At 36.1% G+C, this 72,089-nt stretch overlaps 3 protein-coding genes and 1 non-coding gene across 7 annotated transcripts; 2 read left to right on the forward strand and 2 right to left on the reverse strand.

The window, feature by feature from the left end:
- Positions 1-14,741: 14,741 nt before the first annotated feature.
- LOC141715849 (small nucleolar RNA R71) lies at positions 14,742-14,848 on the reverse strand. The gene has a single exon (XR_012572596.1). It is a non-coding gene; the product is annotated as a small nucleolar RNA R71 (small nucleolar RNA).
- A 9,936-nt stretch (positions 14,849-24,784) lies between these two features.
- Positions 24,785-26,415, forward strand: LOC141712976 (transcription factor TCP20-like). Of its 4 annotated transcripts, none has more exons than XM_074516135.1 (2): positions 24,785-24,937; positions 25,165-26,415. In XM_074516135.1, exon 2 carries the CDS (start codon positions 25,181-25,183, stop codon positions 25,946-25,948), a length of 768 nt encoding a protein of 255 aa, XP_074372236.1. In that variant the 5' UTR covers positions 24,785-24,937; positions 25,165-25,180; the 3' UTR covers positions 25,949-26,415. The 4 variants fall into 4 exon arrangements, with proteins under 4 accessions (XP_074372236.1, XP_074372238.1, XP_074372237.1 ...); XM_074516137.1 differs by having other exon boundaries at positions 24,786-24,947; positions 25,193-26,415; XM_074516136.1 differs by having other exon boundaries at positions 24,787-24,937; positions 25,193-26,415.
- A 2,363-nt stretch (positions 26,416-28,778) lies between these two features.
- LOC141714749 (uncharacterized) lies at positions 28,779-30,674 on the forward strand. The gene is made up of 4 exons (XM_074518250.1): positions 28,779-29,445; positions 29,568-29,965; positions 30,446-30,448; positions 30,546-30,674. The coding sequence occupies exons 1-4, from the start codon at positions 28,779-28,781 to the stop codon at positions 30,672-30,674; spliced, it is 1,197 nt and encodes a 398-aa protein (XP_074374351.1).
- Positions 30,675-38,346: 7,672 nt separating this feature from the next.
- On the reverse strand, positions 38,347-40,170 carry LOC141714750 (uncharacterized). The gene is made up of 2 exons (XM_074518251.1): positions 39,010-40,170; positions 38,347-38,577 (listed from the first exon to the last, which is right to left on the reverse strand). The coding sequence occupies exons 1-2, from the start codon at positions 40,168-40,170 to the stop codon at positions 38,347-38,349; spliced, it is 1,392 nt and encodes a 463-aa protein (XP_074374352.1).
- Between the last annotated feature and the right edge of the window lie 31,919 nt (positions 40,171-72,089).

A 72,089-nucleotide genomic window follows, 5' to 3' on the forward strand; every position in this document is an offset into this window, starting at 1 on the left:
ACCTGAACTCTGTTCTCCAGCTTGGCTATCTTCTTGTCAGAATCTGATTCTCTCCTTAATATTAGTAATAGATCATACATGGTATCATATGGCATTATTGATTCCAGCTTCTCAGAGTTATATGTCTTTAAGTCAGCTATATCCTTTCTCAATTCATCCACACTGATATTCTGTCTTGAGTGTTGGATCTTCATTAAATGTAAGGAGTCTAGGTGAGCTTGAAGAACATCCTTGGTACCAGCATCTGAAGCTTCCTGAAGGGCCTGCTGAATAGCTATTACTTGTTTTACCAAAGACACCTCAAATTGCCCTGGTGAAAATTCCTTTGCCCATGCCCATTTAGGTAAACTGAAAGCAGAACTTGGGCCTTCAGCTCCCCCTAAGTTCATGCTTCTATCCAAAGAACCAGAGTCATCATCATCATAATTTACTCCAAATTCTTCAGATGGCTCTCCTGCTTGAGAAGGCATTCTGTTCACAGCAGCTTTATCTCTTTGAAGAGATTCTGTGGCGTGCACTAAATTCAAAGTTTGCCCTGCCTCCACATTGCCCTGAGCAGCCAACAGTTGATAGGCTGAAACAGGGTGAGTAAAAGTGTCAGCATCCAAGGAAATGTTATCAATTACAGCTTTGTAATGTTGCTGAAATTGTCTTTCCTTTTCAGCATCATCCACAATCATTGACTCACTAGCAATGGCTGGTTCCATCTTTATTTCTCCAGTACCTGCCTTTCTCTCATATTCTCTTTTGTTGTATCAGGGTCTCACCCTGGCTCCCCACCCTCACACCCTCACCTTCACCTACTAAGGTGGGACTCCTCTCACTCACTTTTGCCAATCCTGAATGAATGGATTGCTGAGATTCACTCTTTTCCTCTCCTTTTGCCTGGGAGCAACCCAGCCTCTCACTCAATGCACTCTCCTCTCTCAGTCCTAAGAGTGATTGTATTACCACCAAATCTTCTGTACTTGAAATTATTGAAGTTTGAAGTTGTGCAGAGACACTCGACGGATAAGTGATATCCGTCGGGTGAGTGGTAAAGCTATCCGACGGATAACTGCTGTTAAGCTTATCCATCGGGATACAATCACTACTCGACGGATGAGCAATATCCATCGAGAGAGTAGAAATTGAATGAGGTGGGAAGAGAAACTATTGTTGACTCTGTGTTGATTGAAGTTATTTGAGTAACGGATGTCACAATAGAATCAGAAAGAATTGGCAAGTGAGCCAACAAATCATCTAAAAGATGATGCTCACTTGCACTAGATTTTGGCTTCCTCAACAGAGTTAAAGAAGGGGAATCAGGAATTGAAGTGTTTATCATGTCCACTTCCAGTGAGTTAGTTGGTGAGTATTGTGTTTCTGTGGCTTCTATTATGAGAGATTTTGGTTGTGACTCCACATTTATTGGAGCCACATCAATCTGAATTTGAGAAGGTGCAGGGACTGTGTCTTTAGCACCAGTTTGCACTAAGTGTGTGCCCTGAGCATCCCCAGTTGTTTTGGATTTCTTCTTTCTAGTGTAAGTTTAGTGTGAGCTTGTGTCCCTAACCCTCTTGGCCTGTGCTCTTGGATGAGAACTTTGTTCGATAGCCACATCCTTTTGGGAGGATGCAGCTAGAAGTGAGCTTTTGTCCTTTTTAAGCACTACAATTTGTTGGGAAACTGCAGTGTGGCTAGGCTGGGATTCACTCAACTCTCCAACCTTATCCTTGGGGTTTCTTTGATGTTCACCCCTTCCCTCACCTATCTTACCCTCCTTCACACTCCCCTCTTTGGCTTTGGTATATTTTTCAACTGGTACCTTTTGAGAGATACCAGAGGGGGTTTTCTTTGATTTAGATTTAGAAATTGCAGTTGTTTTGGCAGCCTTGGTAGGCAACTGTTTGGTCATTGTCACAGTTGCCATAGCTAAGCCTGAAGTCAAAGAAATAGAAGAGATTGGAATAGTTGAGGGTCTGGATGAACTTACCTCACTTACCTGAGGTGTTAGCATTACAGAAAAATAGAACATTGGCACATCCTTGTGATGGTTGGCTCTGTTCAAGTCTGCAATGATTCTTCTCTCTTGAACCCAACAAGCTAATTTGTTGTTTGGGTTCTCAAGTTCAATCTCTTGACAAATATGGTTAGCCAAAAGCATAAAAAATCTAGCATAGTAAATATTCTTTCCTCTTTTGGCTAAGTCACCTAGTTTAAAACCTAACTCATACACAACAAGGTCACTGAAATTGTAATATTTGTCTGTAACTAGCATGTATAGCATGTTAAGCATGGAAATGTTCACAGAATCAAATTTACTAATTTTTCCAGAAAAGACTTTAGTTACTACATCACACAGGTAACTCCATTCCTTCCTAAGACCTAGTCTTTTAATTTCACTTAGTTTTGCAGTAGGAAGCGCATAATGAATGGAATTGAGCATATTGACAATATCAGTGTCAGTGTGTGGTGCAGTTACATTATCATCAGGAATCTTGAAACATGCTTTTATTACATCACTATTGATACAGAAATCATTACCTTTGATGGTTAGAGTGATGGTTTTGTCAGTAGAGTTGTAGATTGCTGTTGTCCACATCTCCTCAACAACTTCACAATAAATTGTGGGTGATTCCAGCATGGCAAAACTTAACTTGCAGTTGTGCACGAAGTCCATCATCTTATGATAGTCTTCAGATTGCTGAATCCCCTTATTGACCAAGGCAGTGAAGTTGTTCTTCTCATAGATGAACCCAGTCTGTGACATGATCTTAACTACGGGTGCCATTATTAGAGAAGAAAAGCTTGAAGAGAAAGAGGATTTTTGCTTGAGAGAGAATGATGTATCATAGTTGAATTTGAGAATGATAAAAGAAATTGATTAGAATAAAATAAGCTTTTATACTTTACTCAAAATCAACTGATAAAAATAATAAAGAGAAGTAAATTACCCAATAGAAATTGTCTAAAATAGCCGTTTTAAAATAAACTGTAAAAATTCTACCCATTATCCGTCGTGTAATGCTTACAAACTATAAGTATACTCGATGGATAATGTTCAGAGAATTAACGGTTAAGATTTAGACACTTCGACGGATGAGGATAAGATGATATCCGTCGAGCTTTAAAATACTCCAGAAAAGTAATTGATTTTTATTTACAATTTGTATATTGACGGATGACTCAACTCGATGGATAATGGTCATCCGTCGAGATGCAAATTTTGACTTAGCCAAAATTTTCATCCAAGACTAAAAATCAGTTAAATTTCTGGCTACTTTTCAACTTGCAAAATAATTCAGATAAATTCAAGAGTAATTAAGCATACCTAACTCACTTACCAACCTAGAAAAGGTGGATTCATCCAGTGGTTTGGTAAAAATATCTGCAAGTTGCTTCTCACTTGGAACAAAATGTAACTCTACAGTACCATCAATTACATGTTCCCTTATGAAATGGTACTTGATGTCTATATGCTTTGTCCTTGAATGTTGCACTGGATTTTCAGTGATGGCAATTGCACTTGTGTTGTCACAGAAAATAGGAATCCTTTCAACTTGCAAACTATAGTCTAGCAATTGATTTTTCATCCATAAAATCTGTGCACAGCAACTGCCAGCAGCAATATATTCAGCTTCAGCTGTAGAAGTAGAAACTGAATTTTGCTTTTTACTGAACCAGGACACAAGCTTGTCTCCTAAAAATTGACAGGTTCCTGTTGTGCTTTTTCTATCAATTCTGCAACCTGCATAATCTGCATCTGAATAACCAGTTAGATCAAAACCAGAATCTCTAGGATACCAAATGCCAAGGTTTGGTGTTCCTTTGAGATATCTGAAAATTCTCTTAATAGCTATCAAATGAGACTCTCTAGGATCAGCCTGAAATCTAGCACACAAACATGTAGCAAACATTATATCTGGCCTACTAGCTGTCAAGTACAGAAGTGAGCCAACCATGCCCCTATAACTTGAAATATCCACAGACTTTTCAGTAGTGTTTAGTTCAAGCTTAGTTGTAGTGGCCATGGGAGTTTTTACAGATGTGCAATCCATTAGATCAAACTTCTTTAAAAGATCAAAAATATATTTAGTTTGACTAATGAATATTCCATCACTAACTTGCTTAACTTGTAAACCAAGAAAGTAAGTTAGTTCTCCCATCATACTCATTGCATACTTGCTCTGCATCAGTTTGGCAAACTTTTTACAAAGTTTCTCATCTGTAGAGCCAAAAATAATATCATCTACATAAATTTGAACAAGTATGCTAGATCCATTCACATTTCTGAAAAATAAAGTTTTATCTACAGTACCTCTTGTGAAGTGATTTTCCAAAAGGAACTTTGATAAAGTGTCATACTAGGCTATAGGTGCTTGCTTCAGTCCATAAAGTGCTTTCAGTAGATAATAGACATACTTTGGGAAATTTGGATCTTCAAAGCCAGGAGGTTGACTTACATACACCTCTTCCTCCAAATCTCCATTCAGAAAGGCACTTTTGACATCCATCTGATAGACCTTGAAATTGGCATGGGCTGCATAGGCTAAGAAGATTCTGATGGCTTCAAGTCTTGTAACAGGAGCAAATGTTTCATCAAAATCTATTCCTTCTTACTGACAATAGCCTTTAGCAACTAATCTTGCTTTGTTCCTTACTACTATGCCATTTTCATCCATCTTGTTTCTGAATACCCATTTGGTGTCTATTGGATTCTTTCCTGTAGGCTTGGGTACCAGCTTCCAAACTTTATTCCTTTCAAATTGGTTTAGCTCCTCCTGCATAGCTAAAATCCAATCAGGATCTAACAAGGCTTCTTCTACCTTCTTTGGTTCTTCCTTAGACAGGAAGCTGCTGTATAGACATTCTTCTTGAGTTGCTCTCCTGGTTTGAACTCTGGAAGAAACATCACCAATAATCAGTTTAAAGGGGTGATCTTTTGTCCATTTCCTTGGTTGAGGTAGATTAGCCCTAGATGAAGAGACCTCAATGTTGTCTTGATGTGTGATTGAGTTTTGATTGCTAGAAACTCCCCCTGAGTTTGTGGATCTTTGATTTGAGATTGGAGTGCTTTCTATGGGTGATCTGCCTTGACTTCCTGCTCCTTTTGATAACCCGACGGATGGTGAATTTTGAGTACCGACGGATGAGGCAGGTTGTCTTCTGACGGATAATACAGATTGCCTTCCGACGGATGAAGCATTATGTAACTCGACGGATGTTGAGTTTTGTGCTTCATTTGTAGTAGATTTGTCTGCATTATCCTTAGACACTGTTTCTTGATCACTCTCATCATCACTTTCATCACTGACCATTCAACATTGTCGAATTTGAGGCTCTCATGGTAATCTCCATCTTTTAGTCCTTCAATCTTTTTATCATCAAACACAACATGGATAGATTCAACAACAATGTTGGTTCTTAGATTGTAGACTCTATATGCTTTACCAACAGCATATCCAACAAAAATTCCTTCATCTGCTTTAGCATCAAACTTCCCATTTTGATCAGTTTGATTTCTCAGAATATAGCATTTACAACCAAAGACATGAAGAAAGTTCAGAGTTGGCTTCTTGTTCTTGAACAATTGATAAGGTGTCATGCATCTTGCTTGATTAATCAGAGAGATGTTCTGAGTGTAGCATGCAGTGTTTACAGCTTCAGCCCAGAAGTATGTTGGTAGTTTTGATTCTTCAAGCATTGTCCTTGCAGCTTCAATAAGAGATCTATTCTTTCTTTCCACTACTCCATTCTGTTGTGGAGTCCTTGCTGCTGAAAACTCATGCAAGATTCCATTTTCCTCACAAAATGCTCTCATGACATAGTTCTTGAACTCAGTTCCATTATCACTCCTGATTCTTCTAACTTTGAAATCAGGATGATTGTTAACTTGCCTTATGTGATAGATGATGATTTCACTAGCCTCATCTTTGGACTTTAGGAAATAGGTCCAAGAGAACTTTGAGAAATTATCTACAATTACTAGGCAAAATCTTTTCTTTGAGATTGACAATATATTGACTGGTCCAAACAAATCCATGTGAAGCAGTTGTAGAGGCTCTTCAATTGCTGAATCAAGTTTCTTCCTGAATGATGCTTTAATCTGCTTCCCTTTTTGGCAGGCATCACACAGTCCATCCTTTGTAAACTCCACCATAGGAATGCCTCTAACTAGCTCTTTCTTTACCAGCTCATTCATGGTCTTGAAGTTCAAATGGGATAGCTTCTTGTGCCATAGCCAACTTTCATCTTGACTTGCTTTACTAAGAAGACAAGTTACAGATTCTGCTTTAGTTGAGTTGAAGTCAGCTAGATACACATTTCCTCTTTTCACACCAGTGAGAACCACTTTGTTGTTTTGATTATTAATCACAACACAGGTTTCTTTGTTGAAGGTTACTGAGTTGACTTTATCACAAAGCTGGCTGATACTCAACAGATTGTGTTTGAGACCATCCACTAAGGCAACCTATTCAATGATGACATTGTCCTTTGAAATCAAGCCATATCCCACAGTATAACCTTTGTTGTCATCTTCAAAAGTGATACTTGGGCCAGCTCTCTCTTCAAACTCTGTGAGCAGGGTAGAATCACCAGTCATGTGTCTTGAACAACCACTATCCAAGTACCAAAGATTCCTTCTGTTTCCCTACACACATCAAAATCAAATCAAGTTGATTTTGGTACCCAAGTTTCCTTGGGTCCTGCCTTGTTAGCTTTCTTCTTCTATTTCTTAGGTCTTAACTCATTTGACTTAGGAATTTCAGATTCTTCCTTAGTCATTTGGGTTGGGCCTTTGAAACCACTAGATGCAACAGAATTATTATGCATGTTATGGCTAACAGGAAATGGCATGCTTGGTGCAAACATGTTATTCCAGTAAGGCATGTTAAATGGCATTTGAGGCATATTATATACAGCATAATATGGATTAGGTGCAAATGGCATATTAGCAAACTGTGCATTCATGTTCTGTCTAGGCATAGCATTAACAGGCATGGGAGGCATGGCATTCATGTTAGAGAATTGAGGCTGAATAGACATGGGAGTAGGCATGGCAGATTTGCAATTAACAGACAAATGATTTACACTACCATACTTGACACAGATTTTTCTAGGAGCATATTTGTCAGGTGTATAGTTGTTATGTTTGTTAATCCCTACTTTACCATTCCTATTGTTTTCCCTTTTAGTCTCTGTTTTTACCTCTATCTACTCAAGTAAGCACTTAACTGTTTGACAGTCATGTGACCAACATTAGCCTTCTTCCCTTTCTTGGCTTGACTTGACTCTCCTGAAATAAAGTTCTTGGAAACAGACCCATACTTTTCATTTAGCTTGGTTAATTTGGCTTTGCTAATGGGTTTGCTCACAGCCGACGGATGATGATTTTTATCATTCGACGGATAACACTTTTTGTTATCCGACGGATAGTCCTTATCATTCGTCGAGTCTACATCTGTCAGCAATCCATCTACCAAAATAGGTTCTAGTTTCTCCTTATTCTTTTTCTACGCTTCATCACAAAAAGACTCAATTCCTTGAACCTTGGTGATTTGAGCATGAACATCCCTGGATGTTTTCCATGCTTTAATCACCTCCTGTTCACGATCGAGCTGCTTCTTTAAAATTTCTTCCTTTTTCAAGGACTCAGTTAATTCCTCCTTGGCAATTCTACACTCAATTTTTAGTTTCTCAAACTCAACAAACTGAGATTCAAGCACATTATTCCTCTCACTCAAAAACAAGTTGTTTTCTTTGATTTTAGCATTTTCTTTAGTGAGGGACTTAAATGTAACACGCAAATGATACAATTCTGTCGACATGTCATTTATTGCATCATTACACTCAGCTTTAGATAAATGTGCAAGGTTTATAGTGATTACCTGATTGCTTGAGGAACTTGTCTCTATTTCATCAGACTTGGCCATAAGGGCTAGATTGACATAGCTGACATCCTCATCTTCATCCAAACCATCAGCTGCCCAGTCATTCTCTTGTGTAATAAAAGCCCTTTCCTTCTGTTTGAGTAGATCAAAGTATTTTTGCTTATAATCCACAGACTCAAATCTTTTCTTACTGGAATCTGACTTTCTACACTCATTTGCAAAATGCCCTGCCAAGCCACATTTGAAACACTTGAATTTTGATTTATCCACCATGTTTCTATTTGGCTTGGCAGCTCCAAAGTTCTTCTTGAACTTGAGCTTGGCAAATCTTCTTGAAAGGAATGCTAGGTGCTCATCAATGTCCTCCATGTCATCTTGACTCAATGAATCTTCACTTTCTGCAGCTAGCCCTTTACCCTTGCTTTCACAGGCCTTTGAAGTTGATTCCACAGCTTCCATCATCACTTCCTTCTCCTTTTCCAGTTCAGCCACTAGTGCAATGGATCCTCCTTTCTTCTTTCCTCTCTCCATTCTTTCATCCTGCTCTATCTCAAGCTCATAGATCTTCAGAATGCCATACAGTCTCTCCAAAGTAAACTCCTTATAATCTTGTGAGTTTCTCAATGAGACTGTCATTGGTTTCCATTCCTTTGGAAGAGATCTGAGAAATTTCAGATTGGAGTCTTTAGTCTGATAGACTCTTCCATGCAATTTAAGAGCATTTAGTAGCTTTTGGAATCTACTAAAAATGTCAGTGAGTGACTCACTTTCTTCATTGTGAAAATGCTCATATTGCTGAATCAGGAGCTGCATTTTATTTTCTCTTACTTGCTCAGTACCATCACAGATTATCCGTATTGTGTCCCAAACTTCCTTGGCAGTCTTGCAGTTGATGATGTTATCAAACATGTCTGCATCAACACCATTGAACAGAATGTTCATGGCCTTTTTATCTTTCCTGACTTGTTCAATATCAGGATCAGACCATTCATGCCTTGGCTTTGGAACAGATGGTTCATTTCCTGTTGCAGCTCTCATTGGAACATGAGGGCCTCTTTCTATGCAGTCCACATAGGCCTCATCTTGAGAAAGCATATGAAGATGCATCTTTACCTTCCAATGATGGTAATTATCTTTATAAAGAAAAGGAATCTTGACTCCAACATCTTTCTTGTTCATCTTTCTGAATTGTTTTGATCATTAAACTCTTTGTAGATTAAGAGCTTGCTCTGATACCAATTGTTAGTCCCTTAACAATATAGCAAGAATTACAGAAGGGGGGTTGAATGGAATTCTTGAACCTTTTTCTTGAAATAAAATGTTCAACTCGATTATGGATATATTTGTTTTGATTAGCACAATGCGGAATGTAAACTTGAATGAATCAAAACATAAGTAATCAAAAACAAGAGTCTTTAAAAACTTTCTGGTGGATTTAAACAATTCCACCAGAGATATATTTAATATATCGAGAGGACTCTGTGTGCAGAAATGCTCACAGCTGCTTACAAAATAGAACTGCTAAGAACACAGGAAATGTTAAGGATAGTGCTTACAAAGATTTCTCTGTTGTTGTTTCTTAGCTATCTCAGTTATTTTTCTATTTGCTACTCTCTTGGTTTATATATTACCAAGATTACAAAGTCAAAAGAACTGAATAAATATAAAATCTAACAGTCTTAATCTTTGCTGCTTTTCGTCCTCTATTACCCAGTTAATGAACTTCTACAGTGTACTTGTATCCAACTCAACGGCTGTTTGTCAGCTTTCACTGTTCAACTGATGTTTGAATCTTGATATGGTCATCTGTCGACTTTCAGATCATCCGTCGATGACTTAATTGATCATCCGTCGACTGCTATATTAAACATCCGTTGATAGTCATTTGATCATCCGTCGAGGCTTTGTTAAGCATCCGTTGGTAGCTATTTTGTCACTTGACTTCATTTCACTTATACAGAATTACAAGACATTGCTTATGTACAGTTAATCAACCTATTCTGCATATCTAGTTAAAGTCAACATGACTTATATGCTACTCCAGATTCTATACAAAGGTGCATACAACACTGTGCTACAAACTTATTATTACATAAGCTACTCACTCGATGGATAATAAGTTAATCATCCGTCGGGACTATAATGAGTTATCCGTCGGGACTATGATTCTTATCCGTCGAGTGCTACATTATTTCACTAAGTAAAATCTACTTAGATGTTTTGTTTAGGTAATCATCAAGTACTCAACATATCCACAACAGATGGAATATTTCACCTTGAATCTTTATCCGTGTATTGTAACTACACTCCATAGACGATGACAAGTCGAAGGCTATGGTCAGATCTACGACTTTAAGACGTTATGGTCGTGTCTCTATCCTATTCGTCAAATACTTCGAGGAATAACTCTTTCCTCTAATTACGACTTCACAATAACATTCGCTTAGCTGGGCATCTCCAAAGATGTACTGCTAACATCTCGTCTTACGACTTGAACCCATTCAGAGTTCTAAAATCTCTTTCTATACTAGCAGTTTCAGTACCTTTTGAGGTTTCCAGGGAATAGACACAGATACGTAAGTATCAATCTATATATATAGTGAAGGTACTACCGATTCATCCTTACAACTTGTTATTACCATATTGAATACACTTCGAGGGATCTCCTCTCAGGTGTATTGGGTTCCCCCTGTAGATGAACCATGATGGGTTATCAATCCCATCCCCAACCTTGACTTAAGGACCACGGCATGCTTAAGCCCCTTAGTCAAAAGATCAACTATATTATCCTGAGTTCCTATGAACTCTATAGCAATAATCCTATCAGAGACAAGACCCTTATAGACTTAAGTCTAACTTGGATGTGTCTCTTTGTTTTAGCATTATACTTAACACTTCTGACTTTGTCGATAGTTGTACTGCTATCACAATGAACAGAAATGGCAGGAAGCGGCTTGCTTACTACAGGTAACATACTCATGAGTCCATGTAACCATTCAGCCTCCATCCCCGTGGCATCAAGTGCACACAACTCAGCCTCAAAAGTAGACCGAGTAATCAAAGTTTATCTAGAAGACTTCCAGGACACTGCTCCACCCGCAAGGGTAAACACATATCCAGTCACTCCATTGGAACCAGATTTCTTAGATATCCAACTTGCATCACTGTACCCCTCGAGTACCCACGGAAATCTCTGATAATGCAAGCCAAGAGAAATTGTTCCCTTGAGATATCTAAGAACTCTATCCAGTGCCTCCCAATGAGTCTTGTTCGGACAGCATGTATATCTAGCTAACTTAGACACAAAATAATAAACATCGGGTCTAGTCACATTAGCAAGATATTGCAAACTCCCAATAATCTGAGAATACCTTAACTGAGACACAAGAACACCTGAACTATTCTTGATAAGGCCAACTTTAGGATCGAATGGAGTACTAGCGATTCTACAATTTGAATAACCATACTTCTCAAGTATAGATTTCTCTATATAATGAGACTGTGAGAAGGTTATTCCATCAGTTGACCGAGTCAACTTGATCCCAAGAATCACACTAGCTTCACCCATATCCTTCATCTCAAAGTGCCTTTTCAAGAAACTCTATGTCTCGTTAATAATCTCAATATTGGTTCCAAATAACAAAATATCATCCACATATAAGCACACAATGACACATTCATTTCCTCTAACCTTATAGTAGACGCACTTGTCACTTTCATTAACTAAAAACTCAAAGCTTAAAAAAGTTTCATCAAACTTCTTATGCTAGTCTATAGGAGTTTGTTTTAGGCCATAAATGGATTTGACTAATTTACATACTTTCCTCTCGTTACCAGAAGTAACAAATCCCTCAGGCTGATCCATATAAATCTCTTCTTCAAGGTCACCATGAAGAAAAGTTGTCTTTACATCCATCTGATGGATGATAAGACCATGTACGGAAGCCAATACAATAAGCAATCTGATTGTTGTCATCCTAACAACAGGAGAGTACGTATCAAAATAGTCAATTCCTTCTCTTTGCCTAAAGCCCTTAGAAACTAGCCTAGCCTTGTACTTATCTATTGAACCATCAGGGTTTAACTTCCTCTTGAAAATTCACTTACATCCTATAGTAGAACACCCATGAGGGAGATCGAATAACTCCCATGTTCCGTTAGAAATAATAGAGTCCATCTCACTCTTCACATCTCCTTTCCAGTGCCTCGATTCCGAAGAATCCATGGCCTAACGGAAAGTTAAAAGTTCGTCCTCGATATTGTAAGTGATATAATCACTTCCAAAGTCCTTAACTACCCTTGCACGCTTACCCCTTCTAGGTTCCTCTACTTCGTTAGGAGTAGAGCTACTACCAGGATCCGCCCCCACATTCGACATCCTTTCCACATGATCGGGAATGAAACTCGATGTGCGAGTGGGATCATCATCAGAATTAACTTGTGGTATACCAGTCTTCATAGGGACATATCCTCAAATAATGTTGCATCACGAAACTCAACTATCGTATTCGCCACAATACCATCTATGTCAGATTTTAAAACCAAAAATCTCATAGCAATTGTGGTTTCAAGATAGCCCAAAAAGACACAATCAACAGTTTTCGGTCTTAGTTTCTTTCTTTTGTGTTCAGGGACAAGCACATTGGCAAGGCACCCCCACACACGAAAATAATTCAAACTAGTTTTACACTTTCTCCATAATTCATAAGGAGTCTTATCCATATATTTCAGAGGGACTCTGTTCAGAATATGGCAAGCTGTATTCAGAGCCTCTCCCCACATGTACTTAGGCAACCCCGAATTAATCAGCATATTGTTAATCATATCTTTAAAAGACATGTTCTTTCGCTCTGCCACCCTATTAGACTCAGGTGTGTGTGAAGGAGTCACTGATAAGTGGATTTTATATCCACTTGGAATGCTTTATTACAAGCTTAAATTGGTGTTTTGGACTCAAGTTGTTGGTATTTTGATGTGTTTTTGTGTTAATGCATTTCAGGTATCAGTTAAATGAAGAAAAGAGCTTTTAAAGGAAATATGATGAAAAGTGATCAGAATTGGAAGCCAAGGCCATTGTCAAGTTGTAGAGAATCTCAATAGCTTCGCGTGGGCAGTTGAATCGCCTAATTCTGACGAGTAGAACTCAAGTTATGGTCAAAACAAGATTCATCAGAATATTTTTCCCAGTCAGTAGCTGAGCGCCCGCTCAGGAGAGCTGAGCGGCCGCTCAGGGCGCGGCTGGTCGCTGATTTCGCTGAAAAAGCCTTTTTGAGTAGAATTTGACGATTTTAAGGGTCCAGGTCCACTAGGGGCGTATATATACTTAAAAAAAGGGTTTTCATCATCCGGGAAGATTGGGATACCAAGGAGAAGACCTAGAAGCACAGAACAACTCCGAAAAAGAAGATCTTGTTTTCAACTTGTGATTCTTTGAATTAGTTGTAACTTTGGATGCTCGTTTTCGTTCTTGTTGAACCTAGATCTCGTTTATTCGTACTTTGATTATTATTTAGTTTATTAAGACCTTATTTATACCATGCTTTCATTGGAACCCATGGTGACGATGAGTTCGATTATGGGCTAATCGTTGTCATGGGATTCTAGCGGATTTACTTATGGATTTTAATAATTAATTGTTTCGATATCTTGGTGTGTGGTGATTGTATGATATCCTAGTATTGGTTGTGCTTATTCGTCTTATGTGCGTAGCTAACATATAAGATAGCGTGTTAATCTCTATTGAAGCGACAATGAATATAGAGGTTTAGAACTTGCCATGCTAGCATAGGTTCATGTATGTGTATGCATGATTTGTAGGTAACTCTAACCGTTTTACTTGCCCTATGTAATCAAGATAGATAACTTGTTCTTAAACCGTTATGTTGTCAAATTCTATAGACATATAGGGTCTCAATATAATTGGTGCCTATTCAGCTTCTATCTCTTTTGTGGATGTCTGGTAGAATGGTACTCGTGCAATGAAAGTTGGCGTTTATCAGTTTCGTGTTATCTGATTAGTGTCCTCACCATCACATGCTAAGGTTAAAAACAATAAGGCTATTGAATGAAGTATTTAATGAAGTTAGAATCCCATGTTTGTCATATATAGTAATTCAACTTCAATTCTCTTAGTTAATGTTATTTAGTATAATCTCTTAGTTTAATAAAAACCCAATTTGTTATTTGTCTTAGCATTGAGTGATAACCATACATTGTTGCATAGGTGCATAAATTGAACTTAACCTAAACCAGTCTCTGTGGGAACGAATCTGATTTATATCTAATACTACTTGCGAACGCGTATACTTGCGTGAATATTAGCGCGTGTTTTCGCCCTAACAAGTTTTTGGCGCCGCTGCCGGGGACTCGGTGTTAATTTTTAGTTTATGTGCTTGTCATCAGTGGTCGTTAAAGTTCACTGACTCGGATTCTTTTACTTTCACGGTTTATTTGTTTGTGTTTCAGGTACTCATTACAATGGGAGATCCAGCAGCACGAACGAAAGCCTTGATGGATTTTTCTCAACCCAAGATCAATGACATTCAATCTAGCATTGTCGGGCCAGCTATCACAGCTAATACCTTTGAGATCAATCCTGGCATAATTCAATGGGTACAGACTTCAGTCCAGTTTGGGGGTTCTCCAACGGAAGATCCCAATATGCACATTAGGGATTTCATTGAGATCTGCGACACCTTCAAGTTCAACGGTGTTTCCGAAGATGCTGTGAAGCTGAGACTGTTCCCATTCTCTCTGAGGGACAAGGCTAAGAGCTGGTTACACTCTCTACCAGCTGGTTCGATTACTACTTGGGACGATCTTGCTCAGAAGTTTCTTACTAAATTCTTCCCTATGACGAAGACAGCTGCACTCAGGAATGCTATTACTCAATTTGCGCAGCAAACGGGAGAATCGCTAAGTGAAGCTTGAGAGCGCTACAAGGAGATGCTTAGGAAGTGTCCTCATCATGGAATTCCTGATTGGATGATCATCACTTCTTTTTACAATGGGTTGGGAGCACAGTCCAGACCCATGCTCGATGCAGCATCAGGCGGAGCATTATGGGCAAAGAGCTATAAGGAAGCTTATGATCTAATTGAATTGATGGCTGCTAATGAATATCAGTATCCAACCTAGAGATGTCCACAGGGCAAGGTAGCAGGAGTACTTGAGGTGGATACAGCTACGGCTATCACTGCTCAACTAAAGGCGTTATCTATGAAGATCGATTCTCTGGCTAACTATGGTGTTTAGCAGATAATTAGTGTTTGTGAGCTGTGTGCAGGTCCGCATGCGACAGAACAATGCGCTATATCTAGCGACTCAGATCAGTTTGTGAGCAACTTTCAGAGATCGCAGCAACCAGTTCCAGACACTTATCATCCTGAAAACTGGAATCATCTTAACTTCAGCTGGAACAACAATCAGAATGTGATGCAACAGCCGTTCCAGCCGTTTGGAAATAAGTTGTTCAACTCTCTTGGTTTTCAGCAACAACTCCAACTTCAACAACAAACTCATGATGCAGGTCTATCTTGGAATGAAAAATCTGAATTAGAGGAGTTGAGGCTTATGTGTAAAAACCAGGCTCTTATATGCCAAAGCCAAGCTGTTTCTATCAAGACTCTGGAGAACCAAATAGGGCAAATTACTAATGCCTTATTGAATCGACCACCAGGAACGCTTCCTAATGATACAGAAGCCAATCCAGGAAAGAGGGAAGTTGAAGAACATGTGAACGCCATCACCTTAAGGTCTGGAAAGGTCGCAAGCCCCCAAATTCAGCAAGACAAAGAGCCTGAAAAATCTCAAGATTCAGAAAATGCAGTTGTGGCTGAAGAAGATGTGCAGAAGGAAGTAGAGGTGGAACCAAGGAAGACTACTGTGGAACACACTCCTCCTGAGGGTAATACAGGGGAGAAATAGATCTATCCTCCACCTCCTTTTCCAAAGAGGCTGCAGAAGAAAAATCCGGATAAGCAATTTGCTATGTTTCTGGAGGTGTTCAAGAAACTTCATATCAACATACCTTTCGCTGAAGCTCTTGAAAAGATGCCTAGCTATGCGAGGTTTATGAAAGGTATTCTCTCTCGTAAAGTGAATCTCGATGACTTAGAGACCGTTGCTCTCACGGAGGAATGTAGTGCTGTGCTGCAACAGAAGTTGCCTCCGAAGCTTAAAGATCCTGGAAGCTTCACTATTCCTTGCACCATCAGAAACTTGTCGTTCGACAAGTGTTTATGTGATTTAGGAGCTAGCATCAATCTGATGCCCTTATCTATCTTCAAGAAGCCTGGTCTGCCTGATCCGAAACCAACATACATGTCATTGCAACTAGCTGACCGTTCCATCGCTTATCCACGAGGTATAGTGGAGGATGTCTCGGTCAAGGTGGATAAACTCTTCTTCCCTGCTGACTTTGTAATTCTTGATTTCGAGGAAGATAAGAAGATTCCCATTATCTTGGGAAGGCCATTCTTGGCTACAGGCCGAACTATGATCGATGTGCAAAAAGGAGAGCTTACGATGAAGGTTCATGATCAGAAGGTCACTTTCAATGTGTTCAAGGAAATAAAGTTACCCACAGCTAAAGAGGAGTGCTTTAAAGTAGAGCAAATTCAGGTTTTGAATGCACCTCCGTGGAAGATGAAGTTGGATATGCCATTCGATTCTCTTGGATTAGCAGAGCTGAAAATTTCTCAGGAGCGTTTTGAACCATTTACTCAAGATGCTCCTACACTTGAGCTCAACCCACTACCAAATCACTTGAGTTATTCATTCTTAGGTGCACCCCCTGACAAGGGGTTGGGATATATCTTTGATGATGTAGAGGGTATCCGAACGGATCCTCCAGTGCCTATAGAGGGTTCTTCTCATGTGCAGCAGGTAGTTGATAGGACTGGTGTTGGTGACGAGCAGTACAGGCGAGTAATTAGGCATATGGAGGCCATGCACGACATTCACCATCATTTTGCTGAAGATTTGACACACGCTTTCGGTACTATTTTCCGAGACACTAGTGGCGAGGTTAATTGGCCACCTGATCCTCCACCCGACGAGGGTGAATCTCCTGCTAATTAGGTATGCCTGAAATCCTTATTATTGCCTTCAATGAGGACATTGAAAATTTTAAGTTTGGGGGTGATAATGTAAGGATTAGTAGTGTGTGTCCATATAGATTCATATAGATTCATGTTGCATGTTTAGTTGTAGTTCATTCATATTTTTGTATGATTGTTCATTTAGGACATATTTGTTTGTTTTTATGTAATTTCATATAGTTGCATTTGCATGCATATTTAGCATGATCCCTTAAGATGAACTATGATATTGGATAAGTTGATGTTGATTTGAGTGTGGTGATGAGGAATAGAGGGATGTTTAAGTCTTAATGAATTGATTTGCATGCCAAAAATAAATATTTTCACAAAGTCTTATAGGGTTGCTTTTGATCTAGATCATGATCATACTTGTTTGTTGTTGAGATTTAATCACTTGGTTATATTTAGAATTTGTGATATTCTCGTAATGACGTAAAAACACTGATTTTTTTTATCTGGAGAAAAACTTGGATTTCATTGCTAGTTGTTGTAAGGCTAGGTGTCAAATGGCTAGTAGCCGGCTCATATTTTTATGAGTAGTCTAGGGTTGAATGAGATGGAGCGAAACGCACTCATTCAGAGATTGTTGAAAAAAAAAGAAAAGAGAAAAAAAAAGAAAAAAAAAGAAAGAAAAAAGTATGTGTTTATGCATAATTGATCAAGAGTGAGCTCTTTAATACTCGAGTTATTAAGTTCTAGGGGACTTTGTGCCTAGTGACCTAAGGCTTTTATAGTCTGGGATCCGCTAACCTAACGCTCGCTACATGGGTATTATTGTATAAGTCTTTTGGGACCTCATTCATTGCACGATCAAATACGCATCTTTGCTATGTGTTCAATAATAGTGTGAATCCTTGTATAACTCTAGTAGAAATGAGGTGTTGTGAGTCATAATGCGTTTATTGTCTATTCTGTTTATAAACTTTTGATTGTTTCAATGATAGATAAGTTAGGGTTATTGATCTAGTATCGAGAGTATATCTGTTAAGCATCCACACACGCACGTTTCTGGTTTGTGAGTTGGTTTGTGGGATTTATTCAAACTCTGTTTCAAGTTATTGCATTCTTAGAGGCATTGGCTTATTCATTTGGTTATGGTTATTCTGAGGGGATCGATTACATTATCATTTAGTTGCATTCACGTAGTTGCATTCATGCATTAGGTTTATTTTGTAGTTTTGAGTCTGTTTATGCTTGTGGACAAACATCGATTCAAGTTTGGGGGTGTGATAAGTGGATTTTATATCCACTTGGAATGCTTTATTACAAGCTTAAATTGGTGTTTTGGACTCAAGTTGTTGGTATTTTGATGTGTTTTTGTGTTAATGCATTTCAGGTATCAGTTAAATGAAGAAAAGAGCTTTTAAAGGAAATATGATGAAAAGTGATCAGAATTGGAAGCCAAGGCCATTGTCAAGTTGTAGAGAATCTCAATAGCTTCGCGTGGGCAGTTGAATCGCCTAATTCTGACGAGTAGAACTCAAGTTATGGTCAAAAAAAGATTCATCAGAATATTTTTCCCAGTGAGTAGCTGAGCGCCCGCTCCGAGAGCTGAGCGCCCGCTCAGGAGAGCTGAGCGGCCGCTCAGGGCGCGGCTGGTCGCTGATTTCGCTGAAAAAGCCTTTTTATGTAGAATTTGACGATTTTAAGGGTCCAGGTCCACTAGGGGCGTATATATACTTAAAAAAAAGGGTTTTCATCCTCCGGGAAGATTGGGATACCAAGGAGAAGACCTAGAAGCACAGAACAACTCCGAAAAAGAAGATCTTGTTTTTAACTTGTGATTCTTTGAATTAGTTGTAACTTTGGATGCTCGTTTTCGTTCTTGTGGAACCTAGATCTCATTTATTCGTACTTTGATTATTATTTAGTTTATTAAGACCTTATTTATACCATGCTTTCATTGGAACCCATGGTGACGATGAGTTCGATTATGGGCTAATCGTTGTCATGGGATTCTAGCGGATTTACTTATGGATTTCAATAATTAATTGTTTCGATATCTTGGTGTGTGGTGATTGTATGATATCCTAGTATTGGTTGTGCTTATTCGTCTTATGTGCGTAGCTAACATATAAGATAGCGTGTTAATCTCTATTGAAGCGACAGTGAATATAGAGGTTTAGAACTTGCCATGCTAGCATAGGTTCATGTATGTGTATGCATGATTCGTAGGTAACTCTAACTGTTTTACTTGCCCTATGTAATCAAGATAGATAACTTGTTCTTAAACCGTTATGTTGTCAAATTCTATAGACATATAGGGTCTCAATATAATTGGTGCCTATTCAGCTTCTATCTCTTTTGTGGATGTCTGGTAGAATGGTACTCGTGCAATGAAAGTTGGCGTTTATCAGTTTCGTGTTATCTGATTAGTGTCCTCACCATCACATGCTAAGGTTAAAAATAATAAGGCTATTGAATGAAGTATTTAATGAAGGTAGAATCCCATGTTTGTCATATATAGTAATTCAACTTCAATTCTCTTAGTTAATGTTATTTAGTATAATCTCTTAGTTTAATAAAAACCCAATTTGTTATTTGTCTTAGCATTGAGTGATAACCATACATTGTTGTATAGGTGCATAAATTGAACTTAACGTAAACCAGTCTCTGTGGGAACAAATCTGATTTATATCTTATACTACTTGCGAACGCGTATACTTGCGTGAATATTAGCGCGTGTTTTCGCCCTAACAGTCACCTCATGAACTATACCATTGATTGCATAAAATTCATTAAACGAGGTACTCGTATACTCACCACCTCTATCCGACCTCAACCTTTTAAGTACTTTGCCAGTTTGTGTTTCAGCTTCATTTTTAAACATAATTAATTTATCCAGTGCTTCAGCTTTATGTTTAAGCAAATAAACATAACAATATCTACTACAATCATCTATGAAGGTAATGAAATATCTACAATGATCCTTAGTCAACACACCACCAAATTCACATATGTCTGTGTGTACTAAATCTAACAAGTCAGAATCCCTAACAACATTATGAAATGGTTTCCTTGTTAATTTAGTAGTCACACATACTTGACATTTAGTTTTCTTATCAATGGCATGCTTTGGAATCAACTCTAAATTCATCATATTCTTTAGAGCACCAAAATTTAAATGACCAAGTCGTAAGTGCCACAAATCAGGTGATTCTACACAATATACAAAAGGTGCAACACTATCATTAATAAAACCACCCAAAACGGGTTCAACATTTATTAAAAACAAACCATCAGACAAGTAACCCTTGCCAAAGAATGTACCAGTATGAGTAATAACAACTTTATTACACTTCAAAGAAAGTTCAAAGCCGTTTTTAACTAAACAACTTCCACTTATAATATTTATACGAATAGAGGGAATATGATGTACTCTAGTGAGAGATAGAATCCACCCAGAAGCAAACTTCAGGTCCACGTTTTCTATTCCAAGCACTTGTGCATCACTAGCATTCCCCATCGTCACTGTCACTCCATGACTCTGTTGATAAGATACAAACAAGCTAATATCAGCACAAATATGTACATTAGCTCCAATACCAATCAACCACTTATATGACAGATAAGTGGAAAGTAGATCAGGGTTGTAGTTAACAGACCCGTCGTTGGCGTCAGAGGCAACAACCTCACCAACAACCGTGTTAGTCGCAGGCCCACTAGTGGTTGCAAGTCCAAGCATAGTGTTTGCTTGAGCTATTACTCCAGCTTTCTTTATTTTCTTCACAGGACAGTCTTTACTCCATTGACCAGCCTATCCACAAGACCAATAAGGTTTGTTTGCCTTTGGTTTCTTAGCCTTATTCTTGTCATTTTTTGGTTTATTGTTATCCTTCTTACTGACAGATTTCCTTTTCTACCCAACAGTCACTACGTTCACCTTCGAACTACTCCCATGTTCAACAGGCATCACATGTCCTTGTTTGGACTTGTGTTGTTCATGCACAGAGATGTCCAACATAAGGTTTGTCCATGTGATCTCTCTTTTCCTGTCTTTTCAGGGAGAGAGAAAACTCCTCCCAAGACTTATGGAGTTTTTCAATCACAGCCATCACCTTAAACTTCTCAGGTAAGTCCATTCCAAAATCTCCCAAAGCATGTACCAACATCTCAAACTCATGTACTTGCTCAGTCATGGATTTGGCATCCACCAGCTTGTAATCAAGAAACCTCGCCACATAATACTTCTCAAGACCTTGAGAATCAGTATTATGGGTTGGGTCCAGCTTCTCCCACAACTTCTTAGCACTATAAGCATCCGATGAATAAACATCAAACAGAGTGTTCGCTAAAGCAGCCAAAATGGCAGCCCTAGCCAACCCATCCTTCTCAGCCCATAGCGCATAAACAGTCATAATTTCAGGCATTTCATGATCCACAACAGGAGGATCATACTGTACCACCGGCCATAGACCCTTAATAGTTAACCAGAGCTTCATCTTTTTCTGCCAGCGAGAAAAAGAAGCCCCCCACTGAATTTATCATGCATGCCCGATAAATTAATAGGTTGTGGAAATCTATATGTGGTCCAATCTATGATGGACGCAGTAACTCCAGAACCAGAACCAACAACAATAGGAGTCTCACCAACAGGAGTATCAGTTTCGTTAACCATCTCATTAAATAGCTATATAACAAATAAACTCTTCAAGATTGTCGTGGAAAAGAATAGTACAACGACTAAATTAACACAATGAGGTAGTTATATAACGAATAACAAGAACAAGGCAAATCACCAATAACGAAAACAAGCTGCGAAGGTTGAAAACATAAAATAATCAGAAACTGCTAAATAATACAAGACAAGAAAGAAAGCTTATCGTAATGAAGCTTTCACAACTGAGTCACCAATCCCTCAAGAGGAAGAGGCTGTTCTTGAAGAGTTTATTGCCCCCACTTACTGTATTCAGAGTCCGCAATAACCCTCCCAGGATAAAACAGCAACAGAACACCAGGCTCACAGCAACGCGATGCTCAACGGCGATCAGACCTCAGTCGCTCGGAAAACCTATGTATGTATATTTTTCAGAGAGAGAGAGAAGGGAGATGAGGAGGCTGCTAGGGTTTTCCAGATGTCTATATCTCTTTCCATCAAAAAATGTTTTTCTTCTTTTTAATCCCAAAAAAAAAACGTAACTGATCAGTTTTAATTAACATAAATATTTTCCTTAAACCATAATTTAATATGAATATTTTTTAGAATGTAACAGTTAGACATGCCCAATTTACCAAGCCCAGACCCATAAATTCTAGGCCCACTAACAAATTCTAACACATAATATTTATATTAAAATATTATATTAAGTCACTATTTATTTAATTAAAATAATAGTAAAATCCCTCGTCCAGGTCGTCTCGTGTACACGAGACACCGAGACATTTGCCGAAATCGCCCTTCAACCCGACTCCACCCAAGTCGTGTCATGTCATGGCGAGGCGAGGCGGCGGCGGCGCGCGTGTGTGTGTGCGAGGCCCACACAACACCCATGCATACCCACATGCCTTAGTAGTTGTGCACTACACTTGCATGTTATACAATATAAAGCCACCAACTCTCTTTTACCATATCATTGTGGTACTTAAGTTTTTTACAACTTAATCAACCACAAACCCATTTCAAGCTAGCTATTACAACTCCATTTATTTATGGATTCCACTAAGAAAATATCTTAGATCCAAAAATAAAAATTTGAGTCTTTTTAGAAAGGAACAAAATTTCAACTATTAGTCATTGTTAAAAAAACCAAGCAAGAATTCATGGCCATGAATTTATATTCATGCCCATGAATCTCTGCTCTATCCCATTTAAAATTCATGGCCATGAATATATATTCATGCCCATGAATCTCTGCTGTAACTCAAGTTGGTTCCATTTTCTAACATATATTGCACGGGTTTACATGTTGGGTAATATTTAAGATATGTTAATAACATAATATTTAGTATTTTATCACAAATTATTATTTTTATAAATATATACAAAGTACATCTTACATAATAAAAGCTGATTTTGATATAAAAAGTTATAATTCACTAAATAAGTGTTGACAATTTTGATAATAATCTATTATTACACAAATAATACAAGAAAACTAGGTAAATTATATGTATTACATCTAAAATATTACATATAAGCTATAATAAATGTGTCGGGTTTTAATCAAGTTGCGGGTTTGGATCGTATTTCGGATCGGGTATCGGCTCGGTATAGTTGAAATCCAAATCCAAATCCAAAACTTCGGGTTCTGTATATCCAAAATTTCGAATTTCGGATCGGATTAATTTGCCTTCCCTATGTGGGATAAGAGAAATGTGAGAGTTAATTTCCAAATTTAAGTACTTACTATTACATAATAGCGCGGTTGTGATCATGCATGACAGGTTGTGATCATGCATGACAAATTCATTAGAAAGGGACCGGGGATGAGAGAGATGGGATAGGAGGGGGAATGAGTAAATTAGAACACCTCTTACTTTTACGATCATTCTCCGCCTATTCCTTATATTGTAATTTGGATCATTTGGGATATTTTTTTTTTAATTTTAAATATTTTTAAATTTTGTATATTAAACGATAAGGGAATAAATTATCTAAATACTTTTAGTATGTAATTTGTTTTCCAAACTGGTTGTATTGACAAGTTTAAGTTAATGAAAAAGTTTTTTATTTGTCAAAAAAAGTTAGAAAAAATTTTAGAATCGACCGGACGATTTACAATTAGTTGCTTCACGGTTTTTTCCAAATGACTTCTGGCAAGTAATAGATGAAGAATTTATAAAATTTTGAAAAGATTTTATTCTAAGTAAATTGTTTTGTAAAATTTATATGATTAGAAATTTTGTCTAAAAACATGGATTGGGTGTGGTGTTGATCAGTTTAACTAGTTTGCTAAAACTGTATTAAATGTTTAAAGCAACGAGGGGGGATGAGCAGTTTTGCGTTGATTGTTGAAGAAGAGAAGGTACATGAGTGATAATTTGGTAAATGTTCTCTCCAGATAAAGCAATCAACTAACTGTGACCTTGTATATGCTAATAACAGGGGGGGGGGGTTATACTTTAAAAATTTGTTAATATTTTCATGTTTAGGTCTCACTAAACGCTGTCATCCACATTGGCATAGCCTGCCGTAATTTGATCATTGTTTTAGAAAATTTGTTCGATACATTTGTTCCTCCTCTTAAACAAAAATACTCTTTTTATCTGATCAAGTTTGTTTTAGCAAACTTGAACTATGATACATTAATGTTGTCATGAAGATAGACATCCTCACTCACTCTTACTACTACTTTTCATTATTATCTATCTGCATCTCTCATTTATCTATGTACATTCCATCTAAAATCACTGTTTCTCCTAGTAAAATCTTACTTAACTAAATTTTGTTAAATGCCATCTATCATTTTAACGATACAATCAAGTTCATATGTATGTAGTTCTTCAAACACTTACGTGGTACCCTCTTGCTTCTGAGATAAATTTTAATTTTCAAGCAAGGCCAGAGGTGCATTTTCTTCCATATCAACATGGGGAAAACGTCAATACCCCTATTAATGCTTGATTGAGGCCTTCTCATCTCAACACTCCACATGAACTCACAACTCCCTTGCAACGCAAGCCCAGAGTGAGATTATTATATATATATATATATATATATATATGCAGCATTTGTCATACAAGTCTTGGTGTTGCAATCATAGTAGCCCCCATGTTATGCAAACTAGCTTAACTGACACGCGTACCTCTCCTCTAATAATTATCCACATAAATATTTATATAACTATTACCACCGATATTCATATATGATTCTTTGTCATATTAATATATTTGTGCAGTTGAAAACCCATATAAAGTAAAAGCTTGTCCTTTCAAAATCAATCAAAATTTCCCACAGTGAAAACAAAAGCAGAGGAATAATTGTGCGTGAAAATCTTGACAAAGCTCATCAATTCAGGCAAGGTATGATCAGGTGCCACTGATTTTCAAGATTTACTTTTTGTCTTTTACATATTTCTTTACTACTATAAACAATGAAACCATATACATGTTAAAGTACTTAAATTTCTGTTATTTCTTGATGTCACCTCATCCTTCAATCAACACACACAGCTTCCCTTTTCAATAATTTAACAAAATTGCATTTCATTCTTCAACACACCTATATGTCAGAAAGAATAACCATACAGGTGTGTTTGTGCGTGTATGTGTGAGAAGTTCTTGTATCAGCTTTCAAGATCAAACATGGGTGAAAATAATTCAGCAGAAATGAAAGATTTGCAGATTGTAGTTGCAGAAAAAGAAGAGGGGAAAAAACTGCACTTGGGACCAAAAAGAACATCAAACAAAGATAGGCACACAAAAGTTGAAGGCAGAGGGAGAAGAATAAGGATGCCTGCTTTATGTGCTGCAAGAATTTTCCAACTCACAAGAGAATTAGGACATAAATCCGATGGAGAAACTATTCAGTGGCTTTTACAGGCTGCTGAGCCATCCATAATAGCTGCCACAGGGACCGGAACTATACCGGCTTCTGCCTTGGCAGCAACAGGGGGCTCTGTTTCACAACAGGGAGCTTCTTTATCAGCAGGATTGCATCATGAGTTTGGTGGGACAGGAGGGAGTAGTAGTACTAGTAGGGCCAACTGGGGAAGACCCCATATGGGCACAGCAGGAATATGGCCCCCTGCTGTTGCTGGTGTTGGTGCTGGTTATGCTTACCAACAATCATCATCAGGGTTTGATTTACCTTTTAGTACTATGGGGTCTATGAGTTTTACTTCAATTTTGGGTGTAAGTAACCAGCAGTTACCTGGACTAGAGCTTGGTCTTTCACAAGATGGAAATATTGGGGTTTTGAGTCCTCGAGCCTTGAGCCAGATGTATCAGCAGCTTGGACATGCTAGAGTGCACCACAATCAACAGCATCAACATCCATCTTTGAAAGATGATTCTCAAGGTTCAGGACAATAGATTTGGATCAAATATGTTATATATTCACTAAGTTTTATCATTTTTATGATTAGTGAAGCTGGGGGGTTTCCAGTGATTGGTATTTGTATGATTGGATATGTGAAGAAATGTGATGGAAGATGAGAGAATTCAGTAGGGGATGATTTTGATTTTTGGACTGTGTTTTCTGTTTGCAGCTTCATCCGAGACTCAAATATACAGGTCTGATCATTTTATTTCAAAATTTCTTGTAAAGCTTAGAGTTTTAGTTGTAATGTGCATGTGAAAGGCCTTGATATGGGTATTTTGCACGGTTGTGCTTATAGTGTGAGGCATTTTCAGATCACTCAGTTGTATTCATGATGCGTATGTTACATATACAGATTTTACTAGTGTAACTTTCTGCAAGTATAGTACGATTTGTGTGTTGACTGTTGATTGACACAGATTATTGGTCTGCTGCTTGAAAAAATTATGTTTCGTGTTCACTGGTTCTGCTAATCCCGTTTCAGTGTTTTCTTAGTTGACGATAATTAGGAAAACCATTGCATCTTGTGTTCATCCTGATACGAGTCTAAGTCTGCATAGTGTTAGAAGAATCCTAAAACTTGTATTTGCATGTGCTTTATTCCTGGGATGAAAATACTCAAAAGGCATACCAGGTATGAAAAGATTGCTCATCTAATTGGGACCATTACAATTGTGGAATGCATGCTCTAGCTAAACTTCTCCTTTATTTTTCTTTTTCTCAAAGAAAATCTTCAAAGAATGATTTGAATCTTAGGGGGTGATGTTTAAAAAAACCCATTTTTTGTGTGCAATGGCTGAAAATACCCATTTTTAAAACACATGGCTCAAAATACCGTGTTGATTACGCATTTTGTAATTGGGTAAGGGTAATATCCATTTGAAAATTGGGTATCTAAAAAAATTAATAAAGATAGGCATTTGTAGTTTGGGTATTATTATTGGGACTAGAGCACGGGTCTTCATTATATTTTTATATTATTTAAATTTATAATAAATTTCTTTTTGGATCATTACGTTATTAATCTATTTATAAATAATAATATAAATATTTGTTGTTGGCAGGATCCGAACCTGAATCTTGGGTAGTGTATAAATAATAATATAAATATTTGATGTTGGTGAGGTTCGAACCTGAGAGTTTTAGTAGTGTATAAATAATAATATAAATATTTGTTGTTGGCGGGGTTCGAACCTGTGAGTTTGAGTAGTGTATACTCTTTTAGTATTTGAATCTAACGGTCCTGATCACTTAATTTAAAAGATCTGACAATCATAAATTAGAAAAACCAAACCAACCAAAAAAAGACATACGCATTTGCCAAATGCGTATACAAAATTATACCTCATTCCGGTTATGATAGTATAATATAGATACGCATTTGCCAAATGCGTATCTTCAAAAAAATAAAATAAAAAATAAATTGGATACCCATTTGACAAATGCGTATCTAGTACAAAACAGAATATCCAAATGACAAATGTGTATCCAAAACAGTATTTTCAGTCATTCACTTGCAGAATGGGTATTTTCAGTTATTTGCACCAAAAAATTATTATTTTTAACATTCTTTCAAACTTAGCTTTTGGTTGGGTCTAATATGATTAATTTGTTAATTGTCGAAAGTTAATCTTACTTGTAGCTGGAAATATATATACTCATCATGTAATACCGCTTGGTGAGATAATAAGTACACAAGAAAGCGACAAGATGCAGCTTTGCTGAAATTCTTAACCTCCACATGTTCATTAGTCCCCCAAGAATACCTACATCATTTCAGTTTTCATCCCTTTTCTGTTATTTTCCTCTGTTGAATCTTACTAGCCATCTACCTTCAGGAGTGCTCTCCCACAAATACAGCACTTGTTACTAGTTTACTACTAATAGACTTCTTGAAACTACTCTTTTGGTTATGTCTTATGGAAGTATTATTTTTATATATGTCTCTCTTCGTTTTGTTTTACCTTTAAATGAAGGATGTCATTTGTAAAATTGTCTAGTTTAGTTGTTTGATATGCATTTACCAGACATCTGTTTGGCAGTTACGAGATGACCAATCAGATTGTTGAAAATGCTTTCAACTTATTTTAATTTGGTCTAAAATCCTCTTCCATTTAGCAGATATGATGTGAGCTTTCATATAATTGTTGAGCAGGATATTAAAATGGTTTCGTGCAATGAAAATTGTAATTTCTGTATCTGCATGTTTCACTTATTGGAATGTTTTGGATAGAGTATAAGTTGTGTGTGAGCTGTCATTCTAGTGCCATGTCAGCACTGAATTAGTTACGGAAGTTAGTTACAAATTAGAGGATATAAGGATACGAGAATGTGTATTAAAGACTACTGATACATTTTTTCATTTAACAATACTACTTCGTTTTCTCTTTACTGTAAAACAATGTATCTTCATCTTCGTTAATATGAAACTTAATTAATTGAATCCATGGCTGTTGTTTACACTACCTGAATTACCATGGTATCAGAGCAGAATTCTTCGATAAATCTCATCTTTTTCAACATATTCTACAGATCTACCATCACGATCATTTCAGGTGTTTTCTATTGAATTTTTTTTCTCAATTCGTTATCTGTGTAGATTGATTAGTGTTAACAAGTTATTCTGTTAACGAAATTGGTTGATTATCTGTTCGTGATCTCTAAATTTCAGTAAAATGTAGTTGATATCTCGATATTTCATCATTTTTTTTCTGAGATTCACAATCTCTCTCGATCTCAATCTCTTCTCGATCTCTCTCACGATATCTCATTCGATCTGTGTTTCTTCATATCTCTAAACTTGATATCAAAACTGTATTAATCATGGATGGTGGTTCTAATACAAATACAAGTTCTAATTCTAATCAGAATACGAATACATCTAATGCCTGGAATAGACCTCTTGGACAATTTGGTTCAGATCCAACTAGTGCATATTTTGTTCATCAATCTGATGATAATACCTCACAACTTGTTTCCGTAAAGTTCAACGGAACTAGTTATAGTAACCGGAAGCATTCGATAATGCTAAGTTTATCTACTAAAAATAAATTAGAGTTCATAGATGGTTTGATATCACGACTTGTACTTACTTCTCCTGATTATAAGCTTTGGGAGCATTGTAATGATCTTGTTTGCTCATGGCTGTTGTGCAATGTGGATGAGACTATTTCGAAGAGCATCTTATTCTTTAAAACTGCAAGGGAGATATGGCTCGATTTAGAAGATCGTTTTGGTTACGCATTTATGACTCGAGTATTTTCACTACAACAACAGCTTTTAGAGCTTCATCAAGGATCCAAGAGTGTATCTGTGTTTTTTACGGAAATTAAGGTTGTATGGGATGCAATTAGTAATGTGAATCATTTATCTTGTTGTACCTGTAACAAATGCACTTGTAATGTGTCCCAGAAAGTTCATCAAATGCAACAATATCATCATTTACTACAATTTATGATGAAGTTAAGCGAAAAGTATGCTACAGTGAGGGGTAACATTCTGATACAACAACCTTTACCAAGTTTTTCTAATGCCTTTAGGATTTTTTCTCAATAAGAAAGGCATCAGGAGTTGTTACTTTGAAAACTTAAACTGAATCTCAAGCCTTTGTAGCTGATAGTAGAAATAGAGTTTCTTCTGATGGTAGTTTTTCCAGAAATTCTAGACCTGGTGTTAACAGCTCTTCAAAATCTTGGAATGGTAAAGGTGTTGCATATACTAATTCTAAAAGAGGCTCAACTTACTTCTGCACACATTGTAATATTTCTAGACATATCAATGAAAGATGCTTCAAGGTTCATGGTTATCCTCCTAATTTTAAATTCAGAGACAAGAGAGTTGCTGCAATTTCTGTCAATAATGTTGGTGATCAATCACTTTCTTCTCATTCTGGTGCTGAGGGAACTCCACAGCTTTTAGTCTCCCAATATGCTGAATTACTGGAGTTATTGAATAAGAAGAATCAACCACCTTCTCAAGATCATTCTGAACATGCTCTATTGGCTGGTAAGGTTTGCTTATTAGCAAATATACATACAGAGGGGGGTGATTGTATGTTCTTCGTTTTTCATTAATTAATTGCAGCGGAAAATAAACCTCGAAAATGAAATAAACAAACACAATGAGATTCACGGAATAATTCTTATTATTAAGAAATTAAACCGTAAAGGTTTGATTACAACTCCGAATATAAATGATTCGAAGCAACAAATATAGAGAGAACCAAAATAATAACTATCAATTTAGGGTTCTATCTATCACTCTAAGAATTCAAAACTTCTATCAAAAGATATTAAATACACTCAAGAGAGCTTTAAATAATGAGTGTTACAAGTTTATAAGACTTTAATTGGTGTGAAATAAATTGGGCAGAACTTCTCTCCTTAATTTCAATAAATGAAATCACCAAAATCTTACAAAAAATACTGCAGAGCTTCGATAGTGTTTTTGCTAAGAAGTTTTTCATATGTTACAATTATTTTGTTTTGTAGATGGTATGTAGGAGAGATTAGGATAACACGTGGATAATTTTCAACCAAGTGTTTCAAATTACAGCTTGCAAAATTAATTTGTATGGCGACCAACTTGTAGCTGTTTGCTTTAGAAAATTATTCGAACACACCTGTGGCGACTAGTGTAGAAATAGAGCGCCGTCTTTTGCCTTTACATTTAACTTTCTATGGCGACCTTGAGGGAGTAGAAGCAAAACATGTTGCATGATTCTCTTTTGCACAAGTGCAAAACAGGCGCAAAGGGGAGAGTTCGTATGCCTTACGCGGAAGAACAGAGAAAGAAGTCGCCATACGTGCGCGTCACGCACGAGTGGGAACGACTTGATTTAAAAAGACACAATTCTGCCAATTTTCAGTCTATTTTCTGTGATTCTTTTTCTAGGGGCCCACCATGTGCTCTTGTCAATGGACCAACAACAACTTCATTTCCATACTTCTATTTGATTCACAGAGAAATGAAGTGAGTATTTTCGTTTATAGAAAACACAGTTCTGCCATTTCCTCTGTTTATTTACAAGCTGAGTTCATTTCTTTTCTTCATGCGGGACCCACGATATTTTGTAAATAAAAAAAACACCAGGAAGAAGCTGTCAATTCTCTTTGATCAAATTCCATTCTTTGTTTCTTAGAAATCAAGCACAAATGTACATCCCATATTCTGAATTCTCTTCTTTGCATCAAGTGCATGGGGTCCCATCCTGAATAAACAAATCAAATAAATGAGCTGTCGTTCCCTTTATTTCACAACATGTGTTCATAACTGGTTTCTTTTATCCTTTTGTTCAATCGAATAAGCTGGTTGATTGAATTAAAAAATAAGTGAACATTTTGATATTTAGAAAATCAATAAACAAATGAATAATTAAATTTCATTTATTTATTTACATTAAAAATCAAATGTTACTTTATTTTTTTAGAATCAATTGATGATATACTAATTAAATAAATGAATTGATTTTCATTTATTCATTTAATAGAAAAATCAACCATTGGTTAAAAATAAAATCCTCATACTGTACTACTCTGTATCTCCAGGGCTTCTAATCTCCGGATTTTGTACCTTAAAATATTTCCAGACTCCTCGAGTACAAAACCAATTAACAGTGTTCCTAAAAATAATACTGCGTTTCCTTTCACGGATCACTGACGTCTAGTGCACGGGTCTGGTTCACAAAAGACTAGTTCCGCTCTCACGCCTTCGTATTATACCCATATAAACCACTGTTAAGTCTTCTACCAAATATAACCAACTTCACATGGAATCCTTGATGTATTCACACTGATTCTGACAACTGCTTCGAATGACTCTAACCTTATTACTCCGATGCCTGAACATATTAATGAACTTCATACGGATCACTGTTGACGTCTTCTTCACTGCAGCTAACAAAACCTTTTGTGCATATACCCAATAGACAATCTGTACTTATTCCAGTGGAACATAGATTATTTCAAAGTCCTTGTTCTATGTTGAGTTATCCAAACCAGTATTGTTGAGTTATACATACAGCTTCAATCTTGCTCAACAATCTCCCCCTATTTGACTGTTACACCTGACGGTCAAATAATAATGGAGAAACAACAGTTTGGTGGATAACTCAACTAACCTTATCCAAAAATCTTCAATTAGCTTTCAACTTTCAATCCGGGACTTGGAAATAATACTATCTTATATCTACCGCATCTTCTATACATATTTAGCTTCAGCAGAGAACAAATTCTTCTCTCCCTTATGTAAAGTTGCAGATAGATACGTCTTCCAAATATTGTCTTCAATCATCTTCAGATCTTCCCATAAAGCACATAGATAACATTTTGGAATCCAGAACTAAAACCCAAGTGAAGAATCCCTTTCTTAGTACAATAAAGTTAGAAATCCATCTTCTTAGTTATAGAAAGACTATCAGTCCATAATCTCTTCATAATCTCTCCCCTTAGTTGAGTAATCCTTCAAAATGTATTCAGAGTAGAACCGTAGGACCAACCAACCAAGTGAAGAGACTATATGGTAACCATTCCTCACAGTGCAAGTGTGTGATTTCTGTTTAGTTATCTCACATTGTGTTTCACTCCACTCTACACTCAAGTGTTTGCCACTCAGTCTCATAGTGTGTCGCTTACTCAAAGCTCCAAACATCCAAGTGTACCTGCGAGAAAATCAATTTCATAGAAAAGTTGCCTTCCACCTTCAAGGATGGAAACTCTAAGTCAAGAGATTCAGAAATGTTCCTTCTGAGAGGAGAAATTAGGATTCTTTTAAATGGCAGAATTCCTAATATCCCTCAACTTCCGTAAAGAAGTATACCTTATAAACTCGTCAGTTGATATCTGAGTCCTCATTTATAAGTTGCTATTTTGACTAATTCAAAATCATATCCAGATTTGAATTCTGGGAAGATAACCAGTTATCAATGATATGCCATTAGGGATCAAAGATTTCTTCTGAAGTCTGTGAGGACTTATCAAAGTAACCAACCGGGATCATATGTTCTTATTCAAAATCAGAGATAAAGATTAGAACATGATCCATTATTTCAACCTTGATATGGTTTGACAATGATTGTTGTATCAATACCTTCCTTGTGTGTGTGAATCTCATATGTGCATTGGAAACATTTTAACCAAGGGGTAGTGACTCTTATACAGATGCCCTAGCTGACATGTGAATTTTTAATAGATAACATTCTATTGGGAGAATACACCTAGTAACTGTTTATATGCCTTTTTCATCTCTATATCCTTTTGAGAAAATACAGATGGGCTTACAGATGTCTCAGGTTATACATACTCCACTTCTTTGTGAGAGATAGAGTTGTAGGGTTGACCTTTCCTTCCTTATGTGGTACTTATTGGCACTATCTTCCTCATTCTCAACACAACTCCAAAACCAAATGGTAATTTTGTCTGATCACTGAATTGATATCTCAATAAAATAAGTGAATCAGTGCAAAATCTGGGGGATGTATCAGAGTAAGGTAATGGAATGATGTTTGAGAGGTGTTTGGTTCTAATGACTTGGGATAGAACCTATGAGGTGTGATAGGCTCTTAGTCAGTTCCTAGAACCACTGGGTTTGTTGAAGATCACAAACATCCGAAGTACAATATCAGAGAATTTAATGATCAAGAACAGAGTAGTCTCAGAACTAGAGATCTTTTACCTTTACTTACCACAATATGGAATTATGAATGATGTCTCAGATGATCATGCTTTCTGATTCTTTTGACAATGCTACTCAAACAAATCTCATCAACTCAAAATAATTCAAAGTTAGTCCAATACATATCAATACTATAGAGGAAAGAGATGAACATTATTTTAAGCTTATAAGACTTGTATAAGGTAATCAAAGTATAAGGAATATATAAAGATTTAATATCCAGAACATAGTATAAGCATAGCAAGATCATAAGAGTTACACATAAGATCAACATATAAGTCAAACAATCAATCATAACACAACTATTACTAGTTATGTTGTATATTTATTCTAGCACAAGACAAACAGAGTTATTCTAGCATGAACAGAAAGTCAGAGTGACCAAGAAATCTGTTGTCAAAGTTACCTAGGATCTGAAACTCAACAAATATACAGAATTACTCAAAAAATATGATATAATCACACATATATAAAGAGAGTATTCAAATTAGTTGTACAGGATCTAAACCTATAAATCAGAGTTATGATAGGATCACAAAAGAGATTACAGGATCTAAACCCAATGTGCAAATAAAATGAGATGTGTGTGTGCTAAAATAAATATCAATATCAAAAGTGTTTGCATCGGATAAAAACATATAGCATGTAAACATTCAAACAACTCATATATTGCATCAAAAATTCTAACTTACTTACCACTAGCATATATCATGTAACACATGGTAATCAGTTAGCTTCAAAACAAGTTTACAAACCTGGATATATATAATGAATAGATATGTAAACTTACTTTCCCCTTAGAGCATCATCATTTGGGTAGTAAAGTTTACCCGCACCAAATTACATTTGTTGATTTCCAATTAATTGGACAAATTCAACATGCCAAGTTCACTAACCAACTTATTGAAGGTAACTTCATCAAGTGGCTTCGTGAAAATGTCTGCAATTTGGTCCGTTGTGGGAACATAATGAAGTTCCATAATTTCATTCGTTATATGCTCTTGAATGAAATGATACCTTATATCAATATGTTTGGTCCTTGAGTGCTGAACAGGATTGTTTGAGATTATTATGGCACTTGTGTTGTCACAGTAGATAGGAATATTCTTCAAATCAAGTCAATAGTCTCGGAGTTGATTCCTCATCCAAAGAAGTTGAGAACAACAGCTACCAGCAGCAATGTATTCAGCTTCAGCAGTAGATGTAGAAACTGAATGCTGCTTCTTACTAAACCAAGAAACCAATCTTCTCCCAAGAAACTGACAACTTCTTGAAGTATTCTTCCGATCAATCTTACAACCGGCGTAGTTAGAACCTGTGTAGCCGATGAGATCAAAGCCCGTATCTTTGGGATACCAGATACTTAGACTAGGTGTACCCTTCAGATATCTGAAAATTCTTTTAACGGCTTTTATATAAGATTCCTTCGGATCAGCTTAGAACCGTGCACACAAGCATGTAGCAAACATAATATCTGGATGAATCGCAGTTAGGTAGAGCAATGATCCAATCATTCCTCGATAATGAGTGATGTCCACCATCTTACTAGACTTGTCTTGATCAAGTTTTGTGGCAGTTGCCATCGGAATCTTAGCAGGTGTTGAGTCTTCCAACTGATATTTCTTCAGAAGATCTCTGATGTACTTTGTTTGACAAATGAAGATACCATCTGATTTCTATCTCACTTGTAATCCAAGGAAGTAGCTCAACTCACCCATCATACTCATCTCATACCTACTCTACATAAGCTTAGCAAACCTTGCACAAAGTGCATCATTCGTAGACCCAATTATAATGTCGTCAAGATAGACTTGTACAAATATGGTATCATCCTTATGATTCTTATGAAATAGAGTCTTATCTATGACACCTCTAGTGAAACCATTTTCAAGAAGAAATTATGAGAGAGTGTCATACCATGTTCTCGGCGCTTGCTTTAGACCATAAAGAGCCTTGAAGAGAAAATATACAAAATCTTCAAACTCAGGATCTATGAAACCAGGGGGTTGTTCCACATAGACCTCTTCTTCAATCTCACCATTTAGGAAAGCACTTTTCACATCCATCGATATACCTTAAAGTTTGAATGTGCTGCAAATGCTAAAAACATCCTGATGGCTTCAAGTCTAGCAACTGGTGCAAAGGTCTCATCGTAGTCAATCCCTTCTTCTTGAGAGTATCCCTTAGCAACCAGTCTCGCCTTGTTCCTTGTTACAATTCCATCTTCATCAAGCTTGTTTCTGAAAACCCATTTTGTGCCAATCACTGATTTGTCTTTAGGTCTGGGTACAAGCTCCCACACATTATGTCGTTCGAATTGATTGAGTTCCTCTTGCATAGCAATCACACAGTCAGGATCTCCAAGAGCTTCATCTACTTTCTTTGGCTCCATTTTAGATAGAAACCCAAAATAGAAACATTCATTTGCTGTAGCTCTTCTAGTCTTGATTCCGCTATCAGGATTACGAAGTATCAAGTTCTGAGGGTGGTTTTCACTCCATACTCTATGTCTTGGTAGATTGTCCCTTGATGACTCGACACTTCCAGAATTGTGTTGTGTCTGACTACCGGATCCTTGTTCTTCTCCTTGTTCTGCTCCCCCTGAGTTGTTGCCATCTTGATCTACAGAGTCTGAAGCTTGAGGACTAGTCCCTAAGATAGTGTGACTTGTCTCATGACCATTGCCTTCAGAATCTGCATCAGAATTATGATCATCTGGATCATTATCGTTGTCATTGTTGTCTGGAACAACTCCAGGTTCATCTTCTCCATCAGAAAGATCTTCAACATCAAGATTATCACTATCATCTTCCTTCTGAATACTTGGGAGCTTGGCGTCATCAAATGTTACATTAAGGTTTTCCACAACCTTTTGATCACTAATCACATACACCCTGTAAGCCTTTGACTCTAGAGAATAGCCCAGAAAGATACCTTCTTCAGCTTTAGCATCAAACTTTCCAAGATACTCATCGTCCTTAAGCACAAAGCATTTTCCTCCAAACACATGAAAGTATTTCACTGATGATTTCTTGTTGGCCATTAACTCGTAAGGGATCTTCTCATATATCTTGTTAATTAGGGTTCTATTTTGAGTATAGTATGCAGTGTTAACTGTTTCAGCCCAAAAGTAAGTAGGAAGATTGGCTTCATTAAGCATAGTCCTTGCAGCTTCAACCAATGTTCGATTCTTCCTCTCAACCACTCCATTTTGTTGTGGAGTCTTGGGTGCTGAAAACTGTCTTGAGATGCCCTTCTCGACACCGAAATCATTCAGCTTTACATTTCTGAATTCTGTTCCATTATCTGATCTGATTGTTCGTACGGGAACTCCAGCTTCTAACTCAATCTTGTTGATGTGATCAATAATCATATCAGGTGCTTCATCCTTTGAATGTAAGAATAACACCCACATGTATCTGGAATAATTATCAACAATCACTAAGCCATATTTCTTTCTTGATATAGACATGATGTTGACAAAACCAAACAAATCCATGTGAAGGAGTTGTAGTGGTTCAGTTATGTCAGTCATTGTCTTCTTCTTGTGTGATGCCCTCTTTGACTTTCCCTTCTCACATGCTTCACAAAGTCCATCAGGACTGAATATTATCTCGGGCAATCCTCTCAGCAATTCCCTCTTAACCAAAGAATTCATGGTCTTGAAGTTCAAGTGGGAGAGCTTCTTATGCCATAACCAACTTTCATATGGAGAGGCTTTACTATAGAAACACATTAATTGACCATCTGCAGAATTCCAATCAGCTACAAACAAATCACCCTTTCTAACTCCATTGAGAGTCAACTTTTCATTCTTCTGATTAGAGATCAAACACTTCTCTTTCTTGAACAGCACTTCACATCCTTTGTCACAGAATGGACTGATACTGAGAAGATTATGCATAAGACTTTCAACCAGAGAGATTTCTTCAATGATGACATTGCCAATTTCCAAACAGCCATATCCCGTAGTATAACCTTTGTTTTCATCTCCAAAAGTAACCACTAGACCAACTTTCTCAACCACCTTTGATAGCAGGGCTCTATCTCCAGTCATATGCCTTGAACATCCACTGTCCAGAATCCACATGACCTTCTTTTGCTTTATGCCCTGAAAACAAAAGTGATTAAGTTTTCTTTGGTACCCAAACTACGTTGGGTCCAGAAGACTTAGAAGCATTTGAATATAAATAACATTTCTTTTCATAGAATTGACAGGCTTAACAGTTTTTGCTTTATCATTGACTATTTCCTTGTCACTTTCAGAAGCACCAACAGACTTGCTCTTGAGCTTGGTGACATGTGTCACTTTCCTAGCTTTAGGAGAGCTTACAGTCTTTGATCTACCAGTGTTCTTACTAACATGCTTATCATGATCATGAGATGTATTATGTGAGTGTGTGGAATTAAGATAAGTGTGCATGAAGGATACTACACATGGCATGCAAATAGATCTATTATACTTAGAAACTTTAGGCATGTTATGCACATAAGCATTCTTAACATTGTCTACTTTAACCTTTCTACAAGCATGAGTAAGGTGACTAGCAGAACCATAGTTGTTGCATAACTTCCTAGGGCCATTAGTTCCTATCCTGCCATTTCTACTTCTATTCTTCTTATTCTTGGAAGTAAGACCTATTCTGGCAAAAGATAAGTCAGAGTCACTAGCAACAGACGTAGGTTTCTTTGTCTTTTGACTCTTTGAGAGCTCGAGATCCTAAACAAGCATCTCATGATGAATATAAAGATTATCTTCATCAAAGTGCTCAACAGTAGCTTTCTTAAATAGAGGCTTCTTAGCTTCCTTAAGAATATGAGGTGTATCAGAGGAATTAACAATTTTCTCTATAGGTTCATTTTCAACTACTCGTTTCTTATAAGCTTTTCTAAGTTCGTTGTAGTCTAGACCTATTCCAACCTTTCCACCTACTACTTGATCAGCTATGAGCTTCTTAGCAAGATTTGAAGAAACAGTAAAAGCATGCAATTTAGTTTCTAATTCTGCATTCTTGTTCCTTAGCTCTTCCTCTGTCTCAAGGTGCTTAGTAATCTTAAGCTCTAAATATTTATTGGTTTGTTTAAGATTCTCAACACTGACCCTATCTAGAACGAACTTATCATTTTCATCTTTAACTTTCTTTAGTTCTACTTTAAGGGCTTCGACACCAAGCAGAGTACATTTTAGTGTAGTACTAATATTTCTATACACTTCTTTTACGATATCATGGTGTTCAATGCATTCCTTTGTATTGTATCATGCCTTAAGATAGTGATGAGAAACATCACTTCCATACACTAGGACAGTCTTCCTGAAGACGACATAGTGTTCATTCTCACACAAGTTATCTGTAGGTAAAGCACGAATAATTAGAAATGTTACCTGAGAAGAAGATTCTGCCATCAATGCAAGATTTCCATATTGCTCTTCTTCATCATCAGTGTCATCCCAGCTCTTCCCCTCAGCTATGTAAGATTTGACTGGATACTTCCTTGAGCTACCTGAGTCCTTTTTCTGATAAGCTTTGCCTTTATCCCTTGTTTGTTGAGGCTTCCTACATTCAGTGGCAAAGTGCCCAACCTCATCACAGTTATAGCATCTGAACTTGCTTTTATCAACCAACCCTGTCTTGTAACTTGATCCAGAAGATGAACTTGACCTCTGACCACGGTTGCTGCTTCCAGAACCCCTAAAGCCTTGCTTTCTTCTAAACCTGATGTTACTGAACATCCCTGCTAGATTGACCATAGTAGGATCTTCCATGCTTTGCAGCTCCTCAGTGGTGTAGTAGTCACTTGGACTCCCAGAGAGGTTTCCATCATCCATCTCAGCCTCAAAGAGTATTTCAGCTTTAGACTTAGGCTTTTCAGCAGTAATGTCAAGCTCTTTGATTCCACTGGCTATAAGAGCAGTTGTCTTGAGTAGCTCAGTATTCTTGCTATCAACTGTACCACCACCATAGATGATATTCCTTTGTTCTTGCTCCATTTCATGAGTCTTTAGCTTACCATACAACTTCTCAAGTGTCATGGTTTCAAAGTCAACACGCTTACGAATAGATGAAGCCTTATTCTCTAAGTGGTGAGGTAGGACTAGCATAAACTTCTTGTTAACTTTTCTCTGAGGATAAGTCTTGCCATGAATACTTAATTCATTTAACAGCTTGTTCAGTCTTTCAAAGACTTGAGTAATACTTTCTCTAGGAAAGGACTTAAAAACCTCATATTGTGAAGTCAAGATATCCAATCGATTCCGCCTGATAACTTCAGTTCCTTCCATAAGCAGTTCTAGGGTTTCCCACATGTGCTTGGCACTATCACAGACCATAATCTGGTGACTCATATCATCATCCATCGAATCCGCCAAAATAAGTTGTATGCCTTCATCCAGAGCTATCAGTTCTTTGTCACGAGCACTCCATTCTACTTCAGGGCATGACATTCTCATATTAGGCAACTCTGAATGATCCTTTATCGACACATGTCTTCCTTCTCTCAATACTCTCATATACTCTGGATTCGATGCCCGAATATACAATAGCATTTTCTTTTTCCATAGATTATATCTCTATTTATCAAACTGAGGAACCTTGATACTACTAACTTTCTGAGAACTCATCTTTTCATATTTGAGAAAAATTTGCAATAAATCGTCTCAAAATACGATAACCTAGCTGGTCAACAATACCAAACTAGTCAAGTCAAAACCAACAAACCTAAATCAGATCTACACACCGGAAGCACTCCCAAACTCCGTATAACCAAAATCAACAACAAAACTTGCTAATCTAACAGATCAGATCTGTATATCGTTAAACAAGCTCTGATACCATTTGTTAGGTCCAAATATACATACAGAAGGGGGGGATGAATATATGTTCTTCATTTTTCGTTAATTAATTGCAACGAAAAATAAACCTCAAAAACAAAATAAACAATCACAAGGAGATTCACGGAATAATTCTTATTATTAAGAAATTAAACCGTAAAGGTTTGCTTACAACTCCGAATATAAAAAATTCGAAGCAACAAATATAGAGAGAACCAAAATAATAACTATTAATTTAGGGTTCTATCTATCACTCTAAGAATTCAAAGCTTCTATCAAAAGATATTAAATACACTCAACAGAGCTTTAAATAATGAGTGTTACAAGTTTGTAAGACTTTAATTGGTGTGAAATAAATTGGGCAACACTTCTCTCCTTAATTTTAATAAATGAAATCACCAAACTCTTATAAAAAATTCTAGAGAGCTTCGATAGTGTTTTTGCAGAGAAGTGTTTTCATCTGCTGCAATTATTTTGTTTTGTAGAAGGTAGAATGTAGGAGAGATAGAGGATAACACGTGGATAATTTTCAACCAAGTGTTTTAAATTACAGCTTGTCGGATTAATTTGTATGGCGACCAACTTGTAGCTGTTTGCTTTAGAGAATTATTCGAACACACCTGTGGCGACTAGTGTAGAAATAGAGCGCCGTCTTTTGCCTTTGCATTTTACTTTCTATGGCGACCTTGAGGGAGTAGAAGCAGAACATGTTGCATGATTCTCTTTTGCACAAGTGCAAAGGAGGCGCCAAGGGGGGAATTCGTGTGCTTTACGCGGAAGAACAGAGAAAGAAGTCATCATACGTGCGCGTCACGCGCGAGTGGGAACGACATGATTTAAACAGCCACAATTCTGCCAATTTTCAGTCTGTTTTCTGTGATTCTTTTGCTGGGGGCCCACCACGTGCTCTTTTCAATGGACCAACAATAACTTCGTTTCCATACTTCTATTTAATTCACAAAGAAATGAAGTGAGTATTTTCGTTTATAGCAAACACAGTTATGCCATTTCCTTTGTTTATTTACAAGTTAAGTTCATTTCTTTTCTTCATGCGGGACCCACGAGATTTCGTAAATAGACAAATAAAACACCAGGAAGAAGCTGCCAATTCCTTTTGATCAAATTCCATTCTTTGTTTCTTAGAAATCAAGCACAAATGTACCTCCCAAATTCTGAATTCTCTTTTTTGCATCAAGTGCATGGGGTCCCATCCGGAATAAACAAATCAAATAACTGAGCTTTCATTCCCTTTATTTCACAACTTGTGTTCATGACTGGTTTCTTTTATCCTTTTGTTCAATCGAATAAGCTGGTTGACTGAATTAAAAAATAAGTGAATATTTTGATATTTAGAAAATAAATAAACAAATAAATAATTAAATTTCATTTATTTATTTAAATTAAAAATCAAATGTTACACTTTTTTTTAGAATTCATTGATGATATACTAATTAAATAAATAAATGAATTGATTTTCATTTATTCATTTAATAGAAAAATCAACCATTGATTAAAAATAAAATCCTCATACTGTACTCCTCTGTATCTCCAAGGCTTCTAATCTCCGGATTTTGTACCTTAAAATATTTCCAGACTCCTCGAGTACAAACCCACTTAACAATGTTCCTAAAAATAATACTCCGTTTCTTTTCACGGATCACTGACGTCTAGTGCACGGGTCTGGTTCACAGACGACTAGTTCCGCTCTCAGGCCTTCGTATTATACCCATATAAACCACAGTTAAGTCTTCCACCAAATATAACCAACTTCAAATGGAATCCTTGAGGTCTTCACACTGATTCTGAAAACTGCTTCGAATGACACCAACCTTATTACTCCGATGCCTGAACATATTAATGAACTTTATACGGATCACTGTTGACGTCTTCTTCACTGCAGCTAACAAAACCTTTTGTGCATATACCCAATAGACAATCTATACTTATTCCAATGAAACATTGATAATTTCAAAGTCCTTGTTCTATGTTGAGTTATCCAAACCAGTATTGTTGAGTTATACATACAGCTTCAATCTTGCTCAACAGTGTTGCATAGACTAATTCTAAAAGAGGCTCAACTTACTTCTGCACACATTGTAATATTTCTGGACATATCAATGAGAGGTGCTTCAAGGCTCAAGGTTATCCTCCTAATTTTAAATTCAGAGACAAGAGAGTTGCTGCAATTTCTGTCAATAATGTTGGTGATCAATCACTTTCTTCTCATTCTGGTGCTGAGGGATCTCCACAGCTTTCAGTCTCCCAATATGCTGAATTACTGGAGTTATTGAATAAGAAGAATCAACCACCTTCTCAAGATCATTCTGAACATGCTCTATTGGCTGGTAAGTTTTGCTTATTAGCAAATACTATTTCTAAATCAGAATGGCTAATTGATAGTGGTGTCGCAGACCACATTTGCTCAGATTTAAGTGCTTTTATTTCATATAAACCTGTGACTCATTCAAATGAATTTATTCTGGTTCCCGATGGAAGACAAATTCAGATTCTGCACATTGGTGCAGTCCAAGTGCACAAAGACATGATTCTTCAGAATTTATTACATATTCTTGATTTTCATTATAACTTGATTTCTATAAAGAAGTTGTGCAAAGATAACAACACTTCAGTGTTCTTTACTGCTGATAAATGTTTCTTAGAGGACCCTTTGCAGAAAGGGCCACCAATTTTTCTTGGTGAACTTAATGGAGGGCTACACAACACTTCTGGTTGTCTTTGCTTTGCTTCAACATGTATAGATAAGAGGTTGAAATTTGATCCTAAAGCAGTTGCTTGTGTGTTTTTGGGATATTCTGTAGTCCAAAAAGGATACAAAGTCATAACTTTGAACATTAATCATTTGTTTCTGTCCAGATATGTTGTGTTTCATTTATCATATCACAATCATACTCAAACCACATTTTTTCCACCTGCTAAATACTTGTCATATGTTACACCTTCTTCTTTTGATATTGATTCTACACCTTCTACTGATTCTCATACATATGCTCAGACAGATGCACAGTTATCTTCTCATTCTATTTCTAATTCTATTCCTGATTCATATAGTCCAGTTTTACATGATTTGAGTACTGTTCCCATCATTCTTGACGGTCCTAGAAAATATAGTCAAATTCATAAACCGCCTGCTTATTTGTCTTCTTATAAGTGAAATACTATTAATACTCAATATCATTGATGTAATCTGGTTACACATAAATCTTTTAATGTTTCCAAATATTATATTTCAGAACCAAATTCTTATAAAGAAGCTACTAATAACCCTCTGTAGGTTGCTACAATGCAATATGAAATCGAAGATCTATATGACAATTATACTTGGGATCTTGTTCCATTGCCACATGATAAGAAACCAATTGGTTCAAAGTGGGTTTATAAGGTGAAACTAAAGTCAGACGGGAGCTTAGAACGTTACAAAGCCCGTCTTGTTGCAAAGGGGTACAATCAAACATTTGGTATAGATTATGAGGAGACTTTCTCCTTTGTCATGAAAATGGTACACTCAAGGAAGAAGTTTATATGCGTGTGCCAGAGGGTATCCCCAATCCTTTGAATTTGGTTTGCTTACTTAGGAAATCTCTTTACGGGTTAAAATAGGCCTCGAGAGAGTGGCATGCTAAGTTGGTCGAGGAGTTGATTAAGCAAGGTTTTGTCCAGTCAAAAAACCATTATAGTTTGTTTATTAAACACCATGCTCATAAGGTGTTTATTGTTGTTGTCTATGTAGATGATGTTATTCTTACTAGTGATGATGTAGATTCAATTACTACTCTTAAGGCATATCTTCATTCTCAGTTTGGTATTAAGGATCTTGGGCAACTTCATTTTTTCCTTGGTCTTGAAGTTAGTTATATCTCTGATGGGATTATACTGTGTCAACAGAAATTTGCCAAAAAATTGTTGCAAGATTCGGGATTTGATCTAAGGCATGTACACCACTACCTGTTAATTTGAAATTATCCCAGTCTGATGGTGGTCTCATTCTTGATCTAGAGTTGTATGATCTCTCGTTGGGAAACTCAATTACCTCACTAATAACAGACCTAATCTCTCTTATACTGTGTTGTGCAAGACATGGTTGTATCATAACAAGACTAAGTCAAACTGACAGCCCTAAGAATTAGTTGTATGATAATCTTAATTTGTATTTTATACTCTATTACATGAGTCTATAAAAATGAAATATATTAGACTGGAGTATTTTTCTGTAAACAGTCTCAAGCCTAAGAATAAACTTTGGAAGAAGATCAAGAAGATCATGCCTCAGAGAAATTATGAAGAAGCTTGGAGTTGAATAAATCTGTTTTGGAAAAAATATTCTAAGTCAAGATATCTACAAGTCACAAATAAAGTCATATAGAGAAGTCATTCGAGAACTTCAGAATGACTTATCGAGAAGTCCAAAACAACTTATAGAGAAGTCTCAGAGATATAGATAAGCCAAATGAAGACATGAAGATTGGAGAAATCGACAAGTCATTTCTATATTAGAGAACTAAGAGATATCGACAAGTCAAATGAAGATATTTAAAATTAGAGATATCGACAAGTTATTTCTACATGCAGAGACTTGGAGACCTCGACAAGCCAAGTTCACTTATAGAGAATTCAGGGATCTCAACAAGTCAAAGTTACCTATCGAGAACTCAGAGACCTCAACAAGACAAGTTCACTTATAGAGAACTCAGAGATCTTGACAAGTCAAAGTTACCTATCGAGAACTCAGAGACCTTGACAAGCCCAATCTACTTATAGAGAACTTGGAGACCTCGACAAGTCAAAACACTTAGAGAACTAAGAGATCTCGATAAGCCATTATACTTATCGAGACGTCAGTTCTCTATAGATCAAACTGGAAATCTCGATACAAAGCTCAAGTACAGTATGAAGACAAGTTAAATATTCAAGATCATCAATCAATAAATGATCTAATCACTTAGATTGAAAAGTCTACAAAAGCAGCTTGAAGAGTATAAGATCAAAGGCCAAGATTAACTGACAAAGGAAAGTCACAAATTCACAAGATTTGCAAAGATACACTAAGCCGGAAATAGAACGCTTTAGAGATAACTTAAAGTAGGGTTTAGTACTTCTTATTGCATGTTATTTAAACCTGTGTTTACTAATATATAAAGTAAACACTGGTCCTTTGCTTTTAAATTGTATAAAACATATCTAGTTTTCTTATAACTCTCTTAAGGAAGAAGCTGAGTTCTTTACTTATAAAGAACCCATGATTTGTAGCAAAACACTAGCTTGATTTTAATACAAAATTGAGTTTTGAAATATTGTGTGCACTTTTTATTTTCAGTTAACATATTATTACTGCATTTCTAATCTGCTTTGTTCACCAAGTAACAAACATTCAAAAAGCCTTAAAAATAACCAAACATATTCACCCCCTCCCCCTTTGTGTTGTATTCATTACCTAACAAGTGTTATCTAAGTAAAATCTGAAAGCAAATAGATTAAAGATCTTAGAAGAATGAATACACAGAATATTAGTAGTATCAAGATTCGTGCCTTTGACAGATATAACTACATATTATGGAAAAAGAAGATGTTGCTATTTTTAAGGATGGCCAACCCATTATATGTTCAGATTCTCAAGAATGGCCCTTTCACCCCCATGGAAAGTGTTGAGGAATCTATAGATGGAAACATGGTCGTTCCAGCTCATTATGCACTTAAAGATCCCTCAAAGTATACTGAACCTGAAAAGGAGAAAGTCTCTATGGATAGTGGCTTGCAACTGATTTTAATAGAGTCACTTGAGAATGTAATGCACAATAAAATTATCAATTGTGACACAGCCAAACAGATCTAGGACAAAATTGAGATTCTATGTGAGGAAACAGAGGAAGTAAGGTCAAACTAAAGGAGAATTTTGGTATCTCAGTATGAGGGTTTTATGGCTAAACCAAAGGAGAATATAACTGATGTTTTTGAAAGATTCAATAAGCTGATTAATGACTTGCAGCTTCATGACAAATACTATGAAGCTGAGGAGGTTAACTTGAAGTTTTTTCTCACCCTTCCTGACCATCTAGAACAAAAGATTTCAGCCATAAGAGAAGGGAGAGACTTGAGCAGAATGACACTGGAAGTTTTATATGGTATCTTAAAAATGTATGAACTGAAAATGATTCAAAGAAAGTCTTTAAGAGCTGGTCAAGGGCACATTATTGATGGACCAAGTGCTCTAGTGGTTAATGACTGTTGGGTTCCGAAGGCATAAAACACAGCGGATAAACGTAAATAAAACAAAAATTTCGAAACCCAAAACAGGATCCATGTATAATTATGGGCAGATTATGGAGATAACGAATCATACCTTTCAAGAGCTTAACTTTCACGAACTCAACGGAGATCCTAGCTATCACGCTTTGTGTCTACCTCTCGGAGAAACACCTCTATGGTATCCACACGAGCACCTTCAAGAACGTCTCACGAACTTGACAACGGAATGGATGTACTAGCCTCCTTCTTGATGATCTGAATTGCCTCTGCCTCTCTTTGCTGCTAGGGTTTTCTAAAAAACGTACTAGCCTCTTTAACCTATCATTATGTATTTATAATGGCTGATTAAAAAGGCCCATAACAGCAAAGCCCAACCCTAGTAGGTATTGGATTAAATAATAAAAATGAATTTCTATTATTTAATTAATAACTAAATCATACTTAATTATTATGGGCAAAAACATTCCTTTTAATTCGAATTTATATTATCTCAATTAAGTCTTACTTAATTATAATAAAATTCAAATAATCATCAATTAATTTAAATCCATAATTTAAATTAACTATTCCATTAAGTGCTCTATTTGTCCGACCCTATAGGCTATTATTTAATTGGCAACAATTTTATTCTCTAATAAAATTATAAACAATAAGCGGTATCTAGTAATACATCATTGTTACCCAATTAAACAATAATTAAATCGTGATTAGATAAAACCTTTCGTGATTAATGTTTTTCGTGTAATATAATCCATTTAACCATACATATTATAGATTAAACTTGAGGCATGTATTTAGTCATCCTCTTCAACATTTAATCCGGGTTTACTTGATCCATGAGTAGATTATCAAGACAAATCATTATTTGAGCATGGCCATGCTTTTATAATCTCACTCAATCAAGAGGCCAATAATATATCTCCTAATTATAGGAGGGTTAAATCCTTTATCTATCATTCATATTTCTCATACGACTCATGATATACCCGATGTCCACTTTTATCATCACCCGATTAAAAGTAACTTTTAATGTAGTCAAAGTATATTAATCCTCGTATAGAAATATAATGATTTTAAGTCAAAGGATCGTTACACCATTATCACTGTGAGTCTTTCTTATGACTTTATTAAACATGAAGAATCTCACTGTGGGTCTGTCCAGTACCATGTACTCTCACATGTACCTATGTATTGACTTTAGTATCTCCATACTTATAACCAATGAGATGTGGTTATCTTGTCAGACAACTTACTAGTCTATCTATGTATTATTATTGTCCTATATAATAATACTCGACTAGGGACCTTTAAGAATATGATATATTATATAATCTCAAGATCAAGTCATGTACTTAAACTATACAATTTGTATCATGATTCTAAGGACATTTATTATGCTAACAAAATATCGCAGTAATTAAGGTCATAATAAATACATTTATTGAATGATCAACTGACATAAAGATTTAAAAGAATAATGTATTGCCTCTAGGGCACCTACACTAACAATCTCCCACTTGCACTAGAGCCAATCACCCATATATCTAATACCCATGGAACTAGTGTGACCATCATGCTTCTGCTGCGACAAGCCTTTGGTCAGTGGGTCTGTAATGTTATCATTTGTGTGCACTTTACATATGTGTATATCACCCCTTTCATTAATCTCTCGAATAAGGTGAAATCTCCTGAGTATATGTTTAGCCCGGGAGTGTGATCTAGGTTCTTTAGCCTGTGCAATGGCTCCATTATTATTGTAGTATAGATCAATGGGATCTGCGATCGATGGAACCACTCCCAAATCAGAAATGAACTTTCGAATCCAAACAGCCTCCTTAGCTGCTTCACAAGCTGCAATGTACTCAGCCTCCATTGTAGAATCAGCTATTGTTTCTTGCTTTGAACTCTTCCAGCTTACAGCACCTCTGTTTAGACAAAACACAAAACCAGACTGTGATACAGTATCATCTCTGTCTGTTTGGAAACTTGCATTGGTGTAACCTTTTACAACGAGTTTCTCTTCTCCTCCATACACCAAGAATGAATCTTTAGTTCTTTTCAGGTACTTAAGAATATTCTTAACTGCCGTCCAGTGACCTTCACCCGGATTAGACTGGTATCTGCTCGTCATGCTCAAAGCATACGAGACATCTGGGCGAGTACATACCATTGTATACATGATAGATCCAATTGTTGAAGCATATGGAACTTTATTCATGTGGCCCTTCTCATCCAATGATTTCAGACACTGGTCCTTAGAGATCGTTATCCCTTGAGACATGGGGACATATCCCCTTTTTGCATTTTGCATTCCAAAACGATGCAAAACCTTATCAATGTATGTGCTCTGACTTAGACCGATCATCCTTCTAGATCTTTCTCTATAGATCCTCATTCCTAGAATGTAGGATGCCTCTCCTAAGTCTTTAATGGAGAAATTGCTCCCTAACCAAGTCTTAACAGCCTTTAGAGAAGGTATGTCATTTCCCATTAGTAGTATATCATCAACATATAGTACTATGAATGCCACATAGCTCCCACTAACCTTCTTGTAAACACACGGTTCATCTTTGTTTTGAAGAAAGCCATACTCTGTGACTATTTCATCAAAATGGATATTCCATCTCCTAGAGGATTGCTTCAATCCATAAATGGATCGACGCAATTTATATACTTTTCCAGCATTCCTTGGATCGATAAAACTCTCAGGTTGTGTCATGTACACATCCTCTTCAAGGCTTCCATTAAGGAAGGCTGTTTTGACATCCATTTGCCAGATTTCATAATCATGGAATGCTACAATGGCAAGTAAAATCCTTATAGACTTGACCATAGCCACTGGTGAGAAAGTTTCATCATAGTCAATACCATGAATTTGTTTGAAACCTTTTACAACCAGCCTAGCTTTATAGGTCTGAACATTTCCATCCATGCCCTTTTTCTTCTTAAAAACCCATTTGCACCCTATGGGTTTTACCCCTTCAGGTGGATCAACCAAAGTCCATACTTGTTTTTCGTACATGGAATCTATCTCGGATTTCATGGCTTCAAGCCATCTCTTAGAGTCTGGACTGTTCATAGCATCTTGGTATGTGAGAGGCTCATCTTCATCTATGAGCATCAAATCACCACACTGAGTCATGAGAAATCCATATCTCTCTGGCTCATGGCGAAATCTACCAGATCTACGAACAACCTGTGTTTGTTGAGCATTATCATTATTCTGCTCTTGTTCCACTTCAGGTTCAATGCTATTTTGCGGTTCTCGATCTTCATCGAGATCTATAGTTCTCCCACTGTTTCTTTTGGAAACAAAATCTCTTTCCATGAAGGCAGCATCTCGAGCAATAAACACTTTCTGCTCAAAAGGACTATAAAAATAATACGCCTTTGTTTCATTAGGGTATCCTACAAAAATGCACTCTTTGGATTTAGGTCCAAGCTTGTCAGATTCTTGACGTTTCACAAATGCCTTACATCCCCAAACTTCCATAAAGTTCATGCCTGACCATTTCTCCTTCCATATCTCATATGGAGTCTTTTGAACCTTCTTAGTAGGAACACGGTTAAGTGTGAAAGCCGATGTTTCTAGAGCGTAACCCCAGAAACTAATTGGAAGATCTGCATGACTCATCATCGATCGCACCATGTCCAACAAGGTGCGATTTCTCCTCTCTGAAACTCCATTCCATTGAGGTGTTCCTGGCGGAGTGAGTTGTGATACAATACCACACTCTTTCAAATACTCTCTAAATTCGGTGCTTAAGTATTCACCCCCAAGATCGGATCGTAAGATCTTAATACTTGTATCTCCGCCAATTTGCTTCTCTACTTCAACCTTGTATTCTTTATATTTTTTAAAAGAATCGGATTTGTTCTTCATAAGATATACATATCCATATCTACTGAAATCATCAGTAAATGTTATGAAGTAGTAGTAGCCTCCTCTAGCCATTACACGCATTGGGCCACATACATCACTATGTATTAGCTCCAGACATTTAGTGGCCCTTTGACCCTTATTAGTGAAAGGGGCTTTAGTCATCTTACCAAGCAAACAAGATTCACATTCTTGGTATGATTCAAAATCAAACTTATCCGAGTATCCATCCTTATGTAATTTGGATATGCGTTTCTCATTTATGTGGCCTAGACGAAAATGCCAGAGGTATGTTTGATTTGAGTCATTCATTTTAAGTCGTTTGTTTTCTATATTACAGACAGAGTTATCTAAATCAAGAACATATAAACCATTAAATAAATGCGCAACACCATAGGTTAAATCATTCAAAGCAAAAGAGCAATTGTTGTTCTTTATTGTAAACGGAAAACCTTTCTTGTCCAAACAAGAAACAGAAATAATGTTTATGCGAATCGCAGGCACGTAAAAATAGTCTTCTAGTTCTAAAACAAGCCCAGAGGGCATAGATAAATAATAAGTCCCTACAGCTAAAGCAGCAACTTTTGCTCCATTGCCTATTCTTAGGTCCACTTCTCCCTTAGCCAAAGTTCTACTTCTCTGCAGGCCCTGCACATTTATACAAATGTGAGAAGCACATCCAGTATCAAATACCCAAGATGTAGAAATAGAAAAATTGACTTCTATAACATAAATACCTGATCCAGAAATCTGAACTGCTTTCTTTTTCTTCAGATCCTCCAAGTAAATTGGACAGTTTCTCTTCCAGTGACCATCTTTCTTATAGTAGTGACATTCACCCTTGGCCACACCACCTTTAAGCTTTAAAGCCTATTTGGGACCTGACTTTGGCTTGGGTGTAGAATCAGATCCAATCTTCTTCTTACCCTTCCATTTGCCCTTCCCTTTGGCCTTACCTTTATTTCCCACCATCAGTATGGGAGCAGGTTCAGCTGTCTTCATGTTGGTCTCATATGTTCTCAACATATGCAACAATTCAGTAGGTGTTTTGTCAAATTCATTCATATTGTAGTTCACAACAAACTGAGTGAATTTGTTGTTCAAAGAATTCATGATTAGGTCAATACCAGTTTCCGGACCAATCGGGAAACCCAAAGTTTCAAGGTACTCAATGTAACCAATCATTTTCAGAACATGTGGGCCAACTGGTTCACTCGCCCCTTGTTTGCAATTAAAAAGTGACTTACTCGTGTTGAACCTTTCTTGACGAGTTTGGCTTGAAAACATGCTTCGCAAGTGCTCATTGATAGTATATGCATCCATATGCACATGTTGTCTTTGAAGCTCAGCACTCATAGTTGCCAACATAAGACATGCAACATCATTTGCATCATTCCCATCCCTTGTGCGTGCTGCTCGTTCATCAGTAGTAGCACCCTCAGGAAGGGGTCCTGGAGGAGGAATATCAATGACATGAAGCTTGCGCTGCTGCCTGAGGACAATCCTCAAATTCCTCTGCCAGTCTAGGAAGTTGTTTCCTCCTGTCAGCTTGTCCTTCTCAAGGACTGAACGTACGGATAGTGTGTTTGTGTTGTTTTCCATTAATCAGTATCTACAATAATAAAAGCGCAAAATAAACATTAGATTGTCTGAGTTAAAATTTTATGTTCATATGATTATGATATATTCATAATATATCTCCCACTATTTTTTTTATCAAATTAATAGCCCTAACTATTAATTCGGAAAGTATATCCCATAAATCTTTCTAGTGAGGCAAGATCCATATTTCGTCATGTTCTAAGTCAACCACTGGTATCCTTAAAACATGATTATTTAGGTAGACAACAGTTGTCAATTATATCATATATAATTCTTGGATAATTTGGTGAACAATAATTGATCTTATCTATCTAATAGATTTTTAACCAAACTCTATGCTTCCAAGTTCATAATAGTTGAATATAACCGTTTATATTCACCTTATTATGATGACTCAGTTAAGTTAGACCCAATGATACAACGTCCGAATATAACCGTTTATATTCGTCGCATTTCACCACGATAGATAGGAGTCCCCTGCCACTGACAGCCCTTCCCCTTATCGATCTAGGATTTAATGAGTGTTCATTCATTGGAAAGCATCTGATTAAAACTTAATATTTTTACTTAGGGATTTTTAATTTAGAACGATCATGATCCCATCATAAAGAGATTCCCAATTTTTCCTTGAATAAAATACTTCAAATCAATACTTGTCAATGGTTTGATTTCTAGGTAGTGGAGGAGTCACATCGGTCTCGCTTAAAACCCACAGCCTTACAAGTTCTATGAACCCGTTGTTGACAAAATCGCCCCATGTCAGAAATAAAGAAAATTCGTATTTTATTCCGTGTTTCATAAACACGAGAATCTCATGATCGTTTGTTAATTTTAAATCTTGAGTCGTTACAGATTTTATCTTGTTTAAAGGCATGGCATGGGTGATGTATCTAATACATACATGCATCATTAATCTAATTAAAACATGCATTTTCTACTCTACACATACTATTTATACATCATATAAAAAGTGCGTAAAGTAAACGTGCAAAGAATCCTATGTGATCTTTTCAGGCTAATGAAAAGATCAAGGTCAATCTATGGTATAAAAATAACTATTACATATCTATTCTCTATTGCTTCTATTGTCTCCTTGGCCTCGATAGGATGCCTCTTCTTTCCCTTGTCCTTCTTGGATGTTACATTAAGAATTATACTAATGAACTTACAAAAGAACTCGAGTTACATTCGAGATAAAACAACTACAAATAGAAAACGACATGCAAGTCGTATTTATTACAAACCAAAAGAATAAACCATTACAACTAAGGTCTTAAGGCCATAACTATGCACCATGCTCAAGTAACCATTAAAGAACATGACAGATCATATAAAGATGACATACTATTTATCACTTATCATGATCCAATCAAGAATAATAAATAAGTAAAGCATATGTCATAAGCACAAATTAAAAACGAAACCCTAAGCACGCGGATCGACCTATGACGGAAATTTTTGGAAAATCAAGTATCAAAATACTAGCAAAACATGTATCAGAATACTATTCAAGAAGCATGTATCAGTATACACACGATCCATATCCCAGTTACCAAAAACATGTATCAGTATACATATTTTAAGAGATCGCATACATATGAGTTATGGCAGATCTTAAACATACTAGTATCATCATATAGATCATTAACAGATTCATCATATCATTCATATAACATAACTGTTATTATGGCAGACTCATATAACATAACTGTTATCATGGCAGACTAATCACACATGCATACTTGTAAAAATAGAGTAAACACGTAACCAAATCATCCCCTTATACATGTAGCTCTGATACCATTATTGGGTTCCGAAGGCATAAAACGCAGCGGATAAACGTAAATAAAACAAAAATTTCGAAACCTAAAACAGGATCCATGTATAATTATGGGCAGATTATGGAGATAACGAATCATACCTTTCAAGAGCTTAACTTTCACGAACTCAACGGAGATCCTAGCTATCACGCTTTGTGTCTACCTCTCGGAGAAACACCTCTATGGTATCCATACGAGCACCTTCAAGAATGTCTCACGAACTTGACTACGGAATAGATGTACTAGCCTCCTTCTTGACGATCTGAATTGCCTCTGCCTCTCTTTGCTGCTAGGGTTTTCTAAAAAACGTACTAGCCTCTTTAACCTATCATTATGTATTTATAATGGCTGATTAAAAAGGCCCATAACAGCAAAGCCCAACCCTAGTAGGTATTGGATTAAATAATAAAAATGAATTTCTATTATTTAATTAATAACTAAGTCATACTTAATTATTATGGGCAAAAACATTCCTTTTAATTCAAATTTATATTATCTGAATTAAGTCTTACTTAATTATAATAAAATTCAAATAATCATCAATTAATTTAAATCCATAATTTAAATTAACTATTCCATTAAGTGCTCTATTTGTGCGACCCTATAGGCTATTATTTAATTGGAAATAATTTTATTCTCTAATAAAATTATAAACAATGAGCGGTATCTAGTAATACATCATTGTTACCCAATAAACAATAATTAAATCGTGATTAGATAAAACCTTTCGTGATTAATATTTTTCATGTAATATAATCCCTTTAACCATATATATTATAGATTAAACTCGAGGCATGTATTTAGTCATGCTCTTCAACATTTAATCCGGGTTTACTTGATCCATGAGTAGATTATCAAGACAAATCATTATTTGAGCATGGCCATGCTTTTATAATCTCACTCAATCAAGAGGCCAATAATATCTCTCCTAATTATAGGAGGGTTAAATCCTTTATCTATCATTCATATTTCTCATACGACTCATGATATACCCGATGTCCACTTTTATCATCACCCGATCAAAAGTAACTTTCAATATAGTCAAAGTATATTAATCCTCGTATAGAAATATAATGATTTCAAGTTAAAGGATCGTTACACCATTATCACTGTGAGTCTTTCTTATGACTTTATTAAACATGAAGAATCTCACTGTCGGTCTGTCCAGTACCATGTACTCTCACATGTACCTATGTATTGACTTTAGTATCTCCATACTTATAACCAATGAGATGTGGTTATCTTGTCAAACAACATACGAGTCTATCTATGTATTATTATTGTCCTATATAATAATACTCGACTAGGGACCTTTAAGAATATGATATATTATATAATCTCAAGTTCAAGTCATGTACTTAAACTATACAATTTGTATCATGATTCTAAGGACATTTATTATGCTAACAAAATATCGCAGTAATTAAGGTCATAATAAATACATTTATTGAATGATCAACTGACATAAAGATTTAAAAGAATAATGTATTGCCTCTAGGGCACCTACACTAACAATGACAACCAATCATCTGATGATGAATAAGAAATCCGGACTTCAGTTGTTTCAAACAATGAGCAAAAGAACAAGGAACCACATAAGCAAGTTATTCTTGAACTTAAAGAGGATGAATTTTATACCTTAGATGAACTAGATGAGTTAGATCAGTCCATGGCTTACTTAGCATGAAAATTCTCTAAAATAAGAGTAAATAAGCCAAAGTTCTTCAAAAATAAGGGGCACACATCCCACAAGGACAGCAACTGGAAAGGAAAAGTACAGTACAACTCTAGTGGCAAAAGTGGCTTAAGAAAAGGATCTGTTGACATGTCAAAGATCATGTGCTTCAATTGTGATGAATTGGTCCATTTTGCCACAGAGTGTAGAAAGCCAAAGAAAGTAGAAAAGGACAAGGCTTATCTTGATTTGGAAGCAAAGTATGAAGCTTTTCTAAGAAAGCAATAGGGTAAAGCTTATATTGCAGAAGGAAAGAGTTGGGATGATTCTGACAATGATGAAGATGAGGAGTTTGGAAACTATGCACTCATGGCCTTGGAGAAAGGAGAGTCATCATCATCAAAAATAAATGTACCAACTCTTACTACTATTAATTTGAATGATAGTCAATATAAGGAAACTATTGAGAAGATGATAATGGAAATGTTCCACGTTCATACTAGCTAGGTAGCAGCTACTGAAGAGGTTAGTAGGTTATCAAAAGCTAATGAGAAGTTTGAGAGAGAAAAATAGAAGTTTGAACTATTGCTTGTGGAGCTTGAGACAGTCAAACATGAAAATGAATATCTAAAGAACAAGCTCAAGTGTGCTAGTGAAATAGAAGTTATGTTAAGAGAAAAGATAGAAAATAATGAAGTGAAACTGAAGTCATTCAGGAATGCATCTCAGCTATTTGGTCAGTACCATGAGAAGAACAAGCCATGTGCAAACATAGCTATTGGCTTGAATTATGATGCATTGAACAACAACAAGAAATTTGAAGGTGACATGGGAAAGGCAACAACAAATGAAGATGTTCCAGCTCTGCTGAGAAATGTTGATTCACCACTGTTCAAAGCTTGTGAAGTAAATTTCAGTGAAGGGGAGTTGATTATAAAGCAAGAAATTGCTGATGAGGACAATGAGAAGAATTGCATGAAAATAACTCCAACTTCCAAAGCTGAGAAAAAGCCCATGGTAGACCAAGCTCCTAAGAAGCCAATTAAGAAAGTTAAAACTGAGATGCAGGAAATAAAAAAAATAGAAATGGGGAAGTTGGAATAAATAAAAGCAACAACTTTGTATTTGTCGCAGATGCTCCTAAGAGACAATGTCAAAAATGTGGATCTACAAATCATCTAACTCACCTTTGTAAAAAGGCTGTTAGTTAGCCAAGATTGGGAACATGCAAGTATAATGAAGCAAAAGCCAATGATCCCTATTCATTTTGTGCCAAGTTTGATTGCATACCTTGCAACATGAAAATAATGACAAGTTGCCACAAGATGGAATAGATCTTAAGGAAGTCAATATTGAGTCCTCATCTAAAAAGGAAAATGCACATCAATCAATAAACTCCATTCTTTCTGAATCATCAAATTTTACTTTTGTCAAATCTGTCAACAAGAAGAAAGTACCCAACATTGCTTGGGTTGTTAAACATACTTAATCCTCATTGTGTGCAGGGCAAAGTGAAGAAGGTCATATGGATCATAGACAATGGGTGCTTAAGACATATGACAGGTAATATGACCCCGTTATCATAATTTAAGGAGATGGTTGTCCTATTAGTGACTTTTGGATACAACAGCAAAGGTTTCACGATGGGATATGACAAATTGATTTCTGAAAATGTTTTCATTGAAGATGTAGCATTGGTTGCTAGTTTGGAAGTAAATTTGTGGCGCCCTCCAAACCCGGGTCAGAAGTTTGGGGTCCACAACACATACACAATATATAAACCTGTATAAAAAATATTATTTATAATGACCCTGCTTCACAAAACCACGGATCGCAACAGGTTAAAGTATGAAAATAAGCCACAACCTTAACTTTTATTACAACGTACCAAATTCCCCTTTAATTTAACTTACAACTGATAATAAAAGTATTCTTACAATTTGACTATCTCTCTACCGCATGAAGCTTCTGCTAGCTTGACCCAACTCAACTGGAACCTTAGCCCGCACTTTGGACTGAGGAACTTCACTATCATCCATATTCTTTTCAACTGTAACATATATAAAAAGATTCGCAAGAGTGAGCTAACTAGCTCAGCAAGTCATGATAATGATAACTGAGGTTAAACAATAATAAAATGAGATGATTCAAAGGAATCAAGTTTCTTTTTAACTAATCATTAGAATTGGATATTCATTTTAAGTTTTAAAACCAAGGTTAGGCTGCTGATCAGTCACGCACTAACCCCGAGCAAAGCACACAACACTGCTCTAATTACTGGATCCAAGGCACACATTGGCCTAACTTGACCATTGGTATGGTCTGACCACGAATCTGGTCCACATATATAAAACTATCCAATCCTAAAGCAGTTCAATATGATAAACAATATAATTCGATAAAACAAGATCATAATCAATGATGGTTAAACACTTAAATAAAAACGTAAGGAAACTCATGGATATCTCAAGGGTATATCAGGGTATGTATAGGAAACGATTTTCAGTTTGTACAAGGGTCAGGTTTAAGACCAGTAATGATTTTTTTTTTAGGATATGGTTCTTTGATGTTATAAAGAATGATTGGAGTATAAAAGTTTCTGTGTTTTCAAATCATTCTCTTTCAGTGTTTGGTGTTTGGTAGTTATACCTTTGAAGAGTAGTATTATATTTGTATGGTTTGGTGTCTGAGGATCACCAAAGGACGGTTTGCAAAGAATAAGGTTTACGGCTCAAGATCAAGAAAATCAGGGTTCAAGGGTAAATAGTTTAAAACACTTGCAATATAAACAAGAGTTATTTTGAATAAGAGCGACATGTTATGAAACAGTTCGAAAATAATTGTGATATATCTTGAAGAAAAGTTCGGAAGTACTTGCCTTACAAGGCTTTACAACTATTACTGATCAACTCTGAGCCGACTCTGCTGCTTAGGCTCTAACATCCAACCACTAGATCCCATTGGATTTGACTTCGACACTCAGTTCTTTCTGTTGAAACTCTACTGGGATCGTCGACTGATTGCTAGGTTATCTTTAGTCCATCATCCACTTTCAGCGTTCCCGACTATAACCTACAGGGTCGAAATACCCTACGTTAGACGTCTAGGTAAGCTTGACATATCCTCTATACTAATTCTTACCCAACGATATTCAAACCCGACTCGTAATTATTCATATTAGAATAATAAAGACAGCAATTAGAGTTCACATTCTCGAAATCGATCCAGTGTTCATTTTCAGAAATACGTATACTTGTCATTTTACGAAATTAGGGTTACTGTGTTTTGGACAAAACATACAACACAACATACAATCAAGTTCTCTATAAAACATATGTATATGTATTTACTTATACTCGCTCGACGTTCCGATAATCCTCGAATACGCTCTCGCATTTCCGTAGTTCGATTTTCCAGAAATCGGACAGCGTCCCCTTTGTTTATCGGACTACCCGTCGAAACATCCATCGACGTCAATTCAATAACGACAATCCAATTCATAACAACTATAATAATTCACCATTCCATTCTAAAATTCCCAATCACCGATACAATTCAATAATCACAACCAACTCAATCATCCCGATCCAACATTTACTAATTAACTAATTCGATTCTGAATAAAAACACAACACGAATTTTTTTATTTTATTAAAAATATTAGGACTCAGAATAAACATAACAGTCCACCGTCGGCTCGTCGAGACTCATCACCAACGGCGGTGAAATTCGCGGTTACCCGATTGATTCGGGTTTCCAGCACAAATATCACCAATTAAATCATTTCAGAATAATCAGAAATTTAATTTTGAAGGAAATCAAGAATGCTTCATTTAAATTTTTGTTTTCCAATAAATTACACAATAATTCGAACCATTAAAGTAAAAGGAATCGAATGAATCAAAGTAACACAACAGTAATCCAACTCAACAGCACCGCAACAACATACAGAGACAAGCCGGAAAATAACATGCCGGAAGAACATATCGGAAAGGACAAGAACCCAGGCGAAAATTAATAAAATCGCCTCCCTGATTTCAACACACGCACATATACGAGTATATACATGCATATGTAAGCATAGAACAACCTTACACCACCGAAACCTCACCGGAAAAACCAGAGGGGCGGCGGTGATTTGATCAGAAAGAGAATAACGGCAGCAACAAGCGGAGAGTTCACCGGAAAATACGAGCACAGACGACCCGAAATTCCCAGGGAAACACAGCCGTGAGGGGAGGAGAACAGGGGATACAGAAGAAAAGAAAGAGAGCAGTGAGATGGATGAAGGAGAAGGGAGGAACATAGATGAGGGATTAAGAGGAGTAATTGTTCTGTTGTATCGTTTTTTCTTTTTTTTCATTCTTGTTCTGTAACAATCGATTAGCAACACGTGTCATCTGTGTGGCCCAAACTGCTTATCTAACTAACACGTAGCAATTTAAAGATAAATACGAAGGTTCTGCGGCCTAGTTTTTGACCCGTAATTGGATTTTAATGAACCGAGTCACACTTAAAACGAATTCAGAAAACCACAAAATTAGCCTAAAAAGGTTATAAATATCTCGAAAGTAATAAAACATAAATTTTGAAATTTTAGGGCAAATTTTGAAACACAATTTATACCCGCTTTTATCAATTAAACGAATCGAAGCGCGGGTGAAATTAATCCCAAAAATTTCCAAAATAATTTTAAAATTCTTAGAATATTCCAAACTTAATTAATACGAGTTTCATAATTTTTGAAGAATTCTGGAATTAAATACAGATTTTACAATTAAATGTAATCAGAAAATCATACAGGGTTAAATAATTGATAAATTATTGATATTTAAATTTTGTAAAATCCCAAAAATAATTATTAAAATTATAGAATCATAAAACTAATTTTAGAGACAATCTAAATATTTACGGATTTAAAACTCTGATAAAATTACCTTTAAAAATAAACAGAATAATATAACTCAATATTTAACTACACATTCCCAATCCTTTACACCAATAAATCACAGACAAATAGCATATATCAACATACTGCTACCAAAACCAAGACACATATTTTATTTAATTAATACTTTCCATTAGCACATTTTTAAATTTTTCAAAAAAAAACACAAGTCGTTATATCCTTCCCCCCTTAAAAAGATTCTGTCCTCGGAATCTGGTATAACTAGATAAGTGAGGATATTTGTCAAGCATATCTGATTTCAGTTTCCAGGTAGACTCTTCTACTCGAGGATTTCAAACGTACTTACTATAGATATACACTCATTTTCAATGACTTGCCTTTAACGATCAAGAATTTAGATTGATCACTATATGCAAAACAACTTGGACCAGAGCCCATTGGCTCCTGATTAACCACTCAACTCAAATCAAATACTTATCGCCTTAATATTGACACGCAGAACACATTATATGTACACACTGTCGTGACGGTAACATCAATTCATGAACAACTTTATCTATATTTATCAATACCTCGAATGGTTCACAAATTTTAAGACTTGATCCATCCCTTCTATTTAGACTTATCCGGTTTCTTTCAAGATGGCACTTTTACTAACACTACTGGTCTAATTTCTATACTCATACTTTCTCTCAATATAATTTCGCCTTCTTTCTTTGTCTACTCCGAGCTGCTTCAATCAATATTACTATGCTCTTGGTGTGCTGATTTAACTTAGAATTTGACAACTTTCTTTCTCCCACTTTATTTTAATAGAAATGGGGACCTACACTTGCATTCACATGAAGCTTGGTAAAGTGGCATTCTAAAGCTGACATCGCTGATAATTGATCATTCTGGTGTTTCCTTAAAAAAAAAAAATTAACCTCTCAACATACTTTATATTTCCTAAATTGCTTTATCATTCTGACCCTTTGTTTAAGGATGATAGGCGGTGCTCGTTTTCAACTTGGTTTCCAAACATTTAAAATTTCTTACTCTTTTTCATAAGTTAAAGCTGAAAAGTAATCTCATATACTCACGTATTATTACCTTTAAGTATTTTAACTTCAAATTCCACTCTTTCCAATTTGTTTATTAACTCCTCGGTGGTCTTAATTGTATCCAATCCTTTCTGTCGGCATAAGGCATCTGTGACTGTACAGCTTTGCTTTGGTAGTTGTTAGTGGATTAATTCAGAATCTTTTGTTATCCTTAGTCAAAATTTCATTCTTGAATACTCATCGTATAGTTGCTTTCCTTCTGATTTTTGGAGAAAAATCCTTGGACACTCCACACAGACTTTCTTTTTCCTTGAGTAGCTGAGGATGTTATCAATAAATACAGTTTGCTTATCTAAGTACTCCTTATACACCATGATCCTTAATTCCTTATAATCATCTGATACACTTGTTATTTCACATATAATCATTCGAGCTTGCAATGCCCTTAACTCACTTTAATTATAATCTCTGATATGTTCTCAGGTCGGATCTTAAGTTAATCCCTGAAACATAACACACTTCCTGAATTGAGTCTCGTAGGAAATTAATTCTTTGTAGGGGTCACTTATGCTTATTCGTTGTTTTTCTAAACTCCCGATAATCAGTACATACTTTCATAATTTCATTCATTCTCTCCCTTAACATCACTAGTTCACTTCACAATTCGCCTCTTGTAAAGTCACTTCCTGAGTCTACCTTATATACTAGGCCTTCCAATACTTCGTCTTATCTCTTTGACATGTCCAACACTTCCTGATCTATCTTGAAATTTCCTTCTTATACCTAGTTATTATTTTTTTTTTCTTTAAATTCTCGTATATCTTGGCATCTTTTCAATAACTTAAATACTTAATATTGTGAATTCCCTGTAGGATCTCATTTCTTAATTCTTTTACTTGTAACATCCAAGTGCTGAAAGAAAACCTAGGGATATCGTGATCGCTAAAATTTTCTATTACTAATCGCTAACATCGTGATTCATTATCTTCTCTTGACATCTCCTTATCTTTCCCTTAATAACTTCGACTGAAAAGTCATACGATCCATCCTTGCTTCTTTTGGATTATGAATTCTAACTTCCAATTCCAATTTCTAAAATTTCATAGGTAATTCTTCCAGTGTAGTCTCTATGTTCGTTCTCTCCTTTTTGTTTATCACTTGCCACTACATTTGTTTTTTTTTTCGTGAATACTTACTTCAAACTCTTATGGTCCGTATAGATTTTACACCTTTCTCCATACATATCATGTCTCCCCATTTTCAATACAAATATTATTACTGTTAGCTCCAATGATTAATAGGATACTTCTGCTCTTAAGATTTCGATTGTCTGATATACAATAACTTTATTGTGCTGCATCATCACACATCCTACTCCCTTATGAGAAGCATCACTATAACTACGAAATCTCCTTGATACTTCCAAAATGATAAAACAGGTGCTGTAACCATTCTCTCACTTAACTCTGTAAAACTTTCTTTACCCTTCTCTACTTCATATAAACTTCTTGCTTTTCCTGGTCAGCTTCGTCCAAGATATTGCAACTTCCAAGAAATCTTGCACCAATTTTCGATAGTAACCGGCCTATGATAAAATTTCTTACTTTTGTTGGTGTTTCTGGTCTCTTTTCATTCATAGTAACTTTAATTTCTACTGAGTCTCTCTTGATCTTCTCCACATTAACTATTTATGCTGAGAACTATACTTCATACAACTTCTTTCTTCTCCAACTTTTCAGTTATCATTAAATGCATGGTCCTCCATCGAGTTCCAATATTACGGGTATATTGGTTAATCCAAATGACAATACGGGAATAGTACTTAGTTCTGAAAATTATCTTTGATACATCCATAGGTTTAATCTTCAATTTTGTTTGCCTCTAACTTTAATTTATCTCATAATTACCGTAATACTCACATCTTGATCATCGTAATCATCATTAACCAATTCTTTACCTTCCTTTTTTCCTTTATACCTCATCATATTCTCATCTGATATCTTCAGAGCTATCTTTTTATCACGACGGTTTGTCTGGGCATCATGCTTCCATAGACAATCCATTCCTTAGAATAATGTCAAGTCCTCTTGTCTCAAATGATATCAGTTCTTCACAACTTATTACCAGAAATCTCAATGTCATCATCGGTATTCACTTATGTAACAATTACATGTTCTTGACTTGCTAGTCCTTTAATCATAATCTTATCAATTCAACATAGTAATTCATCTCATAAACAAAACCTTGAGAGATAAACACTTAAGTTTCTCTCACATCTTTTAATATTTTAACGCATGAGGTATTTACCATAATCATCCATGTTATCACGCTCGTTATCTGAACAACATATTTCACAGGAAAAATCGTATATTCTCGTTCCCGAAGACGTATTCCTTATTGGAGTAGATTCCTTTGGTCCTTAGTGCATCCCTAACTGGGTTAGTGATTTGCAATTCTCGCCATATACCCTTGTTTGCTTCCCATGCGTGAGAAGTAGATGGAACTTTGCCCGCATGGTTCATAATTCGTTGATTTCTATTTGAAAAACTCTTACAAAGAACGACAGTACAACAAAGCAACTGGAAGGATTCACAATTCAACAAAATTTAAAGTTGAAAAGAAAGAAGAAACAAGGATTTGAATATGAATGAGACAACCACATTGGTACTTAAGATGGCCAGTCTTTCATACCATTTGGCATACAACACATGTTTAGGTGGCGTCCCACCCTACTCTTCGTCATTCCGACAAAGTGTCTCACCATAACACTGTTTGTCCCAATCAGAAAGCCAAACTTGAGGAAACAATTAAATTTGAAAGGAATGCAATATCCTCCGTTTCGATATCATAGCAAAGAGTTTATTTAAGAAAAGAAGTTCCTACATTTTTAGAAATTGAATAGGAATATATGCTGTGATATTGAAGGCAAGAACGATACCATTGGTCACCATCCACATTTCATTTGCATTCATCTTTCGAGCTCGCTCGATCCTATCCCAATTGTGTCATATAATAACTTTAGAAAGTCCGCTGAAATGTCTTCGCAAATCAAGCATTATAATGAATTCTTACTTGTTAAGTCTTGCGTCTTTAGCATCGCACCTACCCGTATAATACTTTAACAATTCGATCATAATGGCATTCCTACCAGATAACTTCGAGTTTCCTCTTTTTAATTTATAATAACCACGGATCATTCGACATAACGATCATTTTGTTAATAATATTTTTCTTTTAGAAAATGTCTAGAAATTTTTCATAATCTTCTTCGATCACACTCAAGATCCTTTTAAATCAATGAATTCTTTAAACTTAATGGTCTCTGCAACTGGATGAATAATCATTCTGTATGCAAATTCTGTTATTAACCTTGTCAAACCGTTAGGAATAATCATCTTCTTCATAATCACGGGTTACTTGGTTCTCTGAATTAATAATACTAAGTCTGAAATAAGTATCCTTCCAGGCAATCCGGGTCCTTTAACAAACAAGAAACTCAAGTAGTAACTTGATAACCAAGGTTTAAAACTTATTTTATTCAAAAAGGCTTTTAAAAATTTTGTAAGGAAAAATCTTTTTCGAAAACTTGTTAAAAATTTTGAAAATCACAAATCTGGTTGTCCTTATTATCTGAGTTGGTTGTTGTCATTCCGACCTATAACAAGGTACCAAATTAAAGAAACAATCACATAAAGGTCCGTTCACTTCAACCTACCTTTTCTCCTTTATCGAGTCCATTTGCCTTCCTTAATCGACGGAAACTTCAGTTGTCATTGCATGTCACCTTATTCGTAGCTTCCTATCAAGGCTTCTATACTGGTAATACTCCCGTTATCAACTTTGCAATCGTTAAGTGGAGCAGGCTATCCAATAGTCAACGAGTCTATTTCATAGAACCAAAATTTTCTCATATCACATCACATCACTACTTTACATTTTGCATTTATCATAGCACCATCACTTAATTATATAGATATTCCGGATTTATACTTTTCTCTATAAACTTTTTAAAATTCATCTAATCCATTCCACCAGCTGGTCATGGGTGGCCTAATCTCTAAGGGCTTCTTTTAATCTGGTAACAACTATCTTTCAGAACACCTGAATCTTCTTTCTAGGCTTCTTCTCACCTTTATTTATATCTCAAATACCCACCATATACTGTAACACCCGAATCCGCCTTCGTAGGTACAAGTGCTTCATAGGACAAGTTCTAAACTGGGGGTATAGAACAGGGTATAGGGTAAACTGAAGAGATACACTCACAACCGAATGTCCTATAAAATAATAATAGAAGAATGAAGGTTCATAAATAGGTAGTCTTATAACAAGAAGTGGTAGAATAGTGTGGAATAGCTTGAAGAGGTACAACTGTCATAACAGAAGGTAGTGCCGCTAATACTGATGGAGGAACAAGGTGCAAATTGAATCTGAAAGAAGATAACGATCCTCGAACGGAAAACTCTAAACGATCAGATGATACAGGGAAATCAGATCTACCATTACCGTTGCCTAGAAATCACGTCACAAGCAAAGAATCCAAAATCGCAACACGAACCGTGCGGGAGACCTACTATACAGTTGCACTCAACCTCACAACGTCTTATCTTTCTATTTCCTATTCCTAATCCTAACCCTCTACCCAATCCCGACAATCTAGGCTTGTTTCAGTGACTTATAACCTGTAGCTCTGATACCAACCTGTGGCGCCCTCTAAACTCGGGTCAGAAGTTTGGGGTCCACAACACATACACAATATATAAACCTGTATAAAAGATATTATTTATAATGACCCTGCTTCACAAAACCACAGATCGCAACAGGTTAAAGTATGAAAATAAGCCACAACCTTAACTTTTATTACAACGTACCAAATTCCCCTTTAATTTAACTTACAACTGATAATAAAAGTATTCTTACAATTTGACTATCTCTCTACCGCATGAAGCTTCTGCTAGCTCGACCCAACTCAACTGGAACCTTAGCCCGCACTTTGGAATGAGGAACTTCACTATCATCCATATTCTTTTCAACTGTAACATATATAAAAAGATTCGCAAGAGTGAGCTAACTAGCTCAGCAAGTCATGATAATGATAACTGAGGTTAAACAATAATCAAATGAGATGATTCAAAGGAATCAAGTTTCTTTTTAACTAATCATTAGAATTGGATATTCATTTTAAGTTTTAAAACCAAGGTTAGGCTGCTGATCAGTCATGCACTAACCCCGAGCAAAGCACACAGCACTGCTCTAATTACTGGATCCAAGGCACACATTGGCCTAACTTGACCATTGGTATGGTCTGACCACGAATCTGGTCCACATATATAAAACTATCCAATCCTAAAGCAGTTCAATATGATAAAAAATATAATTCGATAAAACAAGATCATAATCAATGATGGTTAAACATTTAAATAAAAACGTAATGAAACTCATGGATATCTCAAGGGTATATCAGGGTATGTATAGGAAACGATTTTCAGTTTGTACAAGGGTCAGGTTTAAGACCAGTAATGATTTTTTTTTTAGGATATGGTTCTTTGATGTTATAAAGAATGATTGGAGTATAAAAGTTTCTGTGTTTTCAAATCATTCTCTTTCAGTGTTTGGTGTTTGGTAGTTATACCTTTGAAGAGTAGTATTAAATTTGTATGGTTTGGTGTCTGAGGATCACCAAAGGACGGTTTGCAAAGAATAAGGTTTACGGCTCAAGATCAAGAAAATCAGGGTTCAAGGGTAAATAGTTTAAAACACTTGCAATATAAACAAGAGTTATTGTGAATAAGAGCGACATGTTATGAAACAGTTCGAAAATAATTGTGATATATCTTGAAGAAAAGTTCAGAAGTACTTGCCTTACAAGGCTTTACAACTATTACTGATCAACTCTGAGCCGACTCTGCTGCTCAGGCTCTAACATCCAACCACTAGATCCCATTGGATTTGACTTCGACCCTCAGTTCTTTCTGTTGAAACTCTACTGGGATCGTCGACTGATTGCTAGGTTATCTTTAGTCCATCATCCACTTTCAGCGTTCCCGACTATAACCTACAGGGTCGAAATACCCTACGTTAGACGTCTAGGTATGCTTGACATATCCTCTATACTAATTCTTACCCAACGATATTCAAACCCGACTCATAATTATTCATATTAGAATAATACAGACAGCAATTAGAGTTCACATTCTCGAAATCGATCCAGTGTTCATTTTCAGAAAATACGTATACTTGTCATTTTACGAAATTAGGGTTACTGTGTTTTGGACAAAACATACAACACAACATACAATCAGGTTCTCTATAAAATATACGTATATGTATTTACTTATACTCGCTCGACGTTCCAATAATCCTCGGATACGCTCTCGCATTTCCGTAGTTCGATTTTCCGAAAATCGGACAGCGTCCCCTTTGTTTATCGGACTACCCATCGAAACATCCATCGACGTCAATTCAATAACGACAATCCAATTCATAACAACTATAATAATTCACCATTCCATTCTAAAATTCCCAATCACCGATACAATTCAATAATCACAACCAACTCAATCATCCCGATCCAACATTTACTAATTAACTAATTCGATTCTGAATAAAAACACAACACGAATTTTTTTATTTTATTAAAAATATTAGGACTCAGAATAAACATCACAGTCCACCGTCGGCTCGTAAAGACTCATCACCGACGACGGTGAAATTCGCGGGTACCCGATTGATTCGGGTTTCCAGCACAAATATCACCAATTAAATCATTTCAGAATAATCAGAAATTTAATTTTGAAGGAAATCAAGAATGCTTCATTTAAATTTTTTTTTTCCAATAAATTACACAATAATTCGAACCATTAAAGTAAAAGGAATCGAATGAATCAAAGTAACACAACAGTAATCCAACTCAACAGCACCGCAACAACATACAGAGACAAACCGGAAAATAACATGCCGGAAGAACATATCGGAAAGGACAAGAACCCAGGCGGAAATTAATAAAATCGCCTCCCTGATTTCAACACACGCACATATATGAGTATATACATGCATATGTAAGCATAGAACAACCTTACACCACCGAAACCTCACCGGAAAAACCAGAGGGGCGGCGGTGGTTTGATTATAAAGAGAATAACGGCAACAACAGCGGAGAGTTCATCGGAAAATACGAGCACAGACGACCCGAAATTCCCAGGGAAACACAGCCGTGAGGGGAGGAGAACAGGGGATACAGAAGAAAAGAAAGAGAGCAGTGAGATGGAAGAAGGAGAAGGGAGGAACATAGATGAGGGATTAAGAGGAGTAATTGTTCTGTTGTATCGTTTTTTCTTTTTTTTCATTCTTGTTCTGTAACAATCGATTAGCAACACGTGTCATCTGTGTGGCCCAAACTGCTTATCTAACTAACACGTAGCAATTTAAAGATAAATACGAAGGTTCTACGGCCTAGTTTTTGACCCGTAATTGGATTTTAATGAATCGAGTCACACTTAAAACGAATTCAGAAAACCACAAAATTAGCCTAAAAAGGTTATAAATATCTCGAAAGTAATAAAACATAAATTTTGAAATTTTAGGGCAAATTTTGAAACGCAATTTATACCCGCTTTTATCAATTAAACGAATCGAAGCGCGGGTGAAATTAATCCCAAAAATTTCCAAAATAATTTTAAAATTCTTAGAATATTCCAAACTTAAATAAATACGAGTTTCATAATTTTTGAAGAATTCTGGAATTAAATACAGATTTTACAATTAAATGTAATCAGAAAATCATACAGGGTTAAATAATTGAAAAATTATTGATATTTAAATTTTGTAAAATCCCAAAAATAATTATTAAAATTATAGAATCATAAAACTAATTTTAGAGACAATCCAAATATTTACGGATTTAAAACTCTGATAAAATCACCTTTAAAAATAAACAGAATAATATAACTCAATATTTAACTACACATTCCCAATCCTTTACACCAATAAATTACAGACAAATAGCATATATCAACATACTGCTACCAAAACCAAGACACATATTTTATTTAATTAATACTTTCCATTAGAACATTTTTAAATTATTCAAAAAAAAACACGAGTCGTTATAAAATCTCCTAAGTATCAGTCAATTCACTGATAGAGAATTTAATGTTAAATTTGACAAAGGAGAATGCTTAATAATCAGCAAAAAGATAAATAAAGTTGCACTGCAAGGAGTAAGAAAAGGAAGCTTATTTATTGCAGACCTGGACTCAACAAATGAGGATGGAATTTTTTGTTTCTACACCAAGGCATTTGAAGAACAAAGCAAGTTGTGACATAAAAAGCTCTCTCACTTGAATTTTAAAGCAATCAATACTCTAGTTAAAAGGTAGTTAGTGAGAGATATGGAAAATCTGGAGTTTTCTCAGAATGAGGTCTGTGAGGCATGTCAAAATGGAAAAATGAAGAAATCAAGTCACAAGAGTAAAATTGTGAATTTTTTAAGTGCACATTTGCAACTTATTCACGTGGACTTATTTGGACCAGTTAATGTCTTATCAATTTCAAGAAAGAAGTATGCACTTGTGATGGTGGATGACTTCTCAAGGTACACATAGGTAGAATTTATGTACTCTAAAGATGAAACTCCATATATCATAATTGAGCACATCAAGAAGATTTAGAATCAGGCTGAAGATCAGAATTGTGTGAAAAGATTGAGGAGTGACAATGGCACAAAATTTATAAAATGCAACTTTAACAGAATTCTTCAAAGACAAGGGCATTGTTAAAGAATTCTCAGCAGCCAGGACACCTCAATAAAATGGTGTTGTTGAGAGGGAAAATAGAACATTAGTGGAAGCTGCTAGAACAATGATGCAAGATGCCAAATTGCCAACAAGTTTTTGGAAAGAAGCTGTCAACACTGCATGCTATACTCAAAATAGATATCTCATCAACAAAAATCTTGACAAATCACCCTACTCAATCTTATCTAAAAGAAAGCCTATTATGAAGCAGCTTTATGTGTTTGGAAGTAAGTGTTATGTTTTGAAAGAGAACTCTGAATATGTGGGAAAATTTGACTCTAATATTTTTGAAGCAATTTTTCTTGGATATTCATTGGAGAGAACTGCCTACAAAGTCTATGTGCTTGAACAAAAGAAAATTATGGAAAGTAAAGATGTATCTTTTGATGATGACAAGTGTCCAGGCTTGGAATGCCTTGATAAAAATGAAACTAAACCCTGAAATTTGAAAATCTCAACATTGATAGTGATTCTGAGGATGAAGTTGAAATTAACACAAATCACAGAATTGATAAAGAGACAACTGAACAAATGAATCATGAGTATGGAAGCTCATCTCAAACACCTGAATTTGATAGCACAAACTCAGGGGGAGAAAGAGGAGAAGATTCTGCAAGTCATGTCAATGGTGAAGAAAATACAGAAAACTCAAGTCAACAAACTCACACCAGAAAATGGGATAGAAGTCACACAAGAGAAGCAATTATTGGTGACCCAACTGTTGGAGTAAGGACTAGAAGTGTAACTGCAAATGAATGCCTTCATGCATGTTTTCTTTCACAAGTTGAGCCTAAGAAAACTGAGAAAGCTCTACTTGATCCTGATTGGATATTAGTTATGCAAGAGGAGCTAAATCAGTTTGAGAGAAATAAAGTTTGGGAGTCAGTTCCTGCACCAAAGAATAGAAGTATAATTGGAACAAAGTGGGTGTTTAGGAACAAAATGGATGAAAATAGAATTGTTACCAGAAACAAAGCAAGGTTGGTTGCAAAAGGTTACTCACATGAAAAAGGAATTGATTATGATGAAACTTTTGCTCCAGTTGCAAGAGTTGAAGCAATAAGGATCTTTCTTGCAATTTCTGCATATTCAAATTTCAACGTGTATCAAATGGATGTAAAGAGTGCTTTCCTTAATGGTGAGTTAAGAAGAAGTTTAGGTGAAACAGCCACCTGGCTTTAAAGATCCAGAATTTCCATATTTTGTATACAAATTACTCAAGACTCTCTATGGACTAAAACAAATTGTAAGTCATATGTCATAGCCTATTTGTATATTCGAGGATTCAACTCAACTCAAATAAGAATGTAATAAGTAAATAGTGGATCGACCGTCAGAGAGATCTCGCAAAGTAATATCTGTTAAAGGATTCAGAAACAAGGTTCATCTACAGACTTGAGGAGGTAATTCACTGGAAGAAGTTCAAGAAGTTGATCATGCCTCAGTGATATAAATCAAGATCGTGGATTTAATCAAGTGACAGAGATCTCGTCAGAGTATCATTAATTACAAGGATTTAATCTGAAGAAAATCAAAGCGTCAAAGTCAAGACATGAAGAAACATCACGGAAGTTAGTCACTCATGAACCAGACAGTACATCGAGTGTCAACATTGAAGTGGTGGAATTGATTCATATATCTCAGTGATT

The sequence above is a fragment of the Apium graveolens genome, chromosome 3, assembly GCF_009905375.1.
Source record: "Apium graveolens cultivar Ventura chromosome 3, ASM990537v1, whole genome shotgun sequence".
In the NCBI taxonomy this organism is placed as follows: Eukaryota; Viridiplantae; Streptophyta; class Magnoliopsida; order Apiales; family Apiaceae; genus Apium; species Apium graveolens.

Coding starts and splice junctions, on each gene's coding strand:
- LOC141712976 (XM_074516135.1), top strand. CDS start 25,181: ATGTGTGAGAAGTTCTTGTATCAGCTTTCAAGATCAAACATGGGTGAA.
- LOC141714749 (XM_074518250.1), top strand. CDS start 28,779: ATGGATGGTGGTTCTAATACAAATACAAGTTCTAATTCTAATCAGAAT. Junction 29,446..29,567: donor AAAGTATGCTACAGTGAGGG/GTAACATTCTGA, acceptor AAGCCTTTGTAG/CTGATAGTAGAAATAGAGTT.
- LOC141714750 (XM_074518251.1), bottom strand. CDS start 40,170: ATGCTATTGTATATTCGGGCATCGAATCCAGAGTATATGAGAGTATTG. Junction 38,578..39,009: donor TGGCAGAATCTTCTTCTCAG/GTAACATTTCTA, acceptor CTTGCTAAGAAG/CTCATAGCTGATCAAGTAGT.